The sequence below is a fragment of the Camelina sativa genome, chromosome 14 (assembly GCF_030686135.1).
Source record: "Camelina sativa cultivar CO46 ecotype springtype chromosome 14, ASM3068613v1".
Lineage (NCBI taxonomy): Eukaryota > Viridiplantae > Streptophyta > Magnoliopsida > Brassicales > Brassicaceae > Camelina > Camelina sativa.
Genome location: NC_141893.1, coordinates 27661449 through 27722903, shown reverse-complemented (window position 1 = coordinate 27722903; position 61455 = coordinate 27661449). Strand labels below are relative to the sequence as shown.

The 61455-nt window shown below is 36.9% G+C and overlaps 7 protein-coding genes and 1 long non-coding RNA gene across 22 annotated transcripts; 5 read left to right on the top strand and 3 right to left on the bottom strand.

The window, feature by feature from the left end:
• The first annotated feature begins 4405 nt into the window (after positions 1-4405).
• On the top strand, positions 4406-16544 carry LOC104742346 (uncharacterized). Its single transcript, XM_087485864.1, has 5 exons — positions 4406-4525; positions 13770-14855; positions 14925-15510; positions 15586-15980; positions 16049-16544. Exons 2-5 carry the CDS (start codon positions 14145-14147, stop codon positions 16391-16393), a joined length of 2037 nt encoding a protein of 678 aa, XP_087341990.1. The 5' UTR covers positions 4406-4525; positions 13770-14144; the 3' UTR covers positions 16394-16544.
• A 6091-nt stretch (positions 16545-22635) lies between these two features.
• LOC109128729 (uncharacterized) lies at positions 22636-24769 on the bottom strand. Its single transcript, XM_019235582.1, has 2 exons — positions 24693-24769; positions 22636-22795 (listed from the first exon to the last, which is right to left on the bottom strand). Exons 1-2 carry the CDS (start codon positions 24767-24769, stop codon positions 22636-22638), a joined length of 237 nt encoding a protein of 78 aa, XP_019091127.1.
• A 1477-nt stretch (positions 24770-26246) lies between these two features.
• On the top strand, positions 26247-42276 carry LOC147928707 (uncharacterized). 10 transcript variants are annotated; one of them, XM_087483572.1, is made up of 6 exons: positions 26247-26475; positions 26694-26738; positions 30856-30934; positions 40425-40520; positions 40613-40862; positions 40953-41406. In XM_087483572.1, exons 1-4 carry the CDS (start codon positions 26422-26424, stop codon positions 40484-40486), a joined length of 240 nt encoding a protein of 79 aa, XP_087339698.1. In that variant the 5' UTR covers positions 26247-26421; the 3' UTR covers positions 40487-40520; positions 40613-40862; positions 40953-41406. The 10 variants fall into 10 exon arrangements, 4 of the variants coding, with proteins under 4 accessions (XP_087339698.1, XP_087339697.1, XP_087339696.1 ...); XR_015579645.1 differs by lacking the exons at positions 40425-40520; positions 40613-40862; XR_015579644.1 differs by lacking the exons at positions 40425-40520; positions 40613-40862; positions 40953-41406 and adding an exon at positions 31096-31383.
• A 4087-nt stretch (positions 42277-46363) lies between these two features.
• On the top strand, positions 46364-47469 carry LOC147928706 (1,4-dihydroxy-2-naphthoyl-CoA thioesterase 1-like). The gene is made up of 2 exons (XM_087483567.1): positions 46364-46873; positions 46963-47469. Exons 1-2 carry the CDS (start codon positions 46748-46750, stop codon positions 47305-47307), a joined length of 471 nt encoding a protein of 156 aa, XP_087339693.1. The 5' UTR covers positions 46364-46747; the 3' UTR covers positions 47308-47469.
• A 578-nt stretch (positions 47470-48047) lies between these two features.
• Positions 48048-53513, top strand: LOC104742343 (uncharacterized). 5 transcript variants are annotated; one of them, XM_010463342.3, is made up of 24 exons: positions 48048-48325; positions 48459-48522; positions 48616-48722; positions 48815-48870; positions 49027-49102; positions 49203-49269; positions 49407-49473; positions 49601-49667; positions 49921-50004; positions 50083-50124; positions 50208-50363; positions 50607-50684; positions 50888-50956; positions 51079-51144; positions 51243-51371; positions 51480-51536; positions 51632-51721; positions 51876-51941; positions 52030-52098; positions 52179-52283; positions 52517-52642; positions 52747-52805; positions 52903-52939; positions 53166-53513. In XM_010463342.3, exons 1-24 carry the CDS (start codon positions 48203-48205, stop codon positions 53349-53351), a joined length of 2046 nt encoding a protein of 681 aa, XP_010461644.1. In that variant the 5' UTR covers positions 48048-48202; the 3' UTR covers positions 53352-53513. The 5 variants fall into 5 exon arrangements, 2 of the variants coding, with proteins under 2 accessions (XP_010461644.1, XP_087339692.1); XR_015579639.1 differs by having other exon boundaries at positions 48074-48325; positions 52171-52283; XR_015579640.1 differs by having other exon boundaries at positions 48074-48325; positions 50594-50684.
• A 7-nt stretch (positions 53514-53520) lies between these two features.
• Positions 53521-55113, bottom strand: LOC104742342 (diacylglycerol O-acyltransferase 3). The gene is made up of 2 exons (XM_010463341.3): positions 54481-55113; positions 53521-54381 (listed from the first exon to the last, which is right to left on the bottom strand). Exons 1-2 carry the CDS (start codon positions 54859-54861, stop codon positions 53668-53670), a joined length of 1095 nt encoding a protein of 364 aa, XP_010461643.1. The 5' UTR covers positions 54862-55113; the 3' UTR covers positions 53521-53667.
• Positions 55114-55910: 797 nt separating this feature from the next.
• On the bottom strand, positions 55911-60648 carry LOC104742340 (INCREASED PETAL GROWTH ANISOTROPY 1-like protein 2). Of its 2 annotated transcripts, XM_087485811.1 has the most exons (8): positions 60314-60648; positions 57968-58635; positions 57359-57823; positions 57131-57262; positions 56751-56932; positions 56550-56661; positions 56317-56460; positions 55911-56224 (listed from the first exon to the last, which is right to left on the bottom strand). In XM_087485811.1, the coding sequence occupies exons 2-8, from the start codon at positions 58511-58513 to the stop codon at positions 56114-56116; spliced, it is 1692 nt and encodes a 563-aa protein (XP_087341937.1). In that variant the 5' UTR covers positions 58514-58635; positions 60314-60648; the 3' UTR covers positions 55911-56113. The 2 variants fall into 2 exon arrangements, with proteins under 2 accessions (XP_087341937.1, XP_087341936.1); XM_087485810.1 differs by lacking the exon at positions 60314-60648 and having other exon boundaries at positions 57968-59080.
• LOC104742339 (uncharacterized) lies at positions 57229-57850 on the top strand. The gene is made up of 2 exons (XR_760512.3): positions 57229-57367; positions 57445-57850. It is a non-coding gene; the product is annotated as an uncharacterized LOC104742339 (long non-coding RNA).
• Positions 60649-61455: the final 807 nt, after the last annotated feature.

Here is a 61455-nt window from a genome sequence, read left to right as displayed (position 1 = left end):
TCGGTTTGGGTTTACAAATGAGATGGTTAAGATTTAAATTTTACAATTAGAACGAAATTATATGTCGGTTTGAGTTTATAAATAAGATGTTTAGGGTTCAAATTTTATAATTAGAATGAAATTATATGTCGGTTTGAGTTTATAAATAAGATGATTAGGGTTTAAATTTTATAATTAGAAAGAAATTATATATCGGTTTGGATTTATAAAAGAACGGTTTAAGTTTCATATTTTATAATAATATATACATATTTTATTTTCTTATTTTAGAAGCGGGTGAATGAAGAGGTTCACTCTTAGAGGTGAACCCAAGTATTGCTCTTTATTCAATATCAGATTTATCAAATATAAGTGGATATTACATATTTAAATTACTTTATAAAAATGACGTGGTGAGATATTGCTACTTCTCTTTAGTCTTTAATATCAATATACATTATTTTTATACAATATATATATGTATATTATAATATACTAGTAATTTAGTAATCATATTATTCACTAATTGGAGAAATGATATATCTATATTATTATTTTCACAGCATTTTTCAGAAGAAGACTTGAAGTTGGGTAATATTTACATCATATGCCATTGTAATTAAAACATTTAATACAAAAAAAATTTTAAAAAAAAATCAAATTAGGAAAATCAAGTATGAAAATATATATTTCCCTAAATATCTGAACAACATCAATTTCTATTTTCCTTTTTAATTACAAGTTGTAAATGTTCTAATGAAAAAAGAAACTATAGTATCTTACCTTATTCAATTTCGATTTTCCATAATTGGTTTGGCATTATACATGTTTTCCATTATACATAAATTGTTTAATGTTTTCAATGTTAAAATGGATAGAGCAATTGATGTCAAAATAGGTAGAAAAAAATTTAAAAATAAACTAATAATGTATGATTTTATTATACTATATATATATATTGTTTTAACCTCCACAAAATGATATATGTTTTTTGACTAAAAAACATGTGTCATTTATAGAGTTATGATGTTAAATACAAATATATATATATATCCTGTTGCACAATTTAAATAGTGAATACATCAAATTTAGTCATATGAGTAATATCAATAATATTATATGTGTAAATATCAATAACAATACTAAAAAGCAACAATAATTTATGCAAAAGTTTATTTATCCACGGGTCCAAACCTAAACTAAAAATAATCATAAGAATGTGATGGGAATTAGGTTAATATTTTAAAACTTAATTTTATATAAAAGGAGTTAAAAACCAACACTAACCCGCTCCATCATACTCAGATACAAAACTAACCTTTTTTTTTTAATAACTATTTTTTTTATCCACTGGTCCAAACCTAGACTAAAAATAATCATAAGTATATGATGTGAATTAGGATAATATTAGTACACTTATATATTTTGCGGGTTGGTCTAAAAACACAAACAAAATATTTTAAAACTTAATTTTATATGAAAGGAGTTAAAAACCAACACTAACCCTCTCCATCATACTCATAGACAAAACTAATTAATTTCAAATTGGTGAATAAAATTTAAATAATTTTATACTAACTACAAAATATTATACATATTAATATATGTTTACTTTTACAGCAACTATTTTTGATTGATCAAATTCTAAAATAAAAAAAAATTGATTAATTAAATTTCAAATGAAAATAATATTTTTTAAATAGATAAAGAAAATAAAATTACAAATATCTCAATGTAAAAAGTTTAAAACATATATTTGATCTGATGTTTTTTTAGTAAGTTATATAAAATATACAAAAATATATAATCTCGCGGTGTACCGCGGATTAAAATCTAGTTAAAAATCAAAATTGGTGTAGTTTGTTTGTTTGTTGGTTCGTTAAGTCTAGGGGGAAGTGAAGGTTTTGGTCGGTCCAAAAGTTAGGTGTATGACTCTGTGTCTGTGGTTTCTACCAATCCCTCGGCTATTGTCCCACCGAATCTTTCTACTACTGTTTTTTTTTTTTCAAATCTTTCTACTATTGTAAGCTTAACTTTGGGTGAGAGTGAAACATATATTTATTACTTGCGTTAGAATTAATATTTAATAAGTAATAGTATAAAAGATAATTATTATAAATAATTATATGAATGATTCAGAGCATATATTTTATGAAAAGTATAATGTCGTGGATATATCATTTAGTAAGTTCGTACATGACCAAAGATGGAATTAAGAATAATGCAAAAAAAGTTAAAAAGAATAATTATATTTTACTGTATAATGAGTTGGTATCAAAATTACTCATTAATAATATAGTGATACGTGTCAATTATATTAATAAAATGTTGACAAGTGTTAATTCTAAATTTATTAAAATATTTAATATAAAAAATTTGAAAGTTATAAACCTATCATAAAACGAAAATTTATACATAAATAACAATAAATAATTATTTATATATTAAAAAATGAATTTCTAATTATTAACCTAATACTGCTAGATTTTTTTTTGTATTTATATAATAGGTAAGACATATAAAGGTTAGTTTCGAAATTAGCCATTAATATGATCGAGACAAGTAGATCGATAAGATTTTTACACGTATCAAAAATTTTAGAAAAAGAAAACTAATAGTTTTATTATGTAAATTATAAATTTTAGTTCTTCAAATTTAATCGTTAACATGATCATCACTAAAACAACCCTACCTGCATCACAACACAAAAGAGAGGCTACCAGAAATACTTAGTGAGACAATCTTTTCATCTATTGGACTATAAACACAAACAATAAGATCTCTCATGCCACAAATAACAACAATAAAACAAACTAGGAATATGCACAAAGCAACACGACATAAACCGGTTACTGGGGTGTCGACCGACACCGGGAGGTATTGACCGACACTGGTCATCTGGTGTCGGCTGACACTGGTCATCTAGTGTCAACCGACACTGGTCATCTGATGTCAACCGATACCACAATTGGTGTCGATCGACACCTGCTCAACACTCCCAAAACCCTAACGGTGTCGACCAACACCTCCACATGGTGTCGACCGACGCTCGCTAAGTCCCGAGTCGTCCTCGCGTTGGTGTCGACCGCCACCAATGTCAAGCAGCGATTTCCTTCGTACTGAACCTCCGAATCTCGCCTCCAGTCTTCTCCTTTTCGTCCCACACGAATCCAGGAACGAATCCAAGCCTCATGAGCTACGAAAAACTCACAAACAACCAAAAGAAACAACCACACAACATACGAAATCACAGAAACAGAGATCTTAGCTTAGATAAGCCATGGTCATGCACTCACCTTAGCCAAACAATGAGATCTATGCCCAAAAGATGAAGCTACCACCACAACAACCTTCCCATCACGTCCCTAGTCTTGGATCCACACTCTCCAGGAAGAAAACTCTCTCACAGATCAAAGGAATCTCCCAAAAACCTCAAGAACAGTTTATAGAACACTATTTTCTTCTTTTCTCTCTAAAACTTTCAGAAACGGCTAAAAGGACGAAGGAAGTCGAGTTCTCCCTTTTAAACTCGAGTCTAAGACTTCCCTAAACCAGCCACGCGAACCGGAGAATTAAAATCGAACCGATTTGACCAACCGCGATTGGTGTCGACCGACACCATAAGGAGTGTCGATCGACACCCCTACCAGAAATCCAATTTCTGGTTCACGGATGTTACAATCACATATGTCAAGTTATCCATTTAAGATGTTGGCACGTGTAAAAATATGTCGTCAACCTGAACAAATATGTGTCATTATACAAAACTTCGTTTTAAAGTTACTCATTAACATGATCTAAACTATATTTTATTTTTATGTTATATATTCTTAAAAATGTGATATTACAACACATATAAACGTTTGTGACATGTGTCATGATTTAATTTAAAATATTATATTATTTATTTCAATTTAATTATCAATGATAAATCCATGATTATTTAGATTAAAATTTGATATGTTTTTATTCAATTTTGTTTTCAGATAAGGATTTGAATTATCACTATTTGTTAACATTCCTTCTTCTTAGTATTTTTTATTTTCTTATTGTAGTATTTATAGATTTTACATTATTTACTTCAATTTGATTTTCAAATTAGAAATCTGTGATGATTTAAAATAAAGTTTTATTTTTTATATTTTTTTTAATTTTAAGTTCAGGATATGTAATATCAATATTTTTTATTATTTTTGAAAAAGATTCTTATGTTGTAGTTTTTTTTAGTTTTTATTTTATATCTTTGAGTTATCTAACGCTCATATGTCATTTTTTTTATAATATTCAATTTTTTATTTTTATTATGTCAAATAAACTTTTAAAAAAAAAAACTCTCAACTTTTATTGAGTTGGTTATAAACTCATTGTCATGGTGTAGATATTTTTTCCAGTTTGTATCCAAAATATTTTTTGAGTAAACAATTTTATTAGTTTAAAAAATAAGAAATTATGATACAAAATAATTTTAGTGGTTAAATTAACTATGTTAACTTGAAAGCAAAGAGACATAAAATTGGTTTCATTTGTTCATGGACACATTTTATAGGTAAGAGTATATTTTAATAATAAAATAGTTGTTGTGTATGAACACATTTTTGTGATAAAACTTAGAAATTGTATGTGGATGCTAATTAGATGATTTTTTGACGATTTGTTTGTATGTAAATATTTTATGAATAAGTTGTGGAATATTTTTGAAATTTGACAAATATAATATTCTTAATGACGAAAAAATTTGTCTTTATAAAAAAGAGGCGATGTGTGAGGCGATTAAGGTTTGATCCCCATGTTTACTCTCCGATTTGGTTATGATCGTAGTTCCAGGATCTGGTTTTGGCTGGTTGGAGGTTTGTTCAGGAGTTGTGGTTTTCTTTCGATTTGGATAGTGGGTTTGATCGATCTGGTTTTCGAGATCTTTCCTATTTGGTTTTTGGAGATCTCGATTCGGTTTCTATAGAGGATCTTTGCCTTAATGGATTATCTTGGCTCGTTTTGGTGCTGGCTTAGGGTGTTTGATTGGATTTGGGGGATTAGGATCCAGAAGATTCTAATCTGTACGTATCAGGGCTGGCTGGCTGATTTGGTAATATTTACACCGATTGATTCTCTACAAGGGTGTATGGTGACTCGGGTGCTCTTTTTTGGTAGGTTCTCGGATGGGATTGATGGAAGTTTATTTTTTCTTTCCCTGTATCCTTCCAGGATTCGATTCTGGGAATTTTTTTGCTGTTGATTACAAGGAAACTAGGATCATTTTGGTTTTATGGATTTTGATTTCACTGCGATTCGGTAGTAATCTTCCTTGCTTGGTTTATATTCAGCCGAGTGGTACAGAGTTTGTTTATTCACGTACTCGCTTTCTCTCTGATCTTTGTAACGATAGTTGGTTTGTTTTGCAATTTCATTTCTGGTTTGTTGTGATGGCTCAGTTGGCAGTTAACAGGGGTAAGAAGGCTTTGATTCGTACAGAAACGGTGAAGATTTCCGGATCAATCATGGCTCAGAGAATTCAACAGTTTTCTCTGACGCTTATTGGTAGGTTGATGAACCCTTCGGTTCAACGTGTGGAGTCATTAGTGGCTAATCTCCCCAAGATTTGGAAGCTAGAGGAGAAAGTGATAGGAGTGGATTTGGGTGTGGGGATTTTCCAGTTTAATTTTCAAACTGATGAGGATTTACAAGGTGTTCTTCAGAACGACCCCTATCACTTTGATGGATGGATAATTTCTCTGGTGAAATGGGAGCCCATTATTTCTAGTAGTTACCCTTCTGCTATTAATTTTTGGGTTAAGATTTCTGGGATTCCTATGCATCTGTGGGAAACAGCTACTTTGCGGGCTATTGGGAAGAAAATTGGTATTCTTAGAGAGGTTGATGAAGGTTCAGGGAGTCTATATGTTACGGTTAATGGGTTTAACCCCTTGGTGTTTCAACTTGTGGTTCCTTTTGATACAGGTGATGAGGTGGTAGTGTCATTAGAGTATGAGAAGCTGACTGGGCTTTGCGATAATTGTTGTAGGCTCACACATGAATCTGTGGCTTGTCCGTAGTTGACTCAAGTGGCTAGTGTTTCTGGTTTTGATGGCCAGTCGAATAAGAGAGGTGTTCAACGGCAGTATCAGGCTCCTCATGGTACGGAAGGAGGTTGGAAGAAGCCTAAGAAGACTATTGCCAAGAGGGCACTAGATTTCTCCTCTGATGAGGGTGCTGTCAACCCTCAATCCTCATTGGGTGGGGGGGGGGGGGGTAATGGGAAGCCGGTGTTAGGCATGTCAATTAGGGCCAAAGCCTGTAGGCTGGCCCGGCCCGGCCCGACCCGACCTTGAAAAATACCGGGCTCGGGCTTAAATATATATATGTCCAGAAAAAATCAGGCCTTTCGGACTATAGGGTTTTTCGGGCTTAGCCCGACTAGGTTCGGGCCAGCCTGAAAAGCCCTTAAACAGATATATTTGTATTGTTTTTTTTTCATATATTTATTTGATTGCAATATTTAATTAATGATCTATTGTAAATAAAGTTTAAAACTCTAATTCTAATTTTCATATTTACTTATAACCTTAATTAATACTTTTAAAATTTTAATCTGTGATATTTTATATGAATTATATATTAATTTATTTGGTTAATGTATAAAAATCTTATTTAGTTTTTAACTTTTTCTTTTAAATTAAGTTGGTTTTAGTGAATATAAATGAACTATTAAAATTTTGATTGATTTGTTTTACAGCGCACCTTTAAACATTGCTTTTCAAGACTTATAAGTTTGAATCTTTGATTCGTAAGATAAGCCCGGAAAAGCCCGTAAAGCCCTGTTAGGGCCGAGCTCGGGCTTTGAAATATAGGCTCGAAAATATTTCGGACCAGGCTCAAACATATGCGGGCTTTACGGGTTTCAGGTCGGGCCGGGCCGGGCCAGCCCGATTGACACCCCTAGCCGGGCCGGGTCAGCCTGATTGACACCTCTAGCCGGTGTTCAGGCGCCATGATAAGTCTCAGGGTTCATCTTGGGGAAGCAAAAGGGGGGGGGGCTTACTTGGGAGCTTGGAGTGAGAGAGGAGAGGGTTCAGGTCATATGGCGCTGAGGATCACTGGTGGAAATGAGTGATCGCAGGTTCAAAGTCTTCATGTTAATAGAAAGGGAGTGGGTCCGGTGTGGCCTCAACCACTTTACCAGGCCAAATCAACAGTATTTGCATCTTCACAGGTTCATGAGACGGCTTTGGACAATGATCAGGCTGAGGATATGCTGGAAGATGTTCTGGATGCACATGGTCAGAACGTGGAGTCAGAATCGGTCTTCGATGCTGAGACTGATGATTTGCTGGAGGATGGTGAGTATAATGGTGTTGAGGACGTGGTTCAGGCTAAGGAGTCTCGGTCTTTGGTCACTAAATCTGTGGTGGATATGGAGGAGCATTTGCCTTCTGTCGAGGGTACCGCTTCTAAAGGTATTTCTCAGTTTCCTAGTTTGGTAGTTTCTGATTTGGGCAAGCTTAGTTATAATTTGAAGGAGTTTTCTTTGAATAATGGTAGAATAAGAAACCTTAAAGCTATAGGCAAACTGGGTTATAGAGGGTCTAATATTAAGAGGAATGTTCTACCTTTGGCGTCACCTGGTAAAAGATAATTGGCTAAAGCTTTTGTGATTAAATCTGCAGGGGATAATAAATAGAAGATAGCGGGAAAGGCGGAGCTTAAAGCAAAGGAGAAACCCCCCTCAGGAGGTGGGAAGCAAGTGAATAAGAGAGGGATGGTGGTTCTTTCGAAACCACCGGCTCAAACGTGAAAGTCTTGAATTAGAACTGTCAGAGCATTGGAGCTGACCTGACAGAGGGATACTTGAAGGATTTATGGAAGAAGAATAAACCAGATATTTTATTTTTATCAGAAACTAAAAAATGTTGTTCTTATTTAAAGTATTTTCAGAATAAATTTGGTTTTAATAAATTGTATACGGTTGAACCCCGAAGGTCTAGCGGAGGTCTAGCCTTATTTTACAATGATGCAATAAAACTTGATGTTCTTTATGCTAGTGATCGCTTCATAGATGTTCAAGTTTTTTTGGGACAACAAATTCTGTTCATGTCCTTTGTTTATGGGGACCCTGTTCCCAAATCACGTGGAAAGGTGTGGGATGACTTAACTCTAATTAGTTCAACACGTACAGATCCTTGGTTCATGATTGGTGATTTTAATGAACTAATTGGTAACCTTGAGAAGACTCGGGGTGCGTTGAGACCGGCGTCGTATTTCGTGCCTTTTCAATCAATGATTAGACATTGTGGTATGTTGGAGTTCCCTTGTTATGGTGAACAGTTCTCTTGGCAGGGTAACTGGAGAAACAATCATGTTGTTAGATGTCGGTTGGAGAGCTTTAGGTAACGAAGATTGGCACAATATTTTCCCTTATTCGAGGGTATACTATTTAGAGATGATTGGGTCTGATCATCTACCTATTTTAGCTAATTGTGCTAAGTCTTTATAGAAACCTGTTAGACAATTCCATTTTGATAAAAGGTGGTTAGGGAGAGAGGGGCTTAATGGGGCAGTGGAGTTAGGGTGGAATCGCACACGGAATTTTTGTGTCCCGGGATTTGTGGACAAAATCAAGAATTGTAGGAACTCAATTTCTTGGTGGAAGAAGAATAATGTTCCAACTGGTCCTTCTCTCATCTCTGAGTTAAAGGTGGCCCTAGATGCAGCAAAATTGGATGACTCGATCACCCAAGCAGATATCAATATAATAGAGCACAAATTGACGTATAGGGAGGAGGAGATTTACTAGCAACAGAAAAGTAGAAAGTTTTGGCTAAAGGTAGGAGACAAGAATACCAAATTCTTCCATGCTTCTACTAAACAACGGCGGGTGCGAAATAGAATAGTAGGTTTGTTTGGGCAAAATGATATTTGGGTTGAAACAGAGATAGGTTTAGAGAATATTGCCTCTTCTTATTTCACAAACCTTTTCCGGAAATCCGATGTCAGTGGTATACGTGAGATGGTTCAGGAGGTGAATCCATCCATTTCTCAGAGAATGAATAATGATTTAACAAAGGATGTTTCCAAGGCTGAAGTACGCAAGGCTCTGTTTGCCATGCACCTGGAGAAAAGTCTGGGCCCTGATGGGATGACAACCTTATTTTATCAGAGGTTTTGGTCCTCGATTTGGTCATGTTAGTTAGGGATTTTTCTGCACTGGTAGCTTTAATACTCGATTGAATGAAACAAATATTTTCCTCATTCCGAAGGTTCATAAGCCCCAACGGATGGCAGAGTTTAGACCGATTAGCCTTTGTTACGTGGGTTATAAGATTATCTCTAAGATTATGTGCTTCCGATTGAAAAAATATTGCCCTCACTCATTTCGGAAACTCAGTCAGCTTTTGTTTCGGGACGTCTATTTACAGATAATATTATTATTGCTCAAGAAATGTTTCACGGTTTAAATACCAATAGGTGTTGCAAATCCGATTTTCTGGCTTTTAAGACAGATATGAGTAAAGCCTATAATCGGATTGAATGGAGCTTTTTAAAGCCCGTTCTGGAACGGATGGGTTTTGACGATAAATGGATTTCTTGGATTATGTTGTGTGTGACTTCAGTCTCGTATCAGGTTTTATTAAATGGCCAGCCTCGAGGTTCACTTTCCCCGAAATGGGGGTTACGTCAAGGAGACCCCCTGTCACCGTATATGTTTATTCTTTGTACGGAGGTGTTGATTAATAATATTAGAAGGCTGAGAGGTATATGTTTATTCTTTGTACGGAGGTGTTGATTAATAATATTAGAAGGGCTGAGAGGGAGAGTAAGATTACGGGTATCAAGTTAGCCCATGATTGCCCATCCATTTCACATTTGTTATTTGCCGATGACAGTCTATTCTTCTGTAAAGCGGAAGAGGATGAGTGTAAGCATGTGATGGAAATTATTGGTAATTACGGTAAAGCCTCGGGCCAAGAGGTAAACCTTGCAAAATCTTCTATCTTGTTTGGGAAGAAAGTTCCATACCAAGTTAGAGAGCAGTTAAAAATTGTCATTGGAATTTCTAAGGAAGGAGGGATGGGTTCCTATCTGGGCATTCCCGAAAATCTTGGGGGTTCGTATAATAAGGTTTTCAGCTATGTCTGTGATAGGCTTGATGACCGAGTTAATGCCTGGTCAGCGAAATATCTATCAAAAGGTGGAAAGGAAGTATTGATTAAATCAGTGGCCATGGCCCTACCATCTCATCTTATGTCCTGCTTTGAACTTCCCCAAGATTTAACATCTAAGTTAACAAGTGCAGTTTCTAATTTCTGGTGGAGTTTTAGTGATAAGGCTAGGGTTTACATTGGGTGGCTTGGGATAAATTTTGTGACGGTAAAGATAACGGAGGTTTGGGTTTTAGAGATTTGGACAAATTTAATGACGCGATGTTAGCTAAACAGTTTTGGCGTCTTATTCAATTTATGAATTCCTTGTTTGCTCGGGTGTTGCGGAGGGAGTATTTTCTCGACAAAAGATCTGGTTATGCGAGGTGCTCGGTGGATGGTAGGTGATGGATCTAATATCTCAGTATGGCGGGATCCATAGATCCGTGATCAACATCCTCGATCGACTAATGGGAGGGGTAGCTTTCTGCATCCAAACTTAATAGTTAATCATTTAATTAATCCGGCCACAAGGGAGTGGAATTTACCTATCCTTAATGAGTTTATGAATCCGGAAGACATTAGGATTATCCTTAGTATGACTTTAAGTAAGTCCTTGAGACCAGACCGACATGTTTGGCATTACTCAAAATCTGGGATGTACACGGTTCGTTCGGGATATGCTTTGGCTCGGGAGTTGGTGGCAGAGGTTGAAATTGGCCCTACATACACGTCTTTAAGAGCCCAAGCATGGAAACTTCATGCCCCGCCTAAAATTAAACATTTCTTTTGGCAAATTGCCTCGGATTCTCTTCCAGTGACAGACCGTTTGGCTCGCCGAGGGGTTTAATGTGATATTAAATGTAAGAGATGTGACTAAGAGTCTGAAACAATTAATCATGCTCTTTTTGAGTGTCCTCGATCGCGTCAAGTGTGGGAGGCATCCCCAATATCGGTCACGGTAGGGGGTTTCCCGTTTGAGTCGGTGTTTTCTAATCTGGATTTCATCTATGGGCGAGGGTCCTCCCATTCGGATGTTCCAGATGTTCTTCATCGGTTACCATGGATCTTATGGTCGATTTGGAAGGATAGGAATAAAAAGGTTTTTCAAGGAACACAGTTAACGCCTGAGGAGGTGCTTAATCAGGCTGCCAGTGATAAGCTGTTTTGGGAGGATATAGAGACACAGGTAGGGGGTCTGCCTGCTAATACATATCTACCCGATTCTGAGATCCCCTCGAGTTCTTCGAATCATGTTCTTTGTTGTCAAATTGATGGTTCCTGGAAAATTTCCGACACCAATTCAGGCTTGGGATGGTGGTGTGATAATGGTCAGGAGAATACCTTTTTACTAGGTGCTAGAAGTCTTCGGCGAAGTCCTTCCCCGCTTCATGCTGAGTGCGAGGCTCTGATTTGGGCCATCGAGTGTATCCTTGCAAACAAAGTGGCGTGTCAGTACTTCGCAACGGACTGTGCTGAATTAGCATTGATGATTCAAGCTCCTGAAGATTGGCTTGCGTTTTCAAACATCTTACACGGTTTCCACATGCTGAGGGCGGCTTTTCCATCCTTCTCCTTGTCCAGGATTCCACGTTCTTTGAATCTAAGAGCGGATTGACTTTCACGTTCATCTAGATCTCTTGTTTCTGCAATTTCCTTTGTAAACACTTATCCACCGGTTTGGGCTACCAACCGTGTAGTTATTTTCTAATTTAATATTTCGTTGAAAAAAAAAAAACTCGTAATGACAAATGATTGCCAAAAGCTTTTGTAACACCCATGAACCAAAAAGGAATTTTGGGGGTGGGTGTCGAGCGACACCAGAGGGGTGTCGGTCGACACTAACAATTTCCCGAGTTCATCGGTTTAATTGTCGGTTTGATACGGTTTAGTTTAAGAAACCCTAGGGGCTCGAGTATATAAGTGGTATCTCGACGCCAAGTGAAGGGGAGCCATCTCCTTCCCAAAAAGGGGAGAAGAGAGTTGTGTGAGTGAGAAGAGGAGATCAAGCAGTGGGCTTGAGGGGAGCTTCTTATTCGTCGTGCATCAAGGTTGCTAGAGTAAGAGACCTTGTGCTTGAAGCATAAGACGAGGAGAAGGGAGTACCATCTTCTTCATGTGTGAGGGGAAGGATGGGACCTTGGTGGTAGATTGGGATAGACAAAGAGACTCTCTCATGGCTGTTATCCAGGTAAGTCGTGTTGTTTAATGTTTAATCGATTATGGAATAGATGGTTGTGAAAGATTAGAGTTTTGCGGCGAGAAGAAGCTTGAAGGGAGTTCAGATCGTGATTTTTGGGTTAGTGTTGTTCGACACCAACACCTGCAGATAGACTGCGCAAACTGGTTCGAGATGGCTACTTCCGGGCAACTTTTGGAGGATGAAACGGAGTCCGATTTGACTGAAATTTGGTGGGGAGATTTGTGGTGTTACATGCTTCTTATTCAACAGTGGATTTGTGGAATTAACGGTTAGTTTGTGATTTAATCAAGTGTTTTTATTGTGGTCGGATATAGACGGTTTTGTGGTAAGGTTAGGGTGTCGAGCAACACCAAGGTGGTGTTGGTCGACAGCATGTTTTTGTGTGTTTGAGTCATAGGAGAATGGCTGGAGTTAGGCTTGGATGAGGAATGTTTAACGGAGGTGATGTCGAGGTCGTTAGAGTCGACCGACACTAGGGACTGTCGATCGACACCATGTATGTTGGTTCGCAAGTGGTGCGATGGGTGACGTTCGACACCAGGTGGAGGTGCCGTTCGACAATAGAGGAGTTGATAGTGATTTGGAGTATTCATGGGGAAGTGTTGTCCATGGCTGAACGAAATCAAATATTCCAGCCCACCTCTCTTGTTAGTCGGTCGCTTGGGGTGGTTGGTTGTGCGACTCAGTAACTAGATGAGATGGGGATGGTGTAATTATGAGAGTTTTTGTAAGGAGCGATTTCTACGCCGGTTGTCTCGTTGGAATTAAAGGGTTCCGATGAGATCGTTTCCCGTGGATCCTGTGCAGAGATTAGGAATTCGGGTGCGGTGGTTTCAGCTTTGGTGGCTGATAATTTAATTTTAGATTACTGTAATAATTGATATAATAAATTTTAAATGTAAAAGTATAAATTAATGTATTAAAGTAAATACGATGAAAAATATTTATATATATTTACTTTTGAAAATAATGTTTATTTCTTGCAAAATATTAATATATTTGTTAATAATTTAACTTTATTGGATAACTTTAAAACAGTACGTTGTGTGGGTCCTAATCTAGTAAAATTAAAATAACTATATTTTAACCTGCGGTACACCGTGAGTCTATAATTTATTTATAACTAAAATTTATTTTAATTGATTTTGTCTGTTGTAGATTTTTATGACATTTAAAAAAAAATTACATATAGAATTCAGTTACTTTAATTTTTTTTATAACAGAATTCTGTTACTTTTATGGGTGTATATACGAGTTAATCTGTATATTGAATATAAGTTTGGTTAATATGTAGATTATTTTAAGATGAATATATATATATATATATATATATATATATTATGTGTTAAGTATGTCCAATTATACAAATAGAAGGCGGAGTGTACTAAAATTATTTTTTTGTTAAAATCACTTAACTGTTGTATTTATTTTCTTACACTTTGATTTTTGTACAGTTTTTTAAACTTAAAAAGTTTAAATTTAAGTCACTATTTGAGGAAGGTTTGAGAGCAACAACAGATAAAGAATAATACAAAAATCTTGAAGAACAAGAAGAAGAACAAAGAGAAGCTGAAGATAGTGAGCAAGAGTGTTTTGTAGAGGAAGAAGCAGAATATCCAGATACACCACTAGAGTCAGATGAAGAATGGGAACAATGGGATAACGAGAGAAGGGGTAAAGGGAGGAAAAAAGACACTCATGGGAAAGCTAAGTATCATGGTAGTCTAGATAAAGAGCCATACATTTGGTTATTTCAGAAGTTTCACAGTGGATTAGAATTTAAGGACCAATTGTTGCGTTACTCCTTGAAAACGCAATATGATGTGAAGATGGCAAAGTCAGAAGCAGACAGGATTGCTGTAGTTTGTTGTGGTGAAAAGTGTAAGTTTAAGGTGTTTTGTTCTTATGAGAAGCCTATTAACAAGTGGATGGTGAAGGTCTGTCACATGAATCACAACCACGGAAAATCAAGTAGAGTTTCAATGTTGAAACAAAGTGTGATTGCAGGTTTGTTTAGAGAAGAGATAAGAAGAAATATAAGCTTACAAGCAGCACAAATAAAAGATGCAATAAAAGCAAGGTATAACATTGTTGTTCCTCTCTCAAAGTGTTACAGGGGTAGACGCATTGCTTTGAACACCATTCTTGAAGCTCAAACAACTCAGTTTGGTAAATTGTGGGATTATGAGAATGAACTACGCAAAAGACATCCTCGTATGATAATTGATTTGTGCACTGTTAATGTCAATGATAGAGAGATGTTTGATTGCTTCTACATTTGCTTTGAAGAATTCCGCAACACTTGGAAGACTTGTTGTAGACCGGTAATTGGTTTAGACGGATGTTTTTTAAAATGGGAGTTAAATGGTGATTTGCTTGCTGCTGTAGGCAGAGATGCAGATAATAGGATGTATCCAATTGCATGGGCAATTGTCAGAGGTGAAAATAAAGATACTTGGGGTTGGTTTGTTAAAAAGCTGAAGATAGACCTTGGCTTGGAGAATGGGGACAATTTGACCATAATTTCTGACAAGCAAAAAGTATACCATTCTATCATTTTTCTTTTGTACATTAGTGTTTGCTATTTTTTCAATTGTTGAACTTTTCAGGGTTTAGTGCTTGCCATAGAGGCTGAACTTCCAAATGCAGAGCATAGGATGTGTGGAAGACATATATATGCTAATTGGAAGAAACAAGGTTTCTCAAGGTCAGAATACAAGAATCTCTTTTGGGGAGTAGCTTATAGCTACACTGAAGGAGAGTATGAGGAGAAACTGGATTTAGTCAAGGCATATGATCCTTCAGCCTATCAAGCGTTACTAGCAACAGAGCCGAAGAGGTGGTGTCGTGCCTTCTTTAGTGTTGAGTCACGTTGTCCTGATGTGCACAACAATTTGTCTGAGAGTTTTAATAGGACAATAAAGATAGCAAGGGCTAAGCCAGTTATTAACTTGCTGGAGGATATAAGAAGACAAGCGATGAGAAGGATTTCTAGAAGGTGTCTAAAGGCGGAGAAGTTGGAAACTCCTGTTACACCAATCACAATGGCCTTATTAGAGAAAGCAAGGTTGGCAAAACAGTATTGTGATACACTACGTAGTAGCAAGACTTCATATGAGGTAAATGAGTTTGATAATGGATACATTGTGAATTTGGCTACTCATGAATGTGCATGTAGAAGATGGGATCTCACAGGTAAATGAGTTTGACTAAGTGAATTTTATAAATGTTATATATCCCAGTGATTCTAATTGAATGTGTGACTTACAGGAATACCATGTAGACATGCCGTATGTGTTCTAGATGATAACCAAGATGATCCAGTACGGTATGTGGCTAATTATTACTTCACGTCAGTTTTTAAGAAGACATATGAAGAGAACATCAAACCTGTCAATGGTGAGAAGCTGTGGAGTAGGACAAATAAGCCTCCAATAGGGATACCTGAGATGAGAAAACCAAGAGGGAGACCAAAAAACAGAGACAGACGAAAAGAACCTTTTGAAGACCTACAAAATTCAGGGAAATCAACAAGACATGGCAGGATTCCACATTGCAGCCTATGTGGTCAAGCTGGGCATAACAAGAGTAGTTGCAAGAATGAACCAATTGTTGTGGAGGGTCCAAAGAACAAACGTGGGAGACCAAAGAAGCTTATAGATGAGGTACATTTAATTATTATTTTTCATTGATATATCTTATGAGTCATCATTCTTTGCTTGGTATGTTTCAGAGTCATCCCAAGGCACCCCCAAAGCCAAGAAAAAGAAGAAATACTCTTTTAGCCGAAAGTAGTTCTCAGTCTATACAAGCTGGTGAATCAAGCTCACAAACTCCAGTTGCTTATAGTGCTCCTCAGCCTTCAATCTCATCAAATCAAGTGCAGCCACATGTGAAGAAAGCTAGAAGAGGGAGACCATTGAAGATTAGAAAAACTGGTAAAATTCCACAAGGTGTTGGAACATTTTGGAGTCCATTCACGGATCGACCTTTTGAGGTGTTTGGAGACCGAGTTTATGATAGGTCTAACCTAAACCCAAAACCTCAAGAAGAACGTAACACAGAATCTGAGCAATAGGCACCATGTTTTAGTGACCAGTAACTACCTTATTCACTCTCTATTATGACTATGGTTACTTTTACTTATATAGAGATTTTGTTTGCTTTTGAATTCATGTATGACAATTTGACATTATCATCTATCTATATTTTTGGATTTTTTTTGTTTACGGGAAATAGTAAAGTTAACACACTGTTTTCGTTCATCAAACTCGAAACGGAATTCATAATAAAAATTACGAGGATTTTGAATTTTAAACACGTGAGACAACCATTATGACAAGTGGTTATATATAAAAAAAATGATGGAAGTTAACGGTTCTACTAACGGCAGTTATCTATTCCGTGACAGTCGTTACGGTTCTGTCGTTTCATAGAGCGGTGTAAACAAAAATTATAGTTTAGAGGTTTAGAACGTTACTAAAATTAATTTGATGGTTTATATTGTTAGTGAAATTATTTAAAGGTTCAAAGTATCACTCAATGATACTTTGAAGTTTCAAGGTTTAAAATGTGATTTTCTCTATAAAAACAAAGAACACAACTGTGGTAGCCGTTTTATATTAAAAAAATTTAAAAACGTAAGTCTGGTTTGTTTGTTTGGAAGATGTTTAAGGACGTGTAAACAAAAACAATATACAACAGGATAATTATACTTTATTGGATAGTTTTAAAACTCGTACCTAATCTAGTAAAATTAAAATAATGTTTACTTTTTAGCAGAATATTAATATTTTCTTTTAAAAATTAACTTTATTAATATGAGTTTGACTTTGATCACTTAAGAATAGGGAAAAAACCCGAAAAATACGCCATCTAATATTTTTTTGGCCGTTTAATTCCTCTAGTTATTAAATTTCCCAAAAAATACCTAGTTTAATTTTCGTTGTCTTTAAAAACCTTCATTTTATTAATAACGGTAGATCCATACTTACGACATAACAACTGTTAACTCTAATGACGGAAATGTTAACCAGGATTAAAATATAATCCCACGTGGTTAATTTAGAGATATCTGAAGATATTGTTGCCCTCTTTTTCTTCCCCCAAATCGATTTCGAGTTTTAGAACTCTAGAACCCTAAAATTTCAGAAAATGAAATTTGGTTTGAGAGAATGGTGAGCCAAAGCAAGCACATTCTCTGTGAAGGAGGTTCACACTGAAGCTTCCAGCACCATCTAACACCTCGTACTTGTTCTCACCATTCTCTCAAACCAAATTTGAATTTCTGAAATTTTAGGGTTCTAGGGTTCTAAAACTCGAAATCGATTTGGGGGAAGAAGAAGATGGCAAGAGTGTCTTTAGATGTCTCTAATTAACCACGTGGGGTTATATTTTAACCCTAGTTAACATTTCCGTCATTAGAGTTAACAGTCGTTATGTCGTAAGTATGAATCTACCGTTATTAATAAAATGAAGGTTTTTAAAGACAACGAAAATTAAACCAAGTATTTTTTGAGAAATTTAATAATTAGAGGAATTAAACGGCCAAAAAAATATTAGATGGCGTATTTTTCGGGTTTTTTCCCGTTAAGAGTAAAATATTTTTGAGCTAAAAGAGCACTTATCAGCGCATAGACAAGCACACACAACTGAATTTTCAAGCACGAAAGATTACAATAAACAATCTAACCATCAAATTTGGGTTTAAAATTCGTATGAATTGTAGGATGCTTGTTACTGACATGTGCGAATCCAAAATGAGAGAATTGTTATTATGGGTAAAGTAGAATATGCATGGAAGCATTCGGGTTGGTGATGCCAATCTAGGTGTTTTATAGATGTCTTTATTCTCATTTCGTATACAGTTGCTAATGTATTATTTTTTTCTTACCACTTTCTTGGATGTACTAAGAAACTTGTGAAAGTCCTTTTTTCTATAATTCTATATATTATGCAAGCATGACCGCTTGAGGCTTTGAGAGTTTGCATAACTGGAGTTGAGGAGATAGACACAGAGTTGGATATTCTTTCTGAAGTATTTGTTTTCTCTAGGAATGGTGAAAATGATGCTTTACAGATTGCATTTGTTACATATAAATATGTTAGCCAAATATCGGTTTTTGAATTTTTCACATGAGCTCTTTTTCTGTTGCAGTATATCTTTTCCCTTTTGCATAAATCAGTTTGTTGTGAGACTAAGAATGGATAAGGGTTTGAGCATTCACTTAACGCACACATTCCTTACAAATAGTTATGTTTGCCAATTATTGTCTTGTACACTTAGATTTTTGCTGCTTATGTAGGTTATTATTACAGCTGGTTACGAAGCTAAGAGATCTACATTCATGGGTTCCATGCATGGGAACTGTGAGATATATGCTATAGTGAGCCATGTTGATCCGTACAACAAGGAAACACATAAAAAGTGAGGGGATGCTTGAAGAGTGGTGATCTTGTTGTTTGTTGTATAAATGTTGGTTACTTCTCTAATTGTTTTTTTTTTTTTTTTTTGTTTTGTCTTTCGCACTTCTATTCAGGGCCATAAGTAACAATCATAGTACTGATGTTGTTAAGCTTTTTGTAATTGCAGCTTAAGACATTGATTTGTGCTGAAACATTCGCGGACTCCGCTTGTATTTGAAAAACTCGTATTACAAGAAAACAATGGGATCCCAGTTGCGACCGGAAAGGTGACTAGGCTCTGACTCTTTTAGCCTTAAGTCTGAAGGATAAATTAAGAACAAACACTTCAATTGGATTCAACTTTTCTGAAGATTCTACCATCTTCAAATCCAATCTTAAGTTTTTCCATTTGTTTTCTTGAATGTGTCGGCGGGATAATTTTCTGAAGCTCTATGTTAAATAAGGAAATGGACTATTCTGGTTGGGATTGTGGCTCTTACTCATATGTTGTTGACTAGTTGGTACTTTCATATGGTGACGCCTTAAGATTTTTGTTGGCTGATGGCATAATTAGACTTAAACTGCCCAGTGAGAGCGATAAGCCGATGACTCCTTCACGAAACTGAAGAAAGGTTAGGGGGATGGATAATAGAAGAATTTAAGATAAGTTTTTTTTATTCAGATAATAATAATTAAGAAACTGAAAGATAAATAGAGCCAGAGCTCTCCTAGAGAACGTAGTTATCTCCAACAAGACAAGCTTGTCCAACGGTGTAGCCGTCCGATAAAATCTAAACATAATTCTTATATAATAGACTGCTAAATATCACATACTGTATATAGACATCTCCTAAAACACAACAAAGGAAATAATATATATAACCCTATAGCATAAAATAGAAATATTAATAGTTATTGGTATATGACGTTTCTCTCATACTAGAATCACGTTTCTCTATCAGAAACACAATTGCGTTTCTGAGGATTCTGTAGGCTCGAGGATTCATGTCTTGGAGAAAAAATGGGTAAGTTTCAGGTTTTGGTCTAAGGAAAGAAACAGCGAAGATGATGAAGAGTTTGATGAAACTGTTAATTTTGAGAGATTTAAAGATGAAAAGGATAGTGTTACTCTGTGTTAGTGTCATTAATTAAAGAGGTTGTTGAAAGTAGTGACAATCTTAACAGAATCATGTGACATTTTTTGTAAAGGTAAATAGAGTAGTAGTGTGAGTGCTGTTGTCTGTTGATTGAGGAACCCACCAAGTTTCAAGTTAAAAGCTTAAATGAAACATTTCGTTTCAAGGAACTCCACAAAAAATGAAACATTTCATTCTCCAACCACACCAAGTTTGAAAACATTATCTCAATCTGTTTGGCAGTTAAATTTTTATCGAGAATCACAACTCAAAAATCAGTTGGATTAATTTTGTGAATTCCAATACACTCCATAACATAATAGTGATCTTATAAATTTACGATATTTCCCAAAATCTTATGTTTACTATATTATGTGGAAGAGCACCTATATTCACGTGAAATTTCATCCTTAGGTTATATATTACACCCACGAAAGCTGAATTCCAATTGATAGTAGAGAGAGTACTCAGAGGACTCTCCGGAAACAGAAGCATGGATTCTGACAGAGAAAAACAAAAAAGCATGGATCCTGCGACTGCGAAACACAAAACACAAAGCTATATTATATACAATATATAATTACAAAACTATTTATATATACATACTAGAAAGTTACCCACGCATAAATCAAATATTTTATATATAACATAATTTTTTTATTAAATTATATATAAAATGTACATGATATTATTTATGTATGCCTTGGAAAGAATTTAAATATATAAATTTATAAGTTTATAATTATGAAGTGTGCATGTTAAAAAAGGACAATTTTCACAAATTGCATAAAAATAAGTTTTCGTTTTAAATTTATCACATCATTTCTAAAATACTAAAATAGCATCATACTTTTAATCTTATACTCTAAATACTAAATCATATCTCTTCAAAATTATATCCTAAATGTAAAATAGAAATTCAAACCAAAAAAAAATATAGATAACCATTGGAAATTGTATAAGTTTTTTTTTTGCATAATGATAGATGTAGCAAAGGTTACAGGAAAATAGACATGAGGTATAATTGGTAACTCAAACAATTCCAATGCGATATAAAAGTAGTCTTGCTTTTGTATAGGTTAATCTACTTGTTAATTTATACCACTTTCAACGATTGACATATATCTATTAAATATTTACAATAGGTCTCTGTAATGTTTTTCCGTGTAATACGAAAGGATGTTGTAAAGTTTGGGAAGTGATTCCAAAGAGGCATAAAGAAATATGTGATCTTTTGACCATGTATATATGCATTACACGGTAAAATTAGGAAAAAATAATTTTTTTTTTTGTAATGGGGATAAAAAAACTTTTAAAAACGAAAAACAAAGTAAATTTACCAAACATAAACTTAGAAATATATTGTAGTTGAAGATCAGAGGACTTGGGCTCAATATTATGAGTGAATGTTCAAAGCCAGAGAGATTGTGCTTTAGGAGTCGAGCATTGGGCTCATCTTCATTACTAAAGACTTCCAACTATAGTTTGAAAGTAAAAAAAAAAACACATTACAAAACAATGAAAAAATAAAATAAATCATGACTATCATAAAACATAATCCTTTAAAAGAGGCTAATAAATATTGACAAGACTTTGATACTAAAAAAAACATTGCCATTGCTTTGTATATGATTTCTTCAAATAGTCATCGATTTATTAATCTATTAATCATCATACTGCAAGACATTATTTTTTATTAAAAAAACTTCATAAAAAAATACTATAAAAAATGATGGGAAAAGAAAGACATATAGTGCATGATCGTTTTCTTCATTATTAGTCATGTGAGCATTAGATCTTATATAACAAACTAAACATTTTGTGAAGTTTGTAAGGAATTCCATTGACATATTATTCTGAGTAAACACATTCATGGCAATACATACAGTTATAAAGCATATTAATTGTAATTAATTCTGTCATATGCATTATTGCAACATGAACAGTTTGAACAAAAGAAAACGTCCACCTATAATGTCTTAAAGGTAATTGATTGAGTGAAGTAAATATAACCTAAAGAAACCGAACAAATAAAATATAACCTAATGTGTGTAGACAATTTAGTTTTAAATTAGCAATAATGTATCTTTTATTTTATTAAAATTGAAAAAAAAATGACACATGTTAAACCATAGAGTGGTGCCAAATGACAATTTCTCAGAAATTTACTTTATTATAGTTTAATATATAGTACATATTGACATGTGAAAACCGATTAAAATAGTTAATTAATAAAGTTACGGTTGTGATAAAAAAAATAGTGAGGAATTTATCTATCGTAAAAACAAAATAGAATAAATATATTCTTATAAAATATAGTACTTTTTCTTTAACAAAAGTAAACTATAGAGATTTTTGCTACGAAATAATATTAAATATAAAACCAAAAATAATTAAAGATTTGGTAAACGAAAAGTAAAGAAATTTAAAGGAAAATTAGTGAAGAATTTACAAATTGTATAAATTAAAATAAATTTATTCTTGTAAAATATATTACTTTTTCTTTAACAAAAGTAAACTATAGAGATTTTTGCTATAAAATAATACTACATAAAAAAACAAAAAATAATTAAAGATTTGATAAACGAAAAATAAAGAAATTTAAAGGAAAATTAGTGAAAAATTTACAAATTGTAAAAATTAAAATAAATTTAAAGGATCAAACTTTAAATTAATATAAAGTAACAAGCAAAAAAAGAATGCCAGATGTCACATCTAAAGTTTGAAAAAACCTGATATATATTATATATTACATCTTAAGGATCGGAGCAATAGTCTTCTATTCAGGATCTTGTACTGGATTATCGTGAAACTTAGCAATAAAAGCTGTGGCCCCCCTATCAATACAAGGCTCAGCAATCCAAGAACATCCATCATCGTCGGTGGTCATGATTCTTGGTCTAACATTGCTCACTTTATCTTCGTTCCAATTGTCTTGAAATGATTGGACCCGGTTTTTTTAAATAATAAATAAATAATAAATATAATATAATAGAATAAACTATAACTAATGGTCCCATACTCACTAGCCACCTAATCACAATCACAATCAGCAGCGGAAATAACAATACCAATAAATATCCAATCAATATAAATTACCAATATTCAACATAACCAATAACCAAATAACAGGAATCATAGAATCATCAACCTAACAATGTTTCTAATGACCCAACTCTAGCAACTTAGCAAAGCCAGACAACATCAAACCGAGTCCCTAGAACATCCTCCTCTTCATTGCCTTGATTCCACGATCACACTTTGCCTTTACCTGCACCACAAACACATATTGCAATGCATGAGTATTTAATAAACACTCAGTAAGGCAATCTTCCCATCTACTGGGCTATACACACAAGCAATAGAGTCATCTCTAACCATCAAACAACAATCAACAAACAACAAACAACAAACCAGGACTCTGCATCGACCAACACCAGCATGCATCGACCGTCACCACATGGGGATGTAGCGACCGACACAGAAGTTGCATCGACCGATGCAAGTTACACTTGCATCGACCGACACCCAATCCGCATCGACCGACGCATGCTCGACATAACACGAAAACCCTAGAGTTTTACGCGCCGTTCTCGCACTTGCATCGACCGACGCAAGATATGCATCGACCGACGCAATGCCAAGCATCGTGTTTTCCCTGAAGCTTCTCGCCGGATCTTCGTTCCTGCAACCACAAGACTCGATCCCAAGCCACAAGAAAGCTTCCTAACGTCCAAACCAACGATCTAACAAGTCTAACATCACACAACAAGCAGATTAAAGAGTTCTCTAGCTTAGATAAGCCATGGTCCTGCACTTACCTTGCCAAGAAGAATCTGAACCTCAAACAAGCAAAACAACGCTTCTAGGAAGCTCCTACAACGATCCCAACTACAGATCTCTACAGGAACGCTTTCTCTCTTTTCTTTTGTCTCAAAAGCGGCTAAACACGACTAATGAGACAAAACTCGAGTTAAGGGTTTTCCTAACCCAAAACGCAGCGTTTAACTTAACTCGTCCGCAGAAAACTGGACCTTGCATCGACCAATGCAATCCCTAAACCGGGATTTCGGTTCGCGGATGTTACAATTCTCCCCCACCAATTTAGATTCGTCCTAAAATCTCGAACAACACTCGGCCAAGGACTCCCGTGCTACCGTCTCCACGGCCCGCACTCCTTCGATCGATCTATAGAAGGTCACCTCTAGGCGATAGACTCACGTTCCAGGCATTATTTGCTCTCGACTTTTGGACTCTCCTTTTTACTCACAGGCCTAAACCTTGAGTTTTTATTGGCTCCTCATCAGACCGAAGTTTGCATGCCATAATATTGGCTCCTCATCGGGCCTAAGCCTGCATACCATAATGTATATAAGGGAGCCCAATACTCGTCTCTCAGGTTGCCACCCTACAGCGCGCCCCCGGATCATCATCCGAAGTCGATATACCAGCCATACTCCCAAGCCACAAAGTCCTAGAATATGACGGTACTAGGAGGACCTAAGTCCCCCAAGAGTCGCGGGCAAACAATTCTGAACACGTCTGAGTCCTATCCCTATCCAGGTTTCCTTCCCGTGGCTCGCGTAAGACAACACGATGCCCTACCAACCACATATCCCCTCACGGGAATACCTCATGACCACACAAGGATCATCTCTCTGCCCAAAAAGGACCGCTAGGCCAAACAAGTGTCCTAAACAGGACCGCCACCAAGGCCAAACAAATGTCCTAAAAAGGACCGCCACCAAGGCCAAACAAATGTCCTAAACAGGACCGCCACCAAGGCTAAACAAATGTCCTAAAAAGGACCGCCACCAAGGCCAAACAAATGATGGGTCCTTTGAACAACACAAAAACAATGATTTGATAACCGAAAAAGATGATGACGACTTCTTTTTCCCGTGACCTCCCATTAATTTTCACGTTTATTGTTAAGTAGGGGGAGAAAGAGATTTAGTAAGTAGCTATGAATTGTGATTTGAACAAATTAACTCCTAGATACACTGGTATATAGTAGTATGTTTTTGACATATCCTAATAAACCCTCTGTTCAATAAACCCTCTCTTAGGTAGCCAGCCAAATTAGGCATAATTGTACTTAGTGTATTAATTAATGAATCAAACAATTGGGTGTATAGAAGAAAAGAAACCAATACAATGTCTAGAATAATTGTGTGATGTCTAGAGAAAATGTATCAGAATGTTTAGAGAGAGAGATGAGGAAAATTCTTTTTTTTTTTTTTTTTTTCTTCTATTTAATTATATGTTTATTGGGAGAAAACCATCATCTTTACACACTTTTAGTAGGGATACATGCATATGAAAGAAAACTCGATTCTATATTTGTACATACAAATCACTACAAGAAAACAAGGCGATATCCGACGGAATTCCCGACGAGCGGAATCCCGTCAGGTATTTCTGACAGATTTTCGACTGATATACGACGAGATTTGAACCATTGTAATCTGTTAGTAATCCGTCGGACAATACCAACGGGATTTAGTCTGTTTGTAATTCTGGACCATATCCCGACAGAATCCTAACAGACAACGTCCGTTAGAAAGTTTCGTCGGAACACCGTCGTTATTCCGCCGGTCATATGTTACCATTATTAAAGTCTTTTGAAAATTGTCAGTGATCCATCGGTCTTTAGTTGACAATAATTTAGAAAATTAATTATAAAAATTAAAAAACCTAAAAAAAATCATAAGTCTATTGATAATCTGTCGGGAAGTCACGACGGATTTCCAACGGCCTTACGAGTTTCCTCGGATTTATGAATTTTACTGCATTTAACACGTGTTTTAGAATCCGTTGGAAAGGAATCAGGTACATTTCCACAGATTACAGACAGAACTTTGATGGGTTTAGGGTATAGGGTATTGAAATATGAAACTTTATAACTTAACACATTCACAAACACTATTTCTTAAGGCTTAAAACACTTACAATCAGTTTTGGTCTATTATGCTACTATAAGATTAAATTTTCAAAATTTAACATGATTTCATCATAAGTGTTTCTATATACACTTAGAATGTTGCTTAAGAGTTTGAATGTTGTGAATGACTAAATTTTAAAATTCTTTTTTTTATATATATATTTTTTAATAAAATAGATTTGCAAGCTATGTAGTATACTTATTGTAATGGTAATTGAGTAGGAAAGAAAATTTTTCACCCTATATATGATGTTTTTGAACTTTTTTCATAGAACCGTCGGGAAACTGTCAGGGATAATGAAAAAATAAAAAGTTTCCGTCAGGATTCCGTTGGATAAACGCAAAATTTACCCCGGGAAATATATTATCTCAAATTTTTTGGATATTGCGGGAAAGGTTATTTAATTAATTTGGGTTAATAACCACAAAATCTTTTCTTCTTAACCACAAAAAAAATTTCTCTTCTCTTCTCACCCTAGTTGACTCACTTCTTCTTCCTCACCTATTCACTTCTTCTTTTTCCCGTTTCTCGCTCTTTCTCTCTTCTTAATCAAAGATTTTGTTCCTCATATCAACCACAACCACTCAACTATGTGATATTTTTAGCCTTTTCTCCCATATATGTTAGATTTAGGATTTGCAATTTGGTTTCAGTATCGGCGGCTGATTCAAAAAGTAAAGATTGTGGGTTCAATTATGTTAGATTAGGTGTTCTTTATGTCAGATTAAGGGGTTGTAATATGTAATACTATGATTTTGCTTTTTCAATTTTAAGAATTGGGTTTAGATCTATTTGTTACGATTTATATGGGTATTCAATTGATGTTTTATTAAGTTTTTGTATTTTTGTATAACTGTAATATTTCTTTTTTTTTTTCACACGGACTACGAAGCATATCGTTCTGGAAGAAACTGCTCCACCCAATCTCTTTCCCATGGTAGTTTGATCATATTTTTGAATCAATTTTTGTTTAAGGATTTAGAAATTAGTGTTCTTTGATTTGGGAAAATTAGGGTTCTTTGATTTTGAGAAAATTATGATCCTCAAGATTTCAAGAAGATCAATCCATTGGGTATTGTACCATCTCTTGTTGATGGAGATGTTGTCATTAACGATTCTTTTAATACAAGACAACAGACTTCAGTGTCCGCCTCAAAAGATAGTCACGATGCTTCCCCAATGCCAGTTGGCAACACGCCATCCGACGAACAACCTGTGCAACGTTCCACACGTCCTCTGGCCTTGCGTTATTATGCCTGCACAGAACCTGGACACCGCCAAACTGCATGCCCCCACCAGTCTCATCGAGGTCTTTTGTTAGATGATTCAATTGAGGGTGATGACTACGACACAACTTATGACTCGTTGGGAGAAGAAGAACATACAGACGTTAACGACATCAAACGTACTCACGGCGATCAGGGACACTTATTGTTCATCACGCGATCTTGTGTCGCTCCACACCGTCAAGACTCTCAATGGCTTCGTAACTACATATTTCGCTCCTCCTGTACTATTTGTGGCCGCATTTGCAGTTTCATTATCGACTCGGGCAGCTCTCGTAATGTTATTGCCGAAGCTGCCGTAGACAAGTTGGGACTGACTCGAGAACCACATCCAGCTCCGTATAATCTTGGTTGGTTGACTGAGGGTGTCGGTATGCGTATTACTCAGCGAGCATTGGTACCTCTTTCTATCTGAGATTATTATCGGGATCGCACTTATTGTGACATTGCTCCAATGGATGTAAGTCATGTCTTGCTCGGAAGACCATGGGAGTTTGATAGGAAAATTATTCATGATGGAGCTTAAAACACTTATAGCTTCATATGGGAAATTCAACAGATTCTTCTCTTACCGTCCAAAGAACACGCACTGCCATCTCCACCAGACCCGCCGAAGTTGACACTGGATCCGACGCCTGTTCCGTCCTCTACCAAACATACAACATTTTATTCCTTTGCTACATTCGATGCCGAGTTGCAGAAGGAGGGCATTGTATTTGCCTTGATATCCAAGTCTTCTCTGCACGTCGCCTCATCAAGCATTGACCCTCAGCTCACAGCTGTTCTCCGCGAGTTTGATGATGTCTTCCCTGCTGAACTTCCTACTGCTCTTCCCCTGCTACGCAATATCCAACACCAGATTGACCTCATCCCGAGTGCCTCACTGCCAAATCATCCACACTACAAGATGAGTCCGCATGAACATAAAGAGTTACGACGTCAAGTAGAAGAACTTCTTCAGAAAGGTCACATCCGCGAAAGCCTTAGCCCTTGTGCTGTTCCTGCATTACTCATTCCCAAAAAAGACGGTTCATAGAGGATGTGTGTTGATAGTCGCACTATTAACAAAATTACAGTCTGCTATCGGTTTCCCATTCCTCGCCTAGATGATCTGCTGGATCAGATCGGTAACGCTACAATATTTTCCAAGATTGACTTGAAAAGCGGGTACCACCAAATAAGAATTCGTCCAGGTGATGAGTGGAAGACAGCATTTAAAACACATGAGGGACTGTTCGAATGGTTAGTCATGCCTTTTGGCTTGTCCAATGCTCCCAGTACGTTTATGCGAGTCATGAACCATGCTCTTCGACCATTCATCGGGAAATTTGTTGTTGTCTACTTTGACGACATTTTGATCTTTAGTAAGTCTGTACCGGAGCATTGCCAGTACTTGCGGGACGTGTTGCTCGTTCTTTGTTAGGAGAAATTGTTTGCGGGTAAACAAAAATGTCAGTTTGCCGTCTGAGAGGTCCTCTTCCTTGGTTATGTGGTCTCCGACAAAGCATTGGCTGTGGATTCTTCAAAGGTTGAAGCGGTCCGCTCTTGGCCGATTCCAAAGAATTTGACAGAAGTCCACAGTTTTCACGGGTTAGCTTCTTTTTATAGACGTTTTGTCCACCATTTCAGCACAATCATGGCCCCAATTACTAATTGTACGAAGGAGGGGAGATTTGAGTGGACTCCAGACGCTACTGAAGCTTTTCAACTCATTAAAGAAAAGTTAACCTCTGCTCCTATTTTGGTTTTGCCGGATTTCACACTTGCCTTTGAACTCCACTGTGATGCGTCAAAGCTTGGTATTGGTGTTGTTTTAAGCCAGCTTGGTCGACCCATTGCTTGTTATAGTGAGAAGCTTTCTGGTGCTCAAGGTCGTTACAGTCCAAGCAATCAAGCATTGGCGACACTATCTTGTTCACCGCAAATTTGTGCTATTTACGGATCACGAAGCTCTTCGTCATTTGGATAGTCAAGCTAAAGTATTTTCTCGCCATGCGTCGTGGATCGCTTTTCTCCAACAATTTACCTTCACCATTCGCCATCAATCGGGTAAGACTAATCGGGCGGATGATGCCCTTAGTCGTCGTCATGGTCTGCTTACGACCATGCACACTTCTGTTCCCGGGTTTGCATCGTTTGCAGATTTGTATGCTACAGATCCTTTTTTTGGGCGTATCCTCCTCGATTTTCAACAAATCCTCAACACTGACTATGTTCTTCATGATGGGTACCTCTTTAAAGGTTTGCGTCTTTGTGTCCCTGACTGTAGCTTACGTCTCCAAATTGTTCGGGAGTTGCATCACGAGGGTCATGTCGAACGTGGTCAAACGTTGCAATTGGCTGTGGCTTCTTACTTTTGGCCCTCCATGTGACGTGATGATGGACGTTATGTTGAGCGGTGCCATACATGTCAAGTCTCGAAGGGTAAAGCGTCTAACGCCGGTTTGTATCTTCCCATTCCTATTCCAACACAACCTTGGACCGATGTAAGTATGGACTTTGTCTTGGGGCTTCCCCGGACGCAACGGGGCAACGACTCCATTTTTGTGGTCGTTGATCATTTTCCAAAGATGGCTCATTTTATTCCGTGTATGAAGACTACCGATGCAGTGAGTGTGGCTGTGTTGTTTTTTCACAAGATATACCGCATCATGGGTTGCCGTCTTCTATTGTCTCTGATCGTGACACCAGGTTCCTTAGTAAATTTTGGCGATTGTTGTGGATGCTGCTCGGGAATGGTCTCGCCATGAGTACCACCTATCACCCGCAGACAGATGGTCAAACGGAGGTGACGAATCATTCATTGGGCAGTCTCTTGCGTTGCTTAGTGGGTGATCACATTAAAGGTTGGGATGCTAAGCTCTGTCAGGCTGACTTTGCTCACAACCATGCAGTCAATCGGAGTTTGGGGTTTAGTCCTTTTCGTGTTGTGTATGGCTTGGTTCCGCGTGGACCTTTGGACCTCACGACATTACCTGAAAAAACTCGCCTCCATGGTGGAGCTGTCGACTTCTTTGAGGATTTACAGGCCGTCCACGCACAGGCGCATGCTAATTTGGAGAAGTCCGCCGCTAGTTACAAAGCATCGGCTGATAAGAAGCAGCGAGAGGTTTTGTTCGCTCCCGACGATCTTGTTTGGGTGGTTATCACAAATGATTGTATGTCGTTACATGAGTATAACAAGCTCAAGTCCCGGAAAATTGGACCTGTGGAAGTTCTTGAGCGCATTAATCCTAATGCGTATCGTGTCTGGTTGCCTGATCATACGAAAACCCATAATGTGTTCAACGTCAAAAACTTGTCACCTTACCGAGGAGATAACGACGATCCGGATTTGTGGTCGAATCCTCTCCCACCTGGGGAGACCTGATGTAGCACATGAGGTTCGAAGCGTGACAAACACTTCTTGGGTTTTTACGTGTTTGTCATTTATGTCGGTTTTGGGATTTATTAGGATCTTTGCTGTTTTGTTTTTATAAGGTTATATCCTTATTCTTAGGATTAGAAGGGTGTTTTCTAATTTCTTTATTCCAAGTATAAACATTTGCATCTCCTTTATAAGGAGCTCTCATCATCTTTTGTATTCAGTTTTTGGCATAAAAAAATCAATAAAAGCCAAAAAAAATAGGCAATCTTAATTGCCAAAGAGCTTTGCGTTGCTTAGCACTGAGAGGAGTACTCTCACCCCTGTTCTTTAGCTTCCGCTACCACACCATCTAGTCTCCTTGATATAGCAAACCTACTTACTTTTTCAGTTTTTTTACACAGGTATATCGAGGAAAAGATAAAGGTAATGCTGAGGAAAAAACTGTCTGGGTTACTTACGCTATCACAAAAGGATTTACAGGTATGGGATCTTAAATATGCACTATCTCATTGCCCTAAGATAGATGTTATCAATAATGTTTTTAGTTGATAATATGCTTTATGGTGCAATAGTCTTACTCAGTTCTCATTTAAGCATATCCATGCTTTATGCTTAGTACCATTCATCTCTTTGATGTTTAGTGTTACTTAAGATCAACGGACCCCACTAGCCCTCCGCTAGCTGCCCCAATAGACCGTCCGTGGATCCCGCTAGCCGTCCCAAACGGACTCCAAGCTGGCCCTGCAGGGCATCGATCCTAACCCATCACTGTGGATATCCCAATCCACTAGTATGTTATTGGTGCGCCAGGCGTTTCACCAATTGACCTATTGGGATAAGTTTTATTTTCTATTTTTAATAAAACATTAACCATCCGTCGAGATTACGTCAGAAAAACAGAGAAATTGATCGTTTTAATTGTCGAAAAACCGTTGATAGAGTTGTTTAGAATTCGTCGGGAATTTATCTGTCGGGAAGTCATTAATGTCCGTTGCTTATTATCTGCCGCCATTTCGTCGGGAACAAAAATCGTTGTTAATCCGTCGGAATAATATTCCGTCGGTAATCTATCAGAGATTTCTGATGGATTCCCGACAAAATTAAAATTCCCGACGCTCTAGAACCGACAGATTGATGCTGTCTGTATTTCGTTGGTTATGGTCGTTCCCGACGGGGTGCCGACAGATATGGCCGTCGGTTTGCGGCTGTTTTCTTTTAGTGAAATAATATTAGAAATTTAGGATTATCACCTTATTAATACAACACTAAACTTACACATGATTTTAATAAAGAGAATTTGTTAAAAATACAATTTTTCAGATACTCTTTTTCAAAAATATCTTTTTTTGAATTTTTGAATTTTCTCTCTTTTATATAATTAAAATATGTTAAATTAATTTTTATAATTTGTTTTTAGATTTAAGTTTTTTATTTTATATTTAAGATATATCTTTAAGGAGGTAGGGTTAGTATTTGAGATTTAGGGTTTAGAATTTAGTTATTTTGTATATTAGAATGAAGTATTTTAAAAATAGACAATATAAATTTTTTTTTGAAAAATGAAATAAAAAAAAGTATTTTTAAAAATATTCCATTAATTAAACGTCTAAATCATTTATATAAACACGAGAGGAGCACGTATAATTTGGGAAAACTTTAGTTTTTTTATTAAACAAGTTCGGCCGTGAAATATAATATTATCCCTGTTGCCATGTACAAATTGTAAATAACTCTCTTTGTATGTTATTAGTTGATACTTCCATTTTAAGCACTTTTGTCTTTTTTTTTAGGTGCATATAGTATCTTTTATATTCGTCATATGACTAATAAAATTATGCCACCTAGATTTTTACATAATTTAATTAAGAAACTTTTTATCTCAAAAAAAATATTTTGTAAAGAAAAAAAACTGAACAAAAAAATCTGTAAAAAACTAAATCTCTAATTTTACTTCCACCATGTACCTATGTTTCTTTTCTACTTAATCTTTAAATTTTGTTCATACAATTAGATTTTAACTCGCGGTACACCGCATGACTTTATTAAATTTAAAATTAGAATTGTTAGTTAATTTATTTGTTTTATTTGATGTTTAAGATTGTATTTATATAGTTATAGTTGATTGTTAATTCTAAGATTTAACCCGTAGTATATATACTGCAAGTCAATTTGTTATTTTACATAATCATAATTTAATTATTTTAAATATGTATAATATTTTAATATTGGTAGTGTTAAGAAAATAATAAAATGATGATATATCCTCGTTGTAGAACCAAATTAATAATATTTTAATTTGATCTTAATATCTATCCAAACCGTCCTGCCATATAACTCGGTCCTTTAAACATATTAGTCCTATTTATAATAGTTTTGAAACATTGTCTAAATGATGAGAAAGTTATACATACATTTTTTTGAAAAATTTGATTGAGTAATATACGTCTGTTTTAAAAAAATCAAACTGAAACATATGCGAAAACTTGTATTTTTATTATACATATGCTTTATGTAATAAAATAATTATTAAAAATAAAATAAAATCATATAAGGATGAAAGGAGAGAAGGAAATTGGAAAATGGTAATTGGGCTTTATTAGGAAGTGATTTTAGGAAATTTGTTAAATATGATAAATATTAGTTTATAATTTTCTTAATAAACAATAAATGTCAATGGCATAAGATTGTAAATAGTTTAACTCAAATTTTTTTTTTACAAAATATACTTGCAAAATGTCAATGGTATAGAGTTGTAAATAGTTTAGAATTCCAATTTTATTTTTGTCAACCAAACATTAATAATTAGAAAATAACTTCAAGATTGGTTATCCAAGTCGGAGGATAGGAGTTTACAAAAGATAGTTCTGAATTTAAAGTTCTTGAAGAACGAGCAAGACAATCTGCCCTCTCGTTAGACGATCATGGAATCCATGTAAGAGTAAAAGAAGGGAAGGAGGATCGGAGAAGGCGGGCCACTCTTCTGAGGATTGCACCATCGCAGTTAGCTCTGCACAGTCAGTCTCATAATTTTGACAGTCAACACCAACCGCTAGGATGGATTCCATAGTCCAAATCAAAGCAAGTAACTCCGAGTAAAGGGGTGAAGGGCTTCGTCTCAGACATCGCGCTCCCAAAAGTAATGTCGCATCTTCACTATTACAGTACCACCAACCCAAGCCGGTAAAAGGGTCTGAACCCTTCCAGGATCCATGAACCTGACAGAGGGAAGAAGATTCTTGAACTTCCCTGAAAGATTCAAAGCTCCCGCGGAAAAGGATTTGGCTTCCTCCCATAAAAGTTTATCATTCGCCGCCTGGTTAATAATATCGATTGGCTCTCCCTCTGTACCCTGGAAAACCTTTTTATTCCTATCCTTCCAAATTGACGATAAAACCCATGGTAACCTGAAACCGATATCCGAGACACCCGATTGGGATGATGCCCTCCAAAAAATAAAATCTAAATTCGAATAGACTGATCCATAGGGGAAACCATCGGGAATTAGCGAAACCGGAGACAAATCCCATATCCTACACGAGCGAGGACACTCAAAAAGAGCATGATTTATAGTTTCAACCTCAGAATTACAGCGTTTACACAAGGAATCACACCGTACACCTTGATGAGCAAGCCGTTCCAACACAGGGAGAGTACCAGAAGTTATCTGCCAAAAAATGTTGAATTTTCGGGGGAACTTCAAGTTTCCAATCATGGGCCCTAACGATCGAATACGTCAGTCCGATCTCAACTTCCGTAATTAACTCTCGTGCAAGCCGATACCCTGACTTGACCGAATATTTCCCTGATTTAGTATAATGCCAAATCAACCTATCCGGTTTAAGGGATGTACTGATTGCCATACTCCGAATTATCTGAACATCTTCGGGATCCATGAACTCCTCTAAGATAGGCAAATGTCAATCCTTAGTGATTGGATTAATCAAATGGTTGACCATTAGATTAGGATGTAGCTCTTCCCCTCGACCATTAGCTGGCTGTGGTTTATTACCGAGATATTGCATCCAGATCCTATCACCCACCTTGCCCCTTGTTCCACTAAACCCTTTGTTGAATAGATACTCCGCCAAGCAAAGGAGGGAGAGTATGGTTTTTTGGCCATTAGGGGTTGTTTAATCTGAAAATATCTGCCCTGCATTACCCGAGCCATAAGGGAGGATGGATAATGAATTAACCGCCAATTATGCTTAGCTAACATTGCATCATTAAATTGCTCGAGGGCACGGAAACCCAAACCTCCTTCACACTTATCCTTACACATTTTTTCTCAAGCGACCTAATACAAACCACGTGCCTTATCATTAGAATTCCACAAAAAAGTGCAATAGCACTAGTTAATTTAGACGTCAGTTCCTGCGGTAGTTTGTAATATGACATAACATGAGTTGGGAGAGCCAACACAACTGATTTAATCATGACTTCCTTTCCATCTTTCGATAAATATTTTGCAGACCAGCTGTTTACACGATCATCGAGGCGATCATGCACGTAACTGAAAACCTTAGTTCGCGATCCCTGAAGATTTTCTAGAATACCCAAGTAAGAACCCATGCCGTCTTCTTTGGAGATACCAATGACTGATTTTAACTGAGTTCGTATCTCAGACAGGACTTGCTTACCAAACATGATAGAAGACTTCTCCACATTAACCTCTTGCCTCGAAGCTTTTCCATATTTCCCTATTATTGCCATAACCATACTACATTCATTCACCTCTGCTTTACAAAAAAAATAGAGTATCATCAACAAACAACATATGCGAGATAGTAGGACAATCCCGAGCTAGCAAGATACCAGTAATCTTATTCTCCCGTTCCGCCTTTTTAGCAATCAAAACCTCTGTACAAAGTATAAACATATACGGCGGAAGAGGGTCCCCATCCCTTTCTTAACTTGACGACCACCACCAGGCGGCTTACCATTCAATGTATTGATCCCCTGTTTCCCCACCACTTTCTGCTTGTTACCTGCACTTGCAGGTTTAGATAAAGCCTTAGCAAGTAAGCGTTTTCCTGGTGAAGCCAATGACAATGCAACTCTCCTAGAACCATTAACCCCTTTTTTAACATGATCACCTTTCTTTCCTAAATCAATAGCACCCATAGCCAACTCATGCAGAGTAGAAGAGAGAGAGATACCTTGCTTATGACCATCCACATCCGCATCACCATTACCCGCCAAAGCCTCATCACTCATACCCTGACCAGAAACCGCAATCCCTGAAATATCACCCTCTGGAAACTCGCCATCTTCAAGCAAATCATCAGTATCCTCCTCAAAATCCAAAACCAGCATATCATTACCCTCCCCAGTATATTGAGGAACCTCCACTTCCAAGTCCATCTTAGAACCGCTAGTCCCATCAGTCACCGTATTCTCACAATCGCGATCCTGGCTTCTCATCTCACTCGAACTGTACTTAGCCCTGTACAGAGGCTTAGGCCACACTGAATCACCCCCCCCCCCCCTTTCTGTTAAGAGGAAAGGTAGCACCATGACCACCAAACTCCCCCCCCCCCCCTCCGCCGGACTGAGAACCTCTCTTTCCGCCACCAACACTAGACTCACCACCATTGTACCTCTTTTGACCCCAAGCAGGACCCTGGAAACAATCATGTTGGCAAGAATGTAATCCACCAAAGTCACCAGCCCCCACATTAGAATCTTGCTTGTGAAAATCTAAAGCTCTCTTGACATACTTCCTTGGCTTCTCTTATCTACCATCACTGTGAGAGGGTCCTTGTTTAGCCACAAGATGCTGTCGCTGACCTCCCCTCTTATCAGACTGGTTCTCCTGAACCTGATCACTCGTCACTTTATGCAAATTCGGGCATTCACGTTCCTCATGGGTTAGTCGAGAGCAATGTACACAAAAACCCACCAACTTCTCATATTCAAGAGACACAACTACTTCGTCGCCAGTATCAAGGGCACAACCAACTGGAATAAGAGAGGATTAAACCCATTCACAGTAACACAAAGGCTACAAGAATCCTCATCAACCTCACGGAGAATACAAAGCTTCTTGCCTATTGCTTGTAAAGTGGCCACCTCCCATCAATGCATAGGGATCCCAGCCACCTTCACCCAGAAATTGATAGCCGAAGGGTAGGTAGAAGAAATGATTGGCTCCCATTTGACCAAATACACCATCCAACCATAAAAGTGAGAAGGCCCACTCTGCAAAACCGCCTGGAGATCTGTCTCATCCTCAAAGTTGAACTGAAAGGTATTCTGTCCCAAGTCTGCTCCCACCACTTTATCCTCCAACTTCCAGATATTTGGGAGATTGGCCACTAAGGACTCCATCCTTTGAACAGAAGGATTCATCAGTCGCCCAATAAGAGTTAAGGAGAACTGTTGAATCCTTTGAGCCAAAACTGTGTTTGAAACCTTCACCGTTTCTGTACGCACCAAAGAAGCCTTGCCCTTGTTGAGTGCTAATTGAGCCATGATACCAATAGAACACGATGATGGCACTGATAGAACAAAACTTGATACGTTGACCTCTGTTGCCATCAATACACCACCCAAATCCCGACTCAGTGGAGAAAGATTAACCGAAACTACCATAATCATATACCATCAATATGATATAGCTATATAAATGAAGGCACATCACACTCTTATATATAGCTACCATCAATACGGCATATCGGATCTGATTATCTCCATCAAGGACTAGATATAAAAGTGTGATGTGCCTTCATTTATGAGCAAAGTGGTTAGGAAGTTTTTCGGTGGCACTTGTATAATAAAGATACAACATCGCTCAACCAAAATCATTTAATACCAACTAGCCAACATTATATTTGACGAATATACACATCGTTTGGGTATTCCGAATATAATCTACTTCGTCTAGACTCCTATGTATGCCAATATCAGGGGACGTTTGTAGAGAATAATTAAACACTCGTGTTTTCATTTTATAACATGGATTCTACATAAAACAAGGGTGATAGTTGTAATATATACATACTGAAACATTAAATAACATAAGATAACAAACGCGCCAATGGCTGCATGTGGTAGGTTTTTGAACGCATTTAGACTGCTGTACTCCAATTGCCACCCTAAAAGCACAGTGTCTCCATGCTAATATGTACAAGACAGCAAAAACCCTCCACTTCATTTTTCTTCCATTCGTTGATGGACTTTCCCTACCGAGTAGAACCCATTGCTAAGACATGAGATGTGCCATGTTACTGTAACCAAATGGACAATGGCTATTAGTAATGAAGGTTTGTTTCTAAAGCAGTGGGTATCAAACCCATGTTTTTTTGAATACCTTCATATAGGCATCGTGCACGTAGCACGCTTATGCCCAACACCATTACAACGTGAACATCTAGTCCCTTGCCTACGTCTTCGCTGGAATATGTAAATAATGTTTATGGTTAGCTAGATATGGAGTTTTGAATATGTGTAGTTACAGTCACACTTTACCGTGAACTCTCCACGTGAGGCTATTCATTTTCTTGGGTTTTCTCGGTGGCCTACGCGTGAATGGGGGCTGCAAATTCAGGGAAGCAATTGAAGCTGGTAGTGGATACGCATTGGAAACATCTGGAACATGATATGATTGCCTCCAATTCTCTAGTGAGTACTCTGGCGCCATGATTGCCTGCAGTTTTATGCCTTCGGTTCCAGCTACATATATTGCATGTGGTTAAGGGTAGTGTAGCATATTGAAAGCTCTGCAAGTGCAAGTCCTTTTGTCGAGGTTAACATGGAAAGTTCCAACACTGTTTGACTGGAGCTGGTAATCAACATTCTTGACCGAGAATCTTACAAATTTTTCAAAATTTTGATGGGTTAATTCCTGCATCTTTGGTGGCAATGTAGACATCTCTCTCTTTGAAGCTTCATGTTGCATTGCAAATCATCTCATAAGGGCTGTCCGAATAAATTCAAGTAGTGGGATGACAGGTAGGTCTCGTGCTTCCTTGAGCACTAAGTTGAGTGATTCTGCTACGTTGCTTGTCATAACATTGTATCGATTGGCAAGAAAGTAAGCACATGTCCAGTGGCTGAACCTGACGGTTTCAAGGTATGCCCCACATGCGGGATCAAGCTTGATGACTTCATTGAAGTACGTATGGACTTCACATTTTGGTATGCTCTAGCGGCCCAGGACACGTGAAACGCCATAAGTTTCTTCTTAAAGCTTTCTGATATGTTGCGTTGTAGGTGAACAAAACACGTTCCATCATGTGACTTAGGGTAAATCTGCATTATCAACATGTGGTTTAAAACATTAGTATATGGATTAAACAAGTACCATGTTTAATTTAGCATATTGATTTTAGGCAACACATGATTTTTGATATGATCATGAGACCATCCAAGAAGATCCTTGAGCCTTGTTCAACACGAACAAAGTTGAAGATCAATTCTTCCAGTCAAACAACCATTTGCGATACATTCCATTGCCAAAGGAGATTAATCTAGTTGTTCACTTGAAGAGTTTTAGGTCCAACTGGTTTAAGAGCTTCCAAAATTATATATGGCAACCATGAGTTGTTTTTACTAAGCCCAAGGTGAATAAATGGTACAACCCATGTTGTTTCTCATCAGCAAAATTGGACCAAGGAGTGAAAGAGAGAGAAGTTCAAGGATGCACTTATTGGGCTAATTCAAGAGATTGTGGGAAAGGAGAGCATAGGAAATTCTATTGGGGGTGTTGTCTACTAAGTCCAGTCTATTTTGAACCTAATTCAAGTCCAAGAAAGCCCAAAATAATCACGTTCTTTTGTGGTCAAAGAGGGGTGATGAAAATGGAGTTCAACTTACCTTAGGAAGGAAACCTTGGGAAGGAAAACTTCAAGTGTTGGGTCTCCATTCAACTATCTATATTCATTGTCTTTTAGTTTCAAGAATAATCAATATTTGGCTTTGTTACCAAGTTTTTAATCTCTATATAAACTCATGTAATCTCATTTGAGAATCATCAATCAATTTTCCTTTTCATTTTATGAGTCTATCTCTTTGTTATTTGTCTAGAACACTTTCTTGTTTCTTGGTGTGTAATATCCAAGCAACAGTCTCCTCTTCCTGGACTAGTGTATCATATCTAGCAGCGACTGGAGTTGGGAATATTAGCAGCCTTCCGCAACTGTTGTGCGACCCCTCAATCCATCAAATCTCCCTTGTTGCACCTTGCACCTTGGCAAGTTTCTATCCTTTCTAATCCGGCTGAGTGATCCTCGAATTTGGGCGTAATATTAGGTTATGTCCTACTAAAACCAGACTAATTTATGCACAAAGCAATCAAAGAAGCCGATATTATAGTAATTAACATAAAATTTGATGTTATTACATGATATCAGTATTCACTGTTATTACGCCATGGTATTACCTGACGAGTTGCTCTAATTGTTTAAATAACATGTTTTTTACTAAATGATAATGATATTGTCAAATTATTAAAGCTCTTGGTTAAGTAATATTATAGATACGTACCCTTCTCAATCTAGTGTAAATTGAGGAGTGTATGTCAGAGACGAAAGTCAGGGTGTCCGCATCTGGTATCGTAGAGCTTAGAACATGGAAGAACCACTCCCAAGCAGTGTCGTTTCGCTATCAACTATGCCGAAGGAAAGAGGAAATGTTTGGAAGTTATCATCTTGGCAGCTGGCAGTTAACAAGCAGCCACTATATTTCCCCTTCAAGAGTGTCCCGTCGATAACAATGACATGATTCATAGAGGCAAAGCCTTCTAACGATACCGCAAATGCTAGAAATAAGTACTTATCCTATACCGCCCCTTTGCATCAATCTATGTTTTGAGTTCAATCACAGAGCCAGGGTTTACCTCCTTCAGAACATGTATGTTAGCTGGAAGGAGGGAGTAACTATTAGCAGCTGAGCCTTGTGCACCCTCCATGGCTACTTCTCTTGACTTCCACGTCTTCCAATACGATATCCTAACAGAATGATCTGCTAACAGGAGGCGCTGGAGGTCAACTGCCCGGGAAGCCCTTGTACTTCCCTTGTATTTTGACTGCATGAGGCTCCCGGTAACCCGGGTTGTTGCTTGTCTACGGTAATTATTGCGCTCTTCCACGGTGCACGTATGGGTGAGTGTTTACACTTCTTATTTGGTAGTTTTCACATTCTTCTAACTTTACTATGTAGACACGCCATGAGCACGTTGGAGATTGCACTTCAGCGTGAGCAGTTTTTTTCATGATCGATCCCTCCAAATATGGAATCACCGGTTGAGCGTGTGAACAACTACTTTAACGTTGCAATCTTGTTTGTTTTTGAAAACACGCCCTACGAACAGCTCGTCTCCTTCGTACAGTACATCATGGACAGCTCGTTGCATCCCTAGGCTCCCTAGTAACATTGAATAGGACTTCCATTAGCAAGTGAACATCGTAGAGTATGCGATTATGGTTAAGTGTATATAGCATGTGTTTTTATTATATTTCATGTATTAAATGAATTTACCTTTTTCTTTTTGCTCATCTAGGCTTGGTGTTGCATCTTGATTGAATGATGCAAAGTTGAGACACATGGCTTCGAGCGCCGCCTGAAGGGGAACCCGAAGGTCTAGCTTAAAGTTTAGTGGTTAGGCCATATAGTTTACCGACGGTGCGAAGAAGCTACACTCCACTACTGGTCCATCTCCTTCACTTTTATTACTCCCGAAGTCTGGTTCGGTAGCATCTCCAAGGTTTATTGTCTGGCTACCAAGGTGAGCCAGGAAATCCACTTCAACGGAGCTGACATCTCCGCCCTGCGGTTTTTGAAAAAACAAGTTATCTTCATGCACATGTATTCCTATTATGTATACAAGCGAGAGTAGTAATACCTCGGTTGTAGAGTCACTGTCAGAATCTTCACCGTCAAAACATAGTTGTCGACATGTATCATTGCGTTGTTCATCCTCAACGTGCATAGAAGAAGATTCACTGTTAGTTTCATTTGTTTGTTGTGTTGCCATCATCCAACGTAGAATGGCTTCTTCATTGAGTGTGAGTGAGACTTCAGTTGTAACTCGGTAACGGAGGGAGGCCTTCAAATAACATCAACTATTTTCCTTTGCCGCGCAGATCATGGGGCGCTGATGTGCTACCAACATCATTCGCTACACTCTTTTATAGGCCCTCAAGTGTTCGGGGTTGCTACGCATGTCATCTCTCGCCTTTGCGCTGTTGCCATCGTAAGTTTCTATTCCATCAATCGATACCTTGGACGCCTACAAACAAACATTTTCCAGGTCAAGAGGGAGTGCAAGGAAAATAAACATGGTCTCATCAGTACGTATGGTTACGAGTCTGGATCTCACACACGGTGGAAAATCTAGATCCATCTACTCTGGCCATTGGTATGACAGGTGGACCTCCCCTCCATCATATTCCCACCCGAACGCGTCTTTAACGAGCTCACGAACAACTGCTACCTGTTCGCTTTCATGTATGGTCATTCTCCGCACGACGTTGAATGGGTTTGAGATGAACACCCAACTTCCATCTCCACCGTACCGATGCCCCATGAGCCACTGACGACACGAACATCACGGTCTGTTATTTCAGTTATAACAACCATCTGTACCTACGCCAGGGATATATCTTATTAAATATAGCAAAGTAGAGGTGGTTGTACAAAAAAAACAAATTGAAATATTCTTGTTTCCTATAACTATAATGTACTTACCCACCACTGCAACTTTTACTTCTATTTTGATCTTCTTTTAGTAACCTTTGTTTTTTTTTTTGAGAAGTGTGTTCGTATGTAAATGATAGCTACGGGATTCAGATTTATATATATATATGAGCAGCACTTTAAGGCTACAATATTGCCTCATATATTTTACTGAATAGTTTCCCTGGGGCTAGTGTCCGCATACTTTTGATTTTTGAATCTCATGATTCTCCCCCCCCCCCCCCCCCCCCCCCCATAAACTGAGAGCGACGATAGGAAGAGTTACACTGCAAAGCGGATGTCAGGTCATAATATCGCTGTTTTTCCTTTGTGCACCATGATATTTTATGATATAGCCATACACCATATGCATATTATGTGTTTCTTAGCGTGTAAGGTTTTGGACAGCGGTGTAATAGCTGTCTTCCATTTATGTGTCGCCGTGATAGGAATATTCACGTATGGAACAGAAAAAAAACATGTTATTCTAATGCTATCGTCGTAGATGGTAGTGTATCTACAAATGCTTTAGATACATATCACCTATATGTCTTCTCTCTCCCAATGGTGTCTTGTCGACCGTATAGTGGACAAATATTTTGGCAACGCAAGTTGTGATGTCATGATGCATGTGTTTTTATAAGGAAACATGTTTTTAAACATTAACCTGCCAATTAAGATTTTTCATCGGTAACCCGTTTGTATTTCACCCTCTTCGCGAATCCTCAGTTTAAGCTCATGGGTTTTCGTTTGTAACATAATCATTCTGAAACACCAAATGCAGCCAAAAAAGGTATTTTCATCCCACTGCAATCTATCTTGATGGCCTCACTATAATTTTCTTGAAGATTATGTTTATTATGCGTGTAACCTACCACATCGAGGAGGAACAACGCAATGACACAAGTCGATAACAAGGTTACATGCGATGATTCTACTACAGAAAAGTATGTCTTCTCACGCATGTCTTCTTAAGCATGTATACATAGTAGAAATACATGTACATATAGATAACTAGCTCTTCCATATAACTACAAGGTAAATTATTTCTTAAAAGCATGTGTTGGGTCAAAACTACCTTATACTTTGAAATGCGAAACGAAAGTGCTTTGTTCTGCGTAACCTACTTAATCTAATTTGACCGCCAATCAAATTAAAACACATGACACAGGTTTGTAAATTGTAATAGGTGATTTTTATTTGTATCAAACTCATCATTACCTACTACCTATTATGTCCCCTACACACAATTACCTACTGCCGGAACATATTTCTTCCCGCTTTAACGCCAATGACAGTTTGAAACTTTCCTCTCCCTTCAAAACGTTATTTACTAATTTATGCAAAAACGTTATTCTCTCTATTTTTTTCCATACCATGGTTGTCAACCTGCCCTGATATAAAATAGCTTAACAAAAGGCTATTGAGATACGATGATTAGTTGCTATTATTAATCGAAAATGAGGATTAATAAGGGGTGGTATTGAATTTTAATTTATGAAGATTTTTGAAGAGTTCAACAAAATCATTAAAAATGAATAAGTAAAAGATTGTTAAAAATTATTGGAGAATTTTGTTGATTAGTTTTCTAAAATCTTATAAAGTCCTCTAAACAATCCCTGTATTTTTGTGATACTTTCCATGACTTTATTTTATAAAGAAAATATCTAGAATCATGAACAAATAACATAATAATTGAACTCACTAACAATCCTAGATTCTTTTGTTTTAATTGAATAACACAATTTTTAATGATTTTATAAAAGTCTAAATCCAATAACCCAAATTTGTTAAGATTTTAAACGATTTTTTACGAATCACAAACTAATAACACTAAACTGTAACAAAATTTAACAAAATATTGATCTAATAACAACAAAATCTATATAACATTTAAAATCTTTAAAAATCTATTCAAATCTCAAACCAATAACCTCCACTTAATGACTTTATAAAAGTCTGAATCCAATAACCCAAATTTGTTAAGATTTTAAATGACTTTTTACGAATCACAAACTAATAACATTAAACTTTTATAAAATTTAACAAAATATTGATCTAATAACAACAGATTCTACGTAACATTTAAAATCTTTAAAAATCTATTCAAATCTCAAACCAATAACCTCCACTAATACTTTGGTAGATCCACTAAGAATTCAACCTACTTTGGTATTCATACTATAAGATTAGGCCATCTTTGATTTGATCGAATCGTATTCCTCTTTTAGATTTATAAATATTCCATCTCTTAAACAAAAAGAATACTAGTATCATTTTTACGTTTTTTTCTTTCAAATATCAACTTTCTTCATGCATTTTTCATCTTATGTAAATGTAAGTTGCGTATATCTTACCCTAGGACTATTAAAAGAGAAAAAATGAAAAATTAGTGCCACTTATTAGAGCATTCCCAACGGGGATGTGTTTTATTTATTTAATAATATAATTTAAAAAAATAAAGTTTTAATCCTAATATTTGCTTGACACGGATCTCTGCCCAGATCATTTTAGATCCTTAGAGACACGGTAACGTGTCAAGAAATTATTGGCTACGTTTTGTTTTGTTTTTTTTTTTGTCTTTCTCTTTACTTTATTTGCTCCTCTCTCTCTCCGTCAAAACGAACAAACGAAACGACGAAAGCAAAAATCGATTTATCAAAATCGACGAGTACAAACCAATCACAGTTCTGATTGGTTTCCAAGACAAATGGATATCTCCTCGTCGTCTTCTTCTTCTCCGATTTCGCTTACTTCTTCTCTGTTAGGTAAGAAGCTTCTCTGTTATGTGTTTGAAGAATGAAGATGATTCGGAACCAAAAAGGTAACCTCATCAAACTGTTTCTTCTAGTTATAGGTGTCTTTGATTCTATTTTATTTGTAATTTGTAATTTATAAATCGGAACCACTTTGGTGTTGAGATTGATTACTTGATTGTCTGCTTTGTGAGGTTTGCTCTGTATTGATATTTGATACTATCACTGTGTTTAGTTTGGGTGTTGAATTCGGTTGAAGTTTTGAAATTGCTAGGGATGTAGTTAGAAATTGGGTTCCTTTATGCTTCTTTTACGAGTCTTATTTCCTTTTTCGGTAGCTGATGGATTTGTCTCTTTCAGAGATGAGCCAAACAAATGCTGATTCTGTTCTCTTATAATGTGCTTTCTTGAAATGGAATTTATTCAGATACAACGCAAAGATGTGTTATTGGAGGAGACATCGATTTGGTCAGAGCTGATTCGATCCAAGGTTTGTTTCGCTATTTGTATCCTTATTCCCTTTGCCTCTGCTTCTTCTTCTTCTTTTGTTTATTGGCGATTCATCTGTGTGTGATGTTTTTATGCAGGTCCAGTCTTTGTTTGATGATGCTAAATCTCAATGTTGCTTGCGGAAGTGCATCTTCTTATGTTGATAGTTGATATCTTGATTATTTTGTTTTTAATATGGTCACATAATTGTTGAGACTAGATTGTAATAGCTTTCTAAGTAGATGCAGAAACTACTTTCTTCTTCAACTCGAGCTTAACATGAAACGAAGTTGCGGGTTTAGTATGGTAGTATGGAAGTTGTTTGATTTCCGATTTAATTTGCCTCGGATACTTTGAGCGGTCAAGCTTTCGGAGCTAAGCTATATCGGAAACTAGGTGTTCAGACTTACACAGCCATGTTTTGTCTTGCTTTGGTGTGTATCCCTCTTTCTCTCGTTTGGCTCAACATGGAAAAGCTTCTTGTGTTCCTGGGACAAGACCCTGCTGCCTGGCTTATCCCTAGACTCTTTGCTTACTCTGTTCTACAGCCTCTCACTCGCTTCTTTCAAAACCAGAGTTTGATCTCACCTCTCTGCATCACTCTGCAGTTAAACTTGTTATGTTCCTTGGTCTTTCCTATAAACAGTTTGTAATACCAAATTCGATGATGGTTGTTGCTACAGGGTGAGGGCAGCGAATGGGTAAATGTTGATATTTCAAACCCAGAGCCTTCTTCAGACGATTGAGTTGGAGTCTTCTCACCATCAAAATTCGAGTATTTTCATATTTCCATCAAACTATCTTTATGAATCATATGTTTGATTGTGTTTGATGTCTTTGTGTTTCTTTTCTTCTAGCTCATCTTCTTGTGCTCGAGCTGATGGCAAAGAGTACACAACCGTTCAATCTCCTATTCCATTTTGCAAATACTAAATGAGACACCCAAGGATGACTAATGGGAGGACAAAAATAAAAAACAGGGGTGTGAAGAAATTTGTATTATTTTTAGTATTATTGAAAAATAAAGACACCCAAATGAGGATGTGCAATGTGTTTGCTCTTATGGGCCTAGAGGTCGCCTATTAAACCGAAGTGACAATAACGTCTCACACGTGTCTAATAAGAACGACACGCGCGTCTTATCTTATACCTCTAAACTCAACCAATACGAGACGACTCTTGTCCGAAAGCTTTTGGACATTAAAAGGTCTCACTCAATCAAAACGTCTTTTAACACACTTACGTCTTCGAGACTCCATTGACGTTAAACAAATCTAATCCATCTCTTTTTATCAATTCTTAAACCACGGACCACCCAACACCTTACCTACCACTCTTTCTCTCTCTCTCTCTCGCTGAAACAGAGCACTCAGAAATGGATTCTGCATCGTCCAAGACCAAAGCTGTAGACCCTGCGCTTCACATGTTCGGTTTCGAGTTCGATGAGTTATCTCCCACACGTATCACTGGTCGTCTTCCCGTTTCTCCAAACTGTTGTCAGGTTTCCTCCTTTTTCTTCAACTGATGACTATTGTATTGATCCTTTCTTTATCCCCAAATTCTGAGAATTTTGTTTCAATTTCCTCAAAGGCCTTCATGGTGCTACATGGTGGTGTGTCTGCTTTGATCGCTGAGTCTTTAGCAAGTATGGGAGCTCACATGGCTTCTGGTTTCAAAAGGGTAGCTGGGATTCAACTCTCAATCAACCATTTAAAGAGTGCTGATCTTGGTGACCTTGTCTTCGCCGAAGCATCTCCTGTAACCAAAGGGAAGACTATTCAGGTTTGGGAAGTCAAGTTATGGAAAACAACAGAGAAAGATAAACTTAACAAAATCTTGATATCTTCCTCTAGAGTCACACTTATCTGTAACCTTCCTATCCCTGATAACGCCAAAGATGCTGCAGACGCCCTTAAAATGGTTGCAAAGTTGTAGAGTGTCTTCAGGCTTTTTTTTTTTTTTTTGGTCTCCTATGTGATTGTGTAATCTTTATTAATGGCTTTGTTTTTTTTTACTTGTATCCTACTATGATGTATCATCCATCTTCTGAAAAATTGATGATAAAGCTTAAAGTGGTAAAGACAGTGATACCAAAAACGTCTACCTTGTTTTTTTGCAACAGAAACGGAACCAAACATTGGCTGCTGCCCTTCTTCATTGGGATCTGTTTGACCTGGAAAAAAAAACAGATGGCAAATTTCAGTGTCATGTGCTTCCCTTGTATCTGTTAGGACAACTTGTATTTGTAGAGACAAGATGTGGTAGTAGCGGTATATGCTTGTCAGATGTGCCATTTGTTGACACACCACCACAATCATTAGCCTTTTGTAACAATATAAGAAACAAGCATAGTGAAGATGATCAATACTGTACTTGGCAGGACAATGAACATAATAAAATAGAGATGAATTGTGAATAAGCCTCTCTCTGGTACTGAGTGTTATAAGCAGTTTGGTAGGATCAAACTTCTTGTCATTAGGGTGCTCAAATCCGGTTTAAGCCAAAATCGTAACAAACCACCAATATGAAAATCAAACCGAACCAAAAATGAAATAAAAAACCACAAATTTTCCTTCTAAAAAAAGAACCGAAACCGCATTCCGTTTGTAAACCGAGTTATTTGAATCAAACCGAGATTAAATAAACCGGATTTGTCCTGCAATCTGCCCTTCTCCATCAAAAAGCTCTGAAACGATGACGTTTGGGTATGTGAACTTTGAAAAGACGAAGACGAGAAGAGAGAGAGAGGGACGAGAAGAGGGAAACCAAGATTTGATTTCGCCATTGAAGAGGGTCACATCACATCCGAAAGAAGAAGAAGAGATCCAAAATGGATGATGACTGGGGTTTCACCGTGGAAGAGATGGATGCTATCGAAAAAGAAGCTCTTAAGATGATCAATCAGAAACGCAATTTATCTTCTTCTTCACCTTCCGTGCCAACTCCGAACGAGGTTTTAACCTAAATTTGGGTTTTTTTTTCTTCTTTGTTGCGGTAATTAGGGCAATTCGTATGGCTACGAGTGTTTGTAATGTGCAATTTTGCTTCTAATCAGTCCCTTATGTGTGTGTGTTTCTTACGCTTAGGTTCATGCTTCGTCTCAAGGAACCAGAGTCTTACCTTCAACTCTCGCCCCTCAACCAAACACTGGTCAGTTTATTTTGTTTCCAGTACCATTTATCTTTTGTTATCTCTCTGCATATTGGGTTTGTTCACGCTTTACTGTATTAACTGTGAGGCTAGTCTCTGGGCCAAAAGATGAGAGCTTTAAGCCAAAGGAGCAAAAAGTTTCTGTCAAAATTTTGCTTCATTATAGTGGAGATCTTGCTGCTAAGTTCCTTTATAACCAGGTAAGTTAACATCACAAATCAGAAGTCTTTGTGGGGAAATATGCTAAAGTAGTTTTGTGTTTGACACTTACTAGCTATTTGTTTTTGTCTAGGTTGTGGTGGATGCTGTGCGTAAAATCCCTAAGGCTATTTGGAATCCTAAAGAAAGGTTTGCCTTTTTTTACTCTCTCATATGCATGCGTCGTTTATGTGATTTGTTTCTTTGTGTCTTTTGTATTTCTTATGTGTTTGTTGTGATCTGTAAACAAAACTGAGAAATAAGTCTTGGTATGTAATTCATTGTTATTCTCTTGTGGAAGTCCAGGTTATGGACCTTTCCCCTTTCCTCATTGTCATTAGCTGAAAGTATTTTACAACAAGTTTCCAGCGTTAAAGTCGAGGTAAGGCACCTTGATTCTTTAAAGGTGTTCAGAAATTTTGATCTAGAGATCAAGCATCACTTAGGTACATTGCTATCTAATTTTTCCTTTGAATTATCAGATAGAGAACTTAGATCCTCTTGTGCAACGTGCAGTAGCCTCTGCCTCAAGAGTTCCAGATCTGCAGCGTAAGTCAGGCATCCTATTTATTACATCAGACACATTAACAATGTGATTCCTTAATATGTTCATTTTTTGGACCCCTTTTATGGGATTTTCATGTCTAACTTTCTCTTTTTTCTTCTTCTTCTTCTAATTTCCCTAGATCTGTATGACAAGATACCAAGCCATATTGAGCCAAAGCTTCTTCCATTTCAGCGTGAAGGCATAAAGTATGTGTATGTCAGCGATATGTAGTACTTGTGATTCTTGTTTATTACTAAATGAACAGCCTTTTGGCTTTTGGCTGCCTCATAACTGTTCCTTCGCCTCATGATCGGTTTCTGCCTTTCCCGTAAGGTTTATTTTACAGCACGGAGGACGTGTGCTCCTAGCAGATGAAATGGGTCTTGGAAAGACTTTGCAGGCGAGTACTTCCTGCTTATAGGCCTCTGTATATCTTTTTATTTCTTGGTTTTTTAAATCCTATTCCCCTTTCATTGGAGAAGATATTTACTGTCACTTATTAACATATCTCTTTGACATTGTTCTACATATATCTTATAGTATCTTTTAACAAGTATTGCTACTTGCAAACCAGCGAGAAACTATTTTTGGAGAACTGCTTGTAGTATTTGTTTTTGACACCAATCTTATTCGCATGCCCATTTTCTGTGCAGGCAATTGCTGTTACAACATGCGTTCAGGAATCTTGGCCAGTTCTGATTATTGCACCATCATCATTACGTTTGCATTGGGCAACAGTAAGCTCATGATATATGAATTTTACTTGGGCGTTCTTTATGTCACTTGAGATGATTCATTATGTTACTTTCTTGCAGATGATTCACCAATGGCTGCATGTACCTCCCTCAGACATAGTTGTATGTAGTTTAGTGCTTGTATAACGCTTGTAGCTTAAGTATACCCATTCTATATTCTCTAATCTAAGTTATCCTTTTAGTAGGTAGTTTTACCGCAACCAGGTGGATCAAACAAGTGCGGATTTACTATAGTTTCCTCAAATACAAAGGGCACAATCCATCTTGATGGTGTCTTCAACATTGTTTCCTATGATGTGGTCACTAAGTTGGACAAACTTCTAATGGCGCTGGAATTTAAAGTAACTAGACATTGCTTCGCACTGATTTTTTTCTGCATTGTTCCCGCTATCTTGATTTTTAATGATCACGTTGGTTACCAACTAGTCATGTGATATTGAGATTCTTGAAATTTTAAGAGGAGCTAGGTTAAGGAATGGAGAGGAAAGAGGCATTTATAATTTGCTTTCAGTAACTTGCATATAAGGCGTTTAGTGTTTGTCACATTTATTTGAGGTTTTACTATGTACAGTCCTTCTTTGCAGGTCGTTATCGCAGATGAATCACATTTTCTTAAAAACGCTCAAGCAAAGAGGACTAGTGCTTGCCTTCCAGTCATAAAGGTATTATCGATATATCGATATATCAATATATCATTCTCTTATTGTTTTGCCTACCAAGCTAGTTTTTAAGTTATCAGCTAACGGTATTGGAAAATCAGTTTCTTTTTGGTGTAACTGTGATCTTTTGTTACATTATTAATGAGTAATATTTCTCGTAGTTAGTTATATTCTATTGAAATACATACTCATGTATATGTTTCCAGAAAGCTCAATATGCAATCCTTCTGAGTGGAACTCCTGCGTTGTCTAGACCAATAGAGCTATTCAAACAGGTGAGCTTTCCATTTTACTAGTCCACATTTCTTTTTATTTTATTTGGATTGTGAGGGACCTTGTGTATCTATGGTTGTAATTTGATTTACTAAAAAATCCTTTTGGTCTTTACTCTTGGCAGCTGGAAGCTCTATATCCAGATGTTTATAGAAGTGTTCATGAATACGGGAGCAGATACTGCAAAGGCGTAAGTCTACTGCACATTGAGAAACTGCCTAGAATTTTCATACTAGGTAGTTACTGTGTGCATCATAAAATTAATATTTTTGTTACTCAAAATTTTAGGGATTTTTTGGAACATATCAAGGCGCAAGCAATCATGATGAATTGCACAATTTGATGAAGGCAACAGTTATGATTAGAAGACTTAAAAAGGATGTATTGACTGAACTTCCATCAAAACGCAGGCAGCAGGTTATTAGTCGTAACTCTTTCTCTTATGTCCACACATGTAATGTGATATCTTTTAGTACTTGTTAACGATTTTGGTTTGACATTTCTATTTGATCTTTGTTTAAATAGGTCTTCCTAGAATTAGCTGAAAAGAACATGAGGCCAGTTAATGCTCTGTTTCATGAGGTAACTTGATTTAGTTTTCAATAGTTATACAATTTACCTTCGTTGACGAATCTGTTTTTTGAGAAAAGGAATGAGCTTTGTTTTCTCTTTTACAGCTGAAGGTGGTAAAGTCAAAAATTAAGGATTGCATATCAGAAGAAGATATTAAATCTCTGAAATTTACAGAGAAGAACCTTATTAACAAGGTATTCATTTGCCTTTTCCGAATTATTTCTTCAGTAACCAACAGCCTAAGGATTTTTGTGCACCTATTCTTGCCGATATATGTTCTTTTTTTATCTCGTTGGACCTGCTTGTTTTTCATGGTTTCTTATAACTTCTCCTCGTTTTGTAATTCAGATTTACACTGAATCCGCTTTAGCCAAAATTCCAGCAGTGATTGAATATCTGGAAAATGTGCTGGAGGTAATAGCTGTTAGCAATAAGATGTTTTAAACTCCCATACATTTCTGATACCTATTCCTGTTATTTCTCCTCGACCTTTGTGATGCAGGCTGGCTGCAAATTTCTTGTATTTGCACATCATCTGTCCATGCTTGAGGCATTACACCAGTTTTTTAAAGTAAGGCATTGAACTATTAGCAAAGCTTCCAAAAGCCCCTCTATTTCTTATACAATATACAAAAACAAAAAGAATTGCAGAAAAAGAAAGTGGGCTGCATCCGAATTGATGGTAGCACCCCTGCCTCCTCTAGACAAGCCTTGGTTTCTGACTTTCAGAATAAGGATGAGATTAAAGCAGCAGTGGTAAGTATTTTCACCAATCTTTGAAACAAAGTTTCCTACCCTTCTCGTAATATATGCCACTATACAAGGCATAGTTTCTTTGAATATTATGTGCCGTGAAACTTGTAAATCGCAAAGAGAAGTTATAAAAAAACAACGTATGTTGTGCCATTGTATGTTAAAATCTTAGTCCTTTTAATCTATAGAAATGAGTACTAGTCCTTGATTTTTTTTTGGTTTACATGGATTTGCAGCTGTCAATACGAGCTGCTGGTGTTGGGATAACTTTAACAGCTGCAAGCACTGTTATCTTTGCCGAGTTGTCATGGACTCCGGGTGACCTGACTCAGGCAGAAGATCGTGTACATAGGATTGGTCAGGTGAGTCACAAACGATAGTTTAGAGGAGTCACAAATCACAATCACTAATTAATTTGCAGTGTCATTTTTGAACCCTTTCTGTGGCTTTTGATTCATATCAACAGGTCTCTTCAGTTAACATATACTACCTTCTAGCAAATGATACTGTTGACGACATCATCTGGTTCTTTCTCATTCACATTTACCTCTGAAAGTTCAATGAATTCTCTAAAGTCTTCTCCCGTACTCAATTTTCATAATCTTGGTCATATTTTGTGTAGGGATACTGTCCAAAACAAGCTGGATAATCTAGGACAGGTATTCTCTTTTTCTATGTCAAGCCTCCTTTAGAGAAAATCTCTTTGTGTCATGTACAAATCTCTTTGACCATTATCTTTGAATCCTATTAAAGACTCAACTACTAGAATGTGTTCAGTGTGATTCATGAAAAATAGATGTTTGATTGTCACGATAAATTGTGTTACATTTTACTCGTCTGTGAAACCTGTTGGAGATTTAAACTTCTGAACAATTTGTAACACAGATGCTTGATGGAGAAGAGAATGCTTTGGAGGTTTCATCTAGTCATACGATGAACAGTCCAACAAAACCAAGAAACAGCCCTACAAAGCAGCAAACTCTAGAGCCGTTCTTGAAGCGCTGCAAAAGATTAGATGACGAAACGGAGGAACATCAACCCAGGCCCAAAGTTCCCAGACTTCAAAACTAAAAACCTGCAAAGATCGCAGCAGTGTTTTTGTTGCTTGCATAAACACATCCCCTTTTGGTTAAAATGATCATTTGTAATATTTTTAGCGCAAACAAATGATCTTTTAACAGTATAGTTTCAAGATAATGAATGGTTCGTTAGGGCTCCAGAGGAGTTTGCTAAGTTGATCTTTCTTTACAGGTCTTATCGCAACAGATTTATTCAGAAGATAGATATGTACAATGAGAAAGCACCACACTCTATATTCAGAAGATAGATATGTACAATGAGAAGGCACCACACTCTATATATATAACTTTAGTTATATTAAACACTTTCAAAATGAGACAACCGAGTTCTCTCTGCTACATTCTTCATCAAAGAAACTTGTCACAATAGTTTCCACATCCTGCAATCCAACTCCTACACAAACGGTCTTGGACGGTGTCATAACTGAATCAGTCATCACAGCATCAGTCTCGTTCACGACTCTAACGTTTGGACCATCACGACACTTCCCCATGCACTTGCAAGCCACAGCGGAACCTTCAAAACCCGTCATAGCCTTTTGAAACTCATCCAACAACACAGCTCCTCCTAATTTCTTGCACTTCCCTCCCATACACACTTCTACTCTCTTCAATGGCAATCCAACCACTGGAACCGCTTCTACTTTCTTCATTGTCTGCCCAGGATTGGCCATTGAAGGAAAGACTGTGGATCTTTGGAGAGCAATCTGCAGTGCTTCACTGGTGTCCTTGAAAGATTGTGCATCTTCTTGAATTCTCGGAAGGGTTGTTACTAGAGTGGCTTCTGGTTGCAACGGCTCAAGAATCGGTTGAGCCTTGTTTCTGAAAGAGCTCATGTCAACCACTTTGCCTTTGTCACAATCACTGTCACTTGATTCAGAGGAGGAAGATGATTCAGAGTCCATTTCAGTCATCTTCTTCAAAGCTTTGGCTTTAGCCTTTTCTTCTTTCCTCTGTTTCTTCAATAGCTTCTCCTCTGCTTTCAACTGCTCAAGCTGCTTAACCAATATCTCTGTTGCTTCCTGCAATAAATCATAGAACCAATCAAGATCCAATCTAACACATCACTTTGATCAATCACCATGAAATATAAATTCAAATCAAGAATCATAAATTCTTACCGAGATTGTTTTGGTTTGAACCTCACCAACCAAACCAGCCTCAGGATCAAGACCAAACCCTATACAAGAGAACATATCCAAGTTCTTGGAAAGGCTTTTAAGAATCTTCGCCTTCTTCTTCAACGCCTTCTTCTCCTTCTCCATAACCTTAACCTTATCCTTCGCCTCGCCGCATCTCGTTGGCTCTATATAGTAATTCACATGCCCTTTCTCCGCAAACTCGTTGTTACAAACAACCCCACGAAGCTTCCTGGTTCTAAACGACACCGTTCTCGTATTACCGGAAAAATTAGATACTAACCGGAGACCGGAGTAACGGCCATTGGCAACGGAACCTGAAACACACGGAACTTGACGGAGAACGACGCCGGAAACTTCCATCTCTGATCTCAACAAGATCCAGACGATGGCGTCGGAATTAAAAGGTAAGAAGAATCAATCAATGGGGAAACTTGATGATGATGATGATGATGATGATGAACTTTGAGCCTTAAAAGAAGAGATAAAACATAACAAATCCAGAAACTGAAAGGCTGAGTTCCTTGTTGAGGCAGTTTTGCCAGTTCTTTTTTACAGGAGAGAATTGTTTAAACAGTGAGAGATAACGTGGCGTGTTTTGGGTGGTTTCAAGGTATCGTGAGTTGCACTCAGGCTCTCCATCTGTGTCTCACGAGTTCCACACTTTCCCGCGCTCCGGACACGCGCCTTCTGATTAATCTCAGCCGTTAATTTGAACTGTTGTTGGAGAAGAACGGTCTGAAATTAAGGTAGGTGTACATGTCGGATCGCCACGTGGAGAATTTTCTATAAACGTTTGCCACGTGTGTTATAAAGTTGCGAGAGATTAGATGTGTTTTTGTATTAAATAAAACTTGAATATGCCACTTGTACAATGTACACTAACATCATTAGCTTTTTGTATTTTGGAATATTTTTTGATTAAGTATTTTGGGCAACTTGATACGAATATTTTCTAGATAAAGAAACGAATATTTTAACATAAGGATTTGGCTTCATAAATATTCGACTAATTTTCTTTTAGTTATCATAATATTTAAATTTATGTGTTTAAACTTTAATATTTGAGATAGTTTGAAGAAAACAGTATCAAATCATGCTCAATGCATGTTGCATAAGAAATAAGATAAACAACATTTTCTAGCCAATCTAAAAATCACAGGCCCTTTAGTTTTTTACTTCATTATCTAGCCAATCTAAAAATCCTTAATTTAAATTACTTAATTGTGGAGTTAGGTAGGAATTGTTGGGGAAGCTAACCAATAAAACTGGGGTGGATCATCACGCTACGCTTCCTCTCACTTTGTGTGACATCTCATCAAACGACATCTCAGCCGTATGATAACAACACCAAAACAGCCATCGGATCTCTAAATTTGGCCCTCTACACAGCTTTTGACACTAAGTCCAAATTTTAAAATGTTTATGAATTTCTGTATTAGCTCAAAATTCACTGGAGCCTGGAGGCACATTTACATACATTTTAACATTATTATTATCGTGGCATATATAACATTTACTCTCTCCCTCACTCCACAATATTAACGCAAATAACGAATTATATAGCCAAAACCAAAGGCCATACATCTGCCTCACATTCCTCTGATTACTTTTCCTACGACGGAGCTCCGGCCATATTCCCCCGTGCCAGCCGAAGATGACTCGGAACACGTTGCTTTATCTCTTCTAATGCACACAATGTCTCTGGATCAAGCCCTCCCGCAAACTGAATAAACATTTTAAGATCAAAATATCGGGCATCAATGCACTGTGTTCGATTCGAGTATATACCTATAGTTTTGAAAGTTTAAGATTTACCTGGTGCGTTCTGTAAGCAAATCGGACGCCTTGAAGAAGCAATGCTTCTTGAGTAGACTCTCTATCCAAGTTACGAGCTGATTGTAGCTCGTTTGCTACTCTATTCATGTAGGTTTTAGCAAGCTTGATCGATGCTTTTTTGATCTATTAACAGAACTAGAACAATGTTACAAGAGGACCAAACAGAGTATTTACTTAGAGACAAACCAAAGCTCATCGACAGAAAACAATACCTTGCTTATCATTCCTGAGTCAAGCATCCACTCGACTGGGATCTTAAAGTCCTGGTAAGAACGCATGGATGAGCCACGTAATCTGACTAGCCTCCTTATCCTCTGCTCCGACCTTATTATATATAACCGAAATTTTACATTTTGAAGAAACTAAAATGTTCTTCTAATGAGTGGGTATCAAAAGTAGGGGACTTCTTTTACTTGTCTAGTAGGTTGGCCATTTTCTTCAGGGCAACACCGTAGTGAACGCTCGGATCATCAGAGTAGGAAGAAAGTTCTTTTTCCAGTTTTTTTAGCTCGCGGTATTCAACTGCAGCCTCTTGCAGGGAATCGGCTTTCTTCTCAGGCCACTTGAAATGCTTAAGCACAGCTCGCTCGTCAGCCTGTAAGGCAATAGGAAAAGAGGAATGCACATGTAATATAAGATATCTAGTGATGCAAAACTCATCAAATCTATATAGAGTTTGGAGATGATTAAGTAATACACTATGGCCTCAGCACACCAAAAACATGGTCGAGTTTAAAATGTAAAACATCTAGTCACTTCTGTAAAAAAGGTTAAAAGAGGAATTAGGCGTTACCAGAGTTGCTAGTTCTTTATCAAGCCAATCCACAAAATTGATGACATCTTCCATATCCGAAAAACAAGTGGTCAGAACTTTCTGGATAAGATCATTGATAAAATCCCCCTTTGTCTCTATATCAGCTTTTATCTGTGGAATAAATTGAAGGTCATCAGACTTAGATAAGACTGGCCAAGGCTAAGGTTAGCATAAACATAGTCCAGAAAAGGAGACTTGATTGCTTACAGCGATAAGGTGCGCGGAACGGTTTTGAATTTCTCCAACTATACTGTTGTGAGCACTGTTAACTTGAGACTTGTTTCCATTAACAGACGGCGAAAGATCTCTACTATTATCTGGCTTCTTCAACAGCTGAAATAGCTGTGAAACTGGAGGAGATTTCTGAGCTCGAGCTGCCTTAGCAAGAGACCTCGGTGGTGGTGGTGGCGGAGGAGGCGGTGGTGTTGGTGGTGCAACGGGTGAAGAGTTTTCATCTCTTTTACCTGAATTGTTAGCTGAAGACACCAAAAACTTTGGCAATGGCGGTGTTGGTGGTAATCTTGAAAGTGCAGGCGATGATGGAGATGATCTTGTTTTAATGGAGCTTGATGACTCTACTGCTACCTCTTTTTTAACCTTGGATTGCTCTAATTTGCTAGCTATTAACCTCTGTATATCTTTGAATCTGCTGTTCTGATGTTCTTTAGCTGGCTGAATCAACCAAAACACTTTGAGAGATTAGAACCTTACCATAAGCCTAAACTATGCAACCAAATGCAATTCTGATTCCGTAGTCTCACTAAGAGTCAATGCAACGGTGAGATTCTTCAACTGAAGTATGAATGAAATGTTTACCTTATCGTTAGATGAGATCTTAGCTTCAGCTGAAGCAAGATCCTGAGAAAGCTTCTTGTTCTTCAATTCAAGCTCTACATTTGAATTAAGAGCTTCATCTAACTCCGTTTTCAAATTCAAAACCTGTAACTGCAAATCCTTAATCAACGACTCGTTCACTACCAGCTTCTCCTCCAATTCCTCCATTCTCTTCCTCTTTTCATCCTCCGCCGCCGCCGTAGCCATTACCGTCTCTTCGCTTTTCCGAGAAATCGGCCGCCTCGGACAACCAAATTGCTCTACAACCGCCGGACGATTCACAGACCGAGCTCTCTGTGGAGCCAAAACCGCCGTCGTCTCCTCTTCTCCGGATTTCGCTTTCTTAAGAAGAATCGATCGCCGGTTGTTCTTCGCCGGATCGTTCTTCACATCGTGATTAGACGATTTCGGTTTACCTCCGGCGAGACCGTTATCGTCTTGTGCTCTGGGTTTAGAGATCACTGAGTAGTGCGAATTCGCAGCTCTCACGCGAGAAGGAGTGGTGGAAGCGGCGGAAATGCGTGACATAACTAACAAAATCTCCGCCGTATACGACGGTCGCCGGCGAGAAGACTAACTCACTCGTGGTAAAATGTCTTACTCAGCTGCTTTGAGTTTGACTTGGGAAAAACAAAGAGACGACTTCGAAGCTGTCGCACAAGAAAACAACAACTATTAATCACACACACCAATCATTAGTTCAATAACCTTATGCGATACGACTAATCTTAAAAGTATTTTTAGTTAATTAAATTACTAATCAAGCAAAACTAATGAAGGAATGATCCGTTTGGAGGAAACAGTGGGCTTTATAAGGCCCACCAGATGCTTTGACGACTTTGAGAATAAGACAAAAGAATTTAGTGGTGGGCCAATTTGTTTTGTTTTTTTTTGTTTTTCTTTCAGATGACGACGCGTCTGTCCCACGCGCCATCAGAAACCTAACTTCACAGACAAAAAGAAAAGAAAAGTAGAGAGTGTCGTGTATGTATCGGGATATATATGATAGCTTATAGGTGTACGCGTGTGACTGATGCAACCAGACAAAGTTATGGGCTATGGCTATATGTTTTAAAATTTGTAATGATTTACCTTAAACAAAATATGTTAATACTCCAATTTTTATAGCATTTCAAGATCGTTGAGTAGTGTATAATTATAGCTTAAAACAATGAAAAATGATTAAAGAATCAGTTAAACAAAGGACCCACTAATGATTTGTCTCATGTTGAGTTGAGATGTAAATGGAACAAAGAGCATTTGACATTTATGATGGGACCATAATGTTTGGAATAAAAGTTGTATGGTTTTTAATAATTGGTATTAAACAATAAAAACCACGTAAAATGAGGAATAGCGTATGTGTGTAGTGTTTTTAGTTGGGGTTTCATATAAAATAATTAAAAACTTGAAAAACATGTTTACGACAAAAGGAAAGATTGAGGAGTGAGGAGTATGTCCTAATCATACTCAAACTCAAAGCTGTTAGTGACCATTGGTTTACAAGTTAAGTTATTGACTTACTTGAAGATTTTTGGAGAGTTTTGGATCATAATTTGGTATAATGATATAGATATTATATGGTCCGTAAGGCAATTATTGGGCTATGAAGTTTGTGCCTTGCTAGGTAAATCTACTCCCAACTATCTGCAATTTTATTGGATTCTTTTACCGCAAAGGAAAAAGCCTTAATTGGATAGGAAAATCATTATGTATAATGAAAATGAGAAAATCATAACTCTACTCTACATATGATCAACGATTATATATATATATACTATCAAATTGAAAGGTAAATAACTAAATATGTGAGCTTATTTGTCAAGCCAGTTTTGTAAATATTATTATGTTCTTCAATATGTCAAGGCATATTGTTTATCTCGTAAATGTAGAATACGATTTGTTGATGTTACTATGTAAATTTTGTTTTTCGGGACTATAAAACCAACAAAAACCTTATTCTTTTCTGTTTGAATTATACCAATCATAAAGTTTAACTTTAAAATGAGTGAATGGTTACCAAAAATAACTGCTGTGTTTATTAATTAAGTATGATGTCTTGAGATTTTTATTAATATTTTACCGTATCTTAAATAAAACGTGTTTTATTGAGAGATAGTTGGTAATTTAACATCGAACCATGAACATATTTATAACAGAAACTAATTAATACCCATATATATAACATAACTAATTAATACCCATATATATCCAAACAAATACAATAACCTGGATAAAATGAAATTGGTGTTTGTTCTTGTTAATTTTCATATGGAGAGACAGAGAGAGGATAAGCTTCATTTAAGAACTTAAAAAGAAATATAGTACCTTAGAGATGGAACGCTCGAAGAAGGAGAAGAATACTGGTGATGGTCGTCTTCCCCCAAAAAGAAAACCCTGTTTGCATCCTCATTAGTGACGATGATGATCAATGATTACATGCAGCTGATCTTATAAATATAAATGGTTACGATGACATCATATTCATGTGTCTATAATTCTATATAATATATGTGAGCGCTTAATTTATATCTCTGGACGAATGAATATGAATAGGTTTCGTATATATAAATTATATAAGCTCAATGGTACGTGAGATGTCTTGTAAGGGTTAAAAACTTGGAGATACCGGAAGAGAAATATAGTTTAAGAATTAAAACCACAAGAAAATATGAAAAAAAAGTATGTATATGTAAGTCATGTAGACGTCTATTTCATGAATGGAGTACGAATGAAACAATAGTTTAATACAGACAAAATCAGGTGTACCCTTTTTGTATGCAAAACCGAAAGAATAAAACCGAAAGGATAATGACATGTTTTATAAATAATCCAAATCAGAAAAATAAGATTAGACGACGGGTCATATTCCAAGAGGAAGAGTATTTTTCTGTATACCTCTCAATTGAAGTAAACATTTCCAACGTTATTAATTTATGCCAATATCAAATGATTTAGTATATCTATGCTTATTTTATATAATTTACCATACTTAGTTATTTTTTTTATATATAGTTTGAACGAATATAAATGTGGATCCATTGTTAGTAAATTAACTCAACGAAGGAAATTGAACTTTACATGTCTACTAGGCAAGCCATCATACAAGATTTTTATCTACAAAGGAAATTCGTAATTAATAAAGTTCGTGATTAATTATGGTATGGTAATAAAAGAAATTCGTAATTAATTACGGTACGGTACTAATGGAATTATGTAATTATTATGTAATTAATAAAGTTCGTGTAAAATCTAATTTTGGTGTGATTTGAAGAAAGAAAAATTATATTTTCTATTTGGTTCTCGTAAGTTTGTTGCCATTTATTAGATAATATGTAATCCATTAAAATTGTATGTCATTGTGTACATTATTAGCACACGACAATCAATTAATATATAATTGATCGCAAATTAGAAAATGTTTGTGTTTGATGTTTCTGTCCATGTTTGTGTTATGTATAACTTTCTAA

Excerpts from the sequence above, each read along its gene's own strand:
- LOC104742346 (XM_087485864.1), top strand. The coding sequence starts at position 14,145 with ATGGCAAAGTCAGAAGCAGACAGGATTGCTGTAGTTTGTTGTGGTGAA. Across the intron at positions 15,511-15,585 it reads TAGAAGATGGGATCTCACAG|GAATACCATGTAGACATGCC; the intron begins GTAAATGAGTTT and ends TGTGACTTACAG. Across the intron at positions 15,981-16,048 it reads CAAAGAAGCTTATAGATGAG|AGTCATCCCAAGGCACCCCC; the intron begins GTACATTTAATT and ends GGTATGTTTCAG.
- LOC109128729 (XM_019235582.1), bottom strand. The coding sequence starts at position 24,769 with ATGGGAGGTCACGGGAAAAAGAAGTCGTCATCATCTTTTTCGGTTATC. Across the intron at positions 22,796-24,692 it reads TTTTTGTGTTGTTCAAAGGA|TCAAGACAATTGGAACGAAG; the intron begins CCCATCATTTGT and ends GGTCCAATCATT.
- LOC147928707 (XM_087483569.1), top strand. The coding sequence starts at position 29,940 with ATGCTAAGCTCTGTCAGGCTGACTTTGCTCACAACCATGCAGTCAATC. Across the intron at positions 30,471-30,855 it reads GACCTGATGTAGCACATGAG|GTATATCGAGGAAAAGATAA; the intron begins GTTCGAAGCGTG and ends TTTTTTACACAG. Across the intron at positions 30,935-40,424 it reads TATCACAAAAGGATTTACAG|GAGGCGCTGGAGGTCAACTG; the intron begins GTATGGGATCTT and ends ATCTGCTAACAG.
- LOC147928706 (XM_087483567.1), top strand. The coding sequence starts at position 46,748 with ATGGATTCTGCATCGTCCAAGACCAAAGCTGTAGACCCTGCGCTTCAC. Across the intron at positions 46,874-46,962 it reads TTTCTCCAAACTGTTGTCAG|GCCTTCATGGTGCTACATGG; the intron begins GTTTCCTCCTTT and ends ATTTCCTCAAAG.
- LOC104742343 (XM_010463342.3), top strand. The coding sequence starts at position 48,203 with ATGGATGATGACTGGGGTTTCACCGTGGAAGAGATGGATGCTATCGAA. Across the intron at positions 49,103-49,202 it reads TTTCCAGCGTTAAAGTCGAG|ATAGAGAACTTAGATCCTCT; the intron begins GTAAGGCACCTT and ends TTGAATTATCAG. Across the intron at positions 51,942-52,029 it reads ATCTGGAAAATGTGCTGGAG|GCTGGCTGCAAATTTCTTGT; the intron begins GTAATAGCTGTT and ends TTTGTGATGCAG.
- LOC104742342 (XM_010463341.3), bottom strand. The coding sequence starts at position 54,861 with ATGGAAGTTTCCGGCGTCGTTCTCCGTCAAGTTCCGTGTGTTTCAGGT. Across the intron at positions 54,382-54,480 it reads TTCAAACCAAAACAATCTCG|GAAGCAACAGAGATATTGGT; the intron begins GTAAGAATTTAT and ends GATTTATTGCAG.
- LOC104742340 (XM_087485811.1), bottom strand. The coding sequence starts at position 58,513 with ATGTCACGCATTTCCGCCGCTTCCACCACTCCTTCTCGCGTGAGAGCT. Across the intron at positions 57,263-57,358 it reads GTTCCGCGCACCTTATCGCT|ATAAAAGCTGATATAGAGAC; the intron begins GTAAGCAATCAA and ends TTTATTCCACAG. Across the intron at positions 56,662-56,750 it reads ATGGCCAACCTACTAGACAA|GTCGGAGCAGAGGATAAGGA; the intron begins GTAAAAGAAGTC and ends ATATATAATAAG.